This window comes from Lagenorhynchus albirostris, chromosome 8 (genome assembly GCF_949774975.1).
Source record: "Lagenorhynchus albirostris chromosome 8, mLagAlb1.1, whole genome shotgun sequence".
NCBI lineage: Eukaryota > Metazoa > Chordata > Mammalia > Artiodactyla > Delphinidae > Lagenorhynchus > Lagenorhynchus albirostris.
In genome coordinates, this window is record NC_083102.1 from 53,676,553 (window position 1) to 53,740,957 (window position 64,405).

Below are 64,405 nucleotides of genomic sequence, written 5' to 3' on the forward strand. Positions count from 1 at the left end.
TTTTGTCAAGATCACAAAGTGGGGCTTCCCTGGTGGCGCAGTGGTTGAGAGTCCGCCTGCCGATGCAGGGGACACGGGTTCATGCCCCAGTCCAGGAAGATCCCACATGCCACGGAGCGGCTAGGCCCGTGAGCCATGGCCGCTGAGCCTGCGTGTCCGGAGTCTGTGCTCCGCAACGGGAGAGGCCACAACAGTGAAAGGCCCGCATACCGCAAAAAAAAAAAAGATCACAAAGTGATCAAGTCTCAGTCCTCATCTTACTTGCTCACCCAGTAACATTTAACTGAGATGACTTTCTTTCTTGAAACATTTTCTTTACTTGGCTTCTGGGAAACCATACTCTCTGACATGCCTTCTCTGTTTCCTTTTCTGGCTCCTCTTCCTTTCCCCATCATCTTGATGTTAGTAGCATTAACTTGTGGACCCCCTCTCTTCTCTATCTACACCCACAATGCAGGTGATCTCCTTCAGTCTATGGCCTTAAATATAAAACATCAGAAGTATGTTGATCAGTTCCAAACTAATATCCCTAGCCTTGACCTTTCATCTGAGCTCCAGACTATTACATCTCTTTTCCTGACAACTTCACTTAAATGTCTAAAAAGCATCTCAAACATTAAGTTCTAAAAATGAAATCTTAATTTCCTACCCATCTCCACCCAGCTTCTCAAAACAGACACTTAAAAGCTACCTTCAATACTGCTCTTTACCTCACTTTCCACATCAAATATATTAGCAAATCCTACTGGTTCCACCATCAGAATATATTCTGCATCCAACTGTGTCTCATCATTAAAATCATCTTGGTTTAAAAAACTATAGTCCTTCTCCTAGAATTCTTGAAACCTCCTAACTGGTCTTTCTGCTCCCACCCTCATCTTCATCCCCTGCCACCACCACCACTCCCACAAAGTATTTCCCACCTAACGTGATGCTTCAAAACTGTAAATGTTATCATGTCATTCCTCTGCACAGAAATCTCCAATGTCTTCCCATAACACAAGATAAAATGCAAACTCTTTATTATGGGATACAAATCCCTAAAACATCTGCACCGTGCCCACTTTTCTGAACTTAACTCTTGCCACTCTTTACCTTACGCAAATCACTCCAGTTACACTGGTCCCCTTGCTTTTTCTCAAACACAAACTCATTTCTACCTTAAGGCCTTCATACTTGCTATTTTTTCTGCTGGGAATGCTCTACCTTTCTCAAGATTCATTCTTTTACATCATTACATCTATATTCAGATGGCATCTCTTCCAAGTGATCTCCCCTGACTATCCTATCTAAAATAGTTCTGTTCCTGTACCACTCTCCCCTTTCCCTTGGCTTTATTTATGAAGTTCTTATTACTATCCAATGTTATATCTTTTATAGGTGTACTTGTGTTTGTCTGGTTGTCTAGTTCCCCCACACACGAGAACAGAGCCATTGTCTTATTATGACAATATTCTCACAACCTAGAACAGAGCCTGGCACTAAGAGAAACTCAATAAAATATTTGTTAAATGAATGAACAAATGAACAAGGAACACAGTTGTATTATCAATAAATGGTTGAGATGGTGGTGTTTAGGAAACAGAAGTTATTTAGATCTGTGTTTCTCAAAGTGTGTTCACAGACCAGTAGTATCAGCATCACCTGGGAGCTTATTAAAAATGCAAATTCTGGGACACCCCACCCCCACTCCAGACCTACTGAGTCAGAAACTGGAGGTGAGGAGAGCAATCTATGTTTTATCAAGTCCTTCTAGAGATTCTGATGCATGATAAGTTTGAGAACCACTGGTTTCAGGGATAGGTCAAACCTGGCCCACTGCCTATTTTTGTAAGTCAAGTTTTATTGAAACACAGCCACTTCCAGTCATTTACATATTGTCTAGGCTGCTTTTGCACTAAAACAGCAGTGTTGAGAAGTTGCAACAGAGATCTTATAGCCTACAAAGCCTATAATATTTACTCTCTGGTCCTTTGCAGAAAAAGTTTAGTTATCCCTAGTTTAGACTAATACCTTACACCATATATTTACGACAGAGTAAACACATACATGTATCTCCTTCCCATCTAAATACCACTGACATTTAAAGGAAAGATATGGTTAAAGAAGGATCCATAACAAAAAAACAGGAAAGCATGGCATCAGTGGACCAGAAAATGTGAGGAATTTCCAGTACACAAATAGTATTTGGGGGAGGGGAGAAAACAGATTTACAGAGAAATGAGTAGGAGAAACTGCAACACAAGATCCCAGTAGAAGCTATTGCAAAAGGAAGCAAAATTTCCTAAGAAAATCCTGAATGAGTTTTATGCTCTGAGCTCATCAGACCAAATCAGTCCTGGAGAAATCATTGGATGAGTCATTAAAGGACCAGTCAGAAGATCTAGCCAGTAACCCTTTGAGCAAAGATCTGTGCAGCTGGCTGCACGTCATTTACAAACCAAGCTAAAAGGCTTTGGGAAAGGCTCCTGGCTTAAGTTCTGGGGCCTGAGAAGCAGAGTCAAGCAAGGCTTCCACAGTGACAGCAGAGGACAGGAAAAAAAGGGCATCCTGACTCTAGCATTTGCCACTAGGGTAAACTGTCATGTACAGGTCTCTAAACTGGGTGTTCTGGAATCAGAGACTCCCAGAGTAGCTTCTGGGAATGGAGAGGGACAATGTGCAAGGTAAGGATGGGAAGCCCACTTTTACTCAGTGAACAAGCTACTTACCCACCGTTACAGGTTAAACTGTATCCCTCGAAAAGATATGTTGAAGTCCTAATCCCTAGTACATCAAAACACGACCTTATTTGGAAATAGGTCATTGAAGGTATAATTAGTTAAGATAAGGTTCTAATGAAGTATGGTGGGCCCTTAATCCAATATGATTTATATGTCCTTATAAGAAGAGGACAGAGACAGAGAGAGGAAAACACCATGTGAATACAAAGAGACACATAGACACAGAGGGAAGATGACCATGTGAAGACAAAGGCAGAGCATGGATTTATGTTATCACAGCCAAGCAGTGCCTAGGGCTACCAGAAGCTGGAAGAAGCAAAGAAGGATATTCTCCTAGGGCTTGGAGATTGTATGGGCTTGCCAACACCTTGATTTTGGACTTTTAGCCTCTAGAACTGTGAGAGAATAAATTTCTATTGTTTAAAGCCACCTAATTTGGGGTATTTTGTTAAGGCAGCCCTAGGAAACTAATACACCAGCACTCTGGGCCCACATTCCACTGTGCTCTTCCTTTAGCAGCAAAAGTGGAACATGCATTAAAAGACAAGTAAACAGGGATTCTCATCTGGCCAAGGAAACAGAACTTACCAACAATAAGAACAGATAATCGTCACCAAGTATTTAAGGAAAATGAACCCTATTGGGAAGGATCATCTGATTCAAATAACAGAACTAAAATCTACAGAAAATTAATAGGGACAACAGAATAAGACCTTAAAATAAGTATAACGTATATTTGGAGAGATTTGAGACGATAGTACATTCATGAGCAAAAATATGACTGCTATAAAAAAAAGAGAACAATTCGAGTTCTTAGGAATTAAAACTATTACTGCCAAAAATTTTTAAAACTGCATAGCACAATATTGTATAATATAGGAGAAAAGCACACACAGAAGACAACAAAATACCTTTGGGCATGCAAGAATACATGCATATTTAAGAACACATATCAAATATACTAAATAGAAACAGTGGTGGGGAAAATGAAAATGCAAATCAGGGATGAAGTTTAGAAAAATAAATGAGTGAAACAAGATTCTTACCTGGACAAATGATAACACTGCACTATGAAGTAAGGTGTTATAATTAAGTCAACTCTTTACACTCAGACAAGATCGGGCACATTCAGGGTGGTATGGCCCTAGACAACTCTTTACATTCAGGATTCAAAAAGGAAAAAAAATATATTAGTAGAGGAACTGAATTCCATAACAGATATAGTTAAGGACCAACTTCCAGAACTAAAAGACTAAACTGAGGACTCCTCCCAGAATGCAGTACAAAAAAAAAAAAAAGGAAAATGTTAAAGAAAAGTTAAGGGACATGGAAAAGAGATCTAGATGATTTGAAATACCTCTCATGTAAGTCCTCAGAAGCATGGAATGGAAATGTGAAAATAAATATAAAAGAAAATTTCCTGGAGCTACAGAAAAACACTAGACTTCAGATCAAAGGGCTTTCTAAGATGAATTAGGGAGTGAGGGAGCTCAGGAATCTATACCTATTCAAACTTGGTGAATTTTCAGGCTACCAAGGATAAGGAAAAAAATCCCAAAACCTTCCATAGACAAAAAACAGACTAATTACTTTAGGGAAAAGTATCTAGGTTCCAAGCAATTGAAGAGAGAGTGGGTGGTTACACATATTCCTAAAATTTGGCTCTAGAAAAAAGCTAGGCAGTAGATAGTATTGCCAGAAGGGATGTCATTAATAATGAACTAAGGCTACTAAAATTATCACTTTCCTCATGAAGCCTCACATTCTGGCAGGAATAAGGCACTTATTCTTGTCCTGGCTGTCAATGAACTGGTGCCAAAATGTTAATACCCCATCACGCAACTTTTCATACGAAATCCATCTCACATAAGAAGCAGAGTTTATAAGATCACATTCTACTGTCTACATATTCCTAATCCAAAATAATTTCTGTAATTCTAAATATGTAGCTTAAGTTCATAACATAAATCCTCCATGAATCTCATTTTGTAGACACCACTGGGGCCAGAGAGGGGAGGCTGTTCCAGAATCACACACTTGTAGGTGGCAGAACAAGGTCTGAGATCCAAGGCTCCTTGATTTTGTAGCCACTGTGTCATGCTGAGAGCTTGGCACTGATCGAAATTTCTACACTCTTGTGTTTGGTCTCCTTTGTGATGAAGGGTGTGCATTTGTGCCACTGGAAGGGTTGGTGAAGAGTCCAGAGACTCACAACAGAGCAAATCTCTCTGTTCTCTGCAGAAATCCTCATTCTTGGCTTAACAAGCTCACCAGCCAAAGGCAGTAAATCTGATCTTGCTTCAGGTTACCAAAGGGGTGAGGTGTGTAATAGTGTTGGGAAAACAGCCACTTGAAAACTCACATCTGGACCTTGTTCCATGACTATAATACTAAATACTTCATTCTATTGGGACAGACACAAACAGTCTGACACACCCATCAGTCACCACCATGACTTCCTTGGTTTTCAGATCCCTGGACATTATGGATAAAAGTTAAGCAATATCTCTAGCAGTAGTTCCTCTTCAAAAGCAACCCCAGAATAATCATTAAAATCCCATGGACTAGTCAAGATAGTGAGACATGCTTTCAAATTAAGAGACACTATTTCTTCTTTTTAAAAAATTATTTTTTAATCTACCAAAAAGTAAATCTAGTGTAAAATTCATTGAATATTGTTTTAAAAACTTGAAATTCAAATACAGAATAGTCGGTTAGTGTCTAAGTTTTAGGCGTACCTAAATGCCATACCTACTAAAGTTTCCTAAATCTGTATCACATAGGCTATAAAATAAAATGTCTTTATCTGTACAAGGCAAATCAAGTCTTTCTGAATTTTCTTTAAGGCCAATTGTTTTCATATAGCTAGTATCTTACCTTCTTCTCATATTTCTATTAGTCAATCCCAAACCACATTTCCTTCTTCATAGTAATCTTTTGACAAAATCCATCCTTTGGTTCTTTTCAAAGAATAACACAGAAACTGTGACTAATTCATAAGAAAAGGGCAGTGAAAACCAAAATTATTTTAGATTTTCATTACGTTTGTGCAATATCTCTAGTAGAGGGGGAATGGTTTTCCCGACAACTTTCTGGATGGAAAATATGAGTAGTAAAGACACCAAGTTTGTGTAGTTAAACAATTTTAAGATAGAATTCCTTTTTCCCTTGGCAACTAAATGCTTAATTTTCATCATTCAACATATAATTTTAAATTAGGGCAACCAGATTTGTAACATGAAAACTAAAATTTTATTACTCAGTTACACTTGTATACTGCACAAGTCATACCAAAAGAAAGAGAAAAATATTTTTTAAACAGTCTTGTACAATGAAGGCTCAGGAATCTTCCCCCTGAAGTGATTATAGAAAAAAAGAACACATTGTCTGTTGAGAGCTGAGCTAAATTTGTTCCATTAAGGCTAGTGAGATTTATTTTTCACTTCTAAGGAGATAAAGGAAGAAGAATGAACATTGTCTTTCAGAAAATTCGGAATACTGCCAAAATTCTGCCTCCCACTTTGGCATTCTGCCTTTATCCAGAAACATAATACCTTCTATATTATAATAGCTTATGGTAAGAAGAACTGTCAATAAGAGGAGGGAGGCTGCAGGGAGGGACAGAGGAATACTGCCAAAATTCTGCCTCCCACTTTGGCATTCTGCCTTTATCTGGAAAGATAATACCTTCTATATTATAATAGCTTATGGTAAGAAGAACTGTCAATAAGAGGAGGGAGGCTGCAGGGAGGGACAGAGGAAAAGAACAATATCAAGAAGGGAAAATTTTGAGGTCAACTGACCCACGATTTGGGTCTTGGTTTGCGTTTGTTTACACAAACAGAATTTAAAAGTCAAATAGCCCCTTTAGCCTTGCGGCGTACTTAAAAATGGCTGTCTGGGAATTCCCTTGCTTTCATCAAATAATTGATGAGTGAAAATTGCAACAGCTTGGTCTTTCTGTTGTTCCTAGATGGCATAAGAAAACCTTAATATGTTAAGTGTCTTTCCAGTGATGAAAAACTCTGCTGTGTGGTTTTATAAAATCACTCAAATTATCAATGCTTTTGTTAATCCTTTCCCACTTGTCAAAACAAATATTTTCTAAGGAAGGCTCCAGTTTTCATTAAAATATTCAACTGGATGCAAGCAAAGTAAACAATAAATCTCCAGAGTAGGCATCTACCGGATCTCACAAGCAGGAGAGATTTTTCCAGACTTGAAAGAACAAGTACTCAGTGAATCCAAGGTGAGAGGTAAAGGGAGGCTGAGAACGAGTCAAGAATCTGATGAACCTGTTTTCTTCTCATTGTCCCACTTCCTTGTTTGCTTTTTTTCACATATCCTATTGAATATCAAGATTTGGCTTCTTATGAATAAGATGCTTAATAGAGAAGCACGTTAGCTTTTTCAAGCCCATAAATGCCTTTTAAATGTTCACAGAATTTTACAACAATCTGATGAAAAAGTATTGAGAAACATAGTTTGTATAATTGTGTCATTAAAAAAAATTTTAACTATTACTAAAGGAGTTCAGTGCTGTTGAATACAAAATATCAATACTTAGGATTGCTATTTACATTTATGAGCTAAAAGGAATCTTCAGAATTCCTTTTAGAATTCAGAATTCCTTTTAGACAATCTTCAGAATGTCTAGTCTAATTTCCTCGTTCTACATTTTTGTTTTATTTTCTCCAAGCAATGTATTTTGTTTGCTTTGGGGTTATGTTAAAGAAAATGGAAAATTTTTCAGAAAAAAGGAATAGATGATAATTTTTTTAAAAAGAAAAGAAAATTAACGAAAAGGGGGATTTGAGTGTATTGAGCAATATAGGAAAGATATTTACAGGACATAAAATCATTTCCAATGGAAAGAAGACATATAGGTTTGTCAATTTGCTGGGGTATCTTTTGTTTTTCTCTGTTTTTCTGAGTATTTTCTGAGATGGCCAGTTTTATACAGCATAGAATCAAGTGAGAATGGAACCAAAGTAATTTGCAAAGTTGAGAGATGGCTGTGACGAGTCCCCTGATCTTGGTTCCGGTCTGTCTACTGAACTCGGTACGCTCCAACAAAGATTATAATTCACCTGATGCAACAAGTGAGAAACAAGGGAAAAAACTGTTAAGAGCTCTATGGTAGGAGAGATTATGGCTATCGTCTCCACTTATTTTTAGTATCCCTTCTTTTGAGTGTGTGTCTAACAGCTAATAGAAATCAAATCATCTGCTTGGATGTGACTTTAGATGCTATATTATTATAATAAGTCCAGTCTCTAACATTCTCAATAAGGAATCATACAGTGACAGAGAACTCACTATTTTGTGAGACAATCTATTTCTATAAATACCAGCCATTGTTCCTAATGCTGCTATCCAGAGTCTCAACCTGAAAATAATTTCCTTATCTCCTCCTGTCCATCTCCCACAACAACAACAAATCCCCTTTCCAGACATTGCTACATCTGTTAATGATATAACTGTTTGTCAAACTAAAAAACTCTGTGTTCCCTTCCATCTAAAAATTGTCTTGATTTACCAAGACTTGATTCCACTTTGGAATCTATAGCTTCTGTCCCTACCCAGTTTCACTGATAACATACCATCACTTCTGCTGTATACTCATTCATCGTATAGACCAGGGGTCCCCAACCCCCGGGCCATGGACTGGTACCGGTCCATGGCCTGTTAGGCACCAGGCTACACAGCAGGAGGTGAGTAGCAGGCGAGCGAGCGAAGCTTCATCTCCCATCGCTCGCATTACCTCCTGAACTCCACCTCCTGTCAGATCAGCAGCAGCATTAGATTCTCACAGGAGCATGAACCCTGCTGTGAACTGCGCATGCGAGGGATCTAGGTTGCGCCCTCCTTATGAGAATCTAACGCCTGATGGTCTGAGGTGGAGCTGAGGCGCTGATGCTAGCGCTGGGGAGCAGCTGCAAATACAGATTATCATTAGCAGAGAGGTTTGACTGCAGAGAGACCATAATAAATCAATTGCTTGCAGACTCATATCAAAACCCTATCAGTGAGTGGCAAGTGAAAACAAGCTTAGGGCTCCCACTGATTCTGCATTATGGTGAGTTGTATAATTATTTCATTACATATTACAACATAATAATAGTAGAAATAAAGTACACAATAAACGTAATGTGCTTGAATCATCCCGGAGCCATCCACCCCGGTCCGTGGAAAACTGTCTTCCACGAAACTGGTCCCTGGTGCCAAAAAGGTTGGGGACTGCTGATATAGACCAGCTCTAATACAATATGGAAGGAGATTATACAGGTCATGACCATCAGGAGGGAACACTGAGGACCATCTTGGAGGCTGGCAACCACACAATGTGGCAGGAAAGATGACCACTGACAATGTTAGGATCCTTGAAGAAGTGGGTATCTTTCCCGATAGGTCTAGGAAAAAAAGCACTAGAGATAATGCTAATTGGCTTCGTTTAGAGTGTGTGCCCGTTCATGAACCAATAATTATGACCAGAGGAATGGACTCCTTTAATTGAGCACATCAGGGTCATCTGCCTACCTATAGCTCGTGAGGGAGAATGGTGTCATCTCCACCTAAACCACTGAATCAGAAAAGAGGGGATGCTGGACAGAAAAATTACATATGTCCTCTGTTCGACTTCACACTTGAACTGCTTTATTAGTCTTCTAAGCCTCTTTGCCTTCCTTTTCAAATGGCACATGGCTAACAAATTAATCTTCCTAAAACTCAACTTGGATTAAGCTGTTTCTTTTATCAAAATCTTCCCTAAATAGCTCCTCACTGCTTATAAGGTAAGTCCTTAGTCCTTAGTCTGGCATTCACACTCTTCTACAATCTGACTCCAAACTCCTTTCCTAGTCTAATCTATAATTTTTCACCTCTCTGAAAAACCAATTTACTCACTCTCCTCCTAAAATGGCTTTGACTCCATGGCCTTGTTCACATTGTTCTCATTCCTTATCTCCAAGAATGTCTTTTTCTCTCTTCTTCCCTTATTCAAAGTCCACCCATTCTTCAAGTACAACTTTTGAGTTTACTTTCATACAGCTTTCTATACTCATCCAGCCTGAAGGAACTTCCTCTCCCTTTCTCTCTGGTGATAATATTTTTGTTGTATCATTCTTTGGCAAGTATGATGTACTGCTTTATTCTATCATGAATTCATTCAATAAATAACACATTATCTACCTATAGCTACTTATTTAGATTGCAAACTTTAAGAAACAAAGACTATGGCTTAGATTTCTTTTCAACCCATGTAAGGCTTGGTTTGCAATTAATAAACACTTGTTTATTTGATTTTGATTGTACACCTCTGGGTATTTAAAGATATGAATGTCTTTAACCCAGTTTAGGAATTCAACTTTCTGATCAATGTACACATTAAGGAAAAATGCTGTTTCCATTGACTCTTTAATCACTATACAATGACACTCACATATTTTTTTAATTCCTTCTGCACCCTAGGTTCAACAAATTCCACACTTGAGGAAAGGCTGTTCAGAAATTAGAAGGTACTCCAGTTCTAAAAAGATGTGTACTTTCAACCACATATCTGCAGAAAATGAATTGTGACTTTCCAAACTGTATTGAATTACGGAAGCAATAATCTAGATGATTTTAGTCAACAGTTAAACACTACTACTCCAAGCTATCAATCTGCAATGATTAGATTCACCACAGTTTTAAAGATTTACACTTTTAAAGGAGGCTGTTTGGAGCAAAGCACAGTCAATGCAAATGGCTTCTAGGAAACTATTTCTGAAGGAATTTGGCTATTTATGTCTTTGGCCAGAATTACTTGAGTTTTGGCTCGCAGTCTGTATTTTGCTTTCCTGGTAGAAACGTGTACTCACAGTATTCTGCCTGCCAGGATTCCTCGCCAAAAGGGAACCCACACCACTTCATCATGAAAGGACAAGAACTCTCCCAGGTAGACTACTGGTGTGTACTCTAAATGAAAAGAACCCACCCATTTTTATATCCTTACCAAGTAGCTACTAAGACAGTGTTCTAGGTATTATGGATAAACACTGAACTAAGTGTTATAGATATATAAAATCATCCAAAGGTTACTCTAGAAAGAGTGCCAACCCAAAACAGCATGCAAGATCTACGTCCGTAGTAAGGATAATGTGTCATACATAATTAGAGAAGAGAGAGTTTTGTGTGGGCTGGGAGAACTCAAGAAAGGTCTCATAAAGAAAAGGGATCTAACCAGTGGATCACTTAGTACAGGCAGGTAATTTAGTAGAAGCTCACCAGGAAATAGGACTGAAAATGACATATTCTAGACCAATAGGATGTGAAAAGAGAGCTTAGACAGGGATATGCTTGGTAAAAGAAGGTAGGTAATTTGGGAATACACTAGAGAAGAGTTTTGGTAGTCTGTGTTTTGTCCTACAGACAATGGAGATTTTTGAAAGTTTCAGAGCACCAACAAAACAGTTTTAATATAAAATGAGAAATAAAAAATCACGAAAATAATTTTTGAAGAAAAAGATATAGACAATTAAAAACAGAATCTTTTTAAACAGAAATCACAGATAGTTTAGAAAGGAATTAATAAAGCTTAAAGTCAACATTATGAGCAGGAAGTATAGAATTTAAACATTACAGTGGTAAAATCATATATAACTGAAATAATTCAGCATTTTCATTCATATTTAGTACTCTTTCCTGATTATAAAACAATCCATATTCATAGGATTCCTTAGAAATTTTAACTATGTAAAAGATAACTAGAAACTTGGTAAGAAGGAAAATTATAAGTAAAAATTTTAAAACTGTTGTGATATAAAAGGGGTATCGGGGGCTTCGCTGGTGGCGCAGTGGTTGAGAGTCCGCCTGCTGATGCAGGGGACACGGGTTCATTCCCCGGTCCGGGAAGATCCCACATGTCGTGGAGTGGCTGGGCCCGTGAGCCATGGCTGCTGAGCCTGTGCATCCGGAGCCTGTGCTCCGCAATGGGAGAGGCCACAACAGTGAGAGGCCCGAGTACCGCAAAAATAAATAAATAAATAAAAAATAAAAGGGGTATCAAAAATTTTGCTCTGGGACTTCCCTGATGGCACAGCGGTTCAGACTCTGCACTCTCAATGCAGGGGGCCCGGGTTTGATCCCTGGTCAGGGAACTAGATCCCACATGCATGCCGCAACTAAGAGTTCGCATGCCACAACTAAGGAGCCTGCATGCCGCAACTAAGGAGCCTGTGAGCCACAACTAAGTAGCCCACCTGTTGCAACTAAGACCTGGCGCAACCAAATAAATAAATAAAATTTAAAAAAATTTGCTCTAAAATTCAAGTACTTCATTTTTGTGAGAACTTTACTCAAAGCCTATTCACAGATACTTTTGACATGGTTATCTCACGCTTTTAACTAGTTTATCAGTTTGTAGCACTTCAGTTGTTGCAACTTAGAAAAGTTTTGCTGCTAGGTGCTGGCATATTAACAGCTTCAGAAAATTAAAGCTCATGTTGAGAGTAAAGACCAAAACAAAAAACCTAGTCAAAAAGTGGGCAGAAGACCTAAATAGACATTTCTCCAAAGAAGACATACAGATGGCAAAAAAAACACATGAAAACATGCTAAACAACACTAATTATTAGAGAAATGCAAATCAAAACTACAATGAGGTATCACCTCACATTGGTTAGAATGGGCATCATCAGAAAATCTACAAGCAATAAATGCTGGAGAGGGTGTGGAGAAAAGGTAACCCTCTTGTACTGTTGGTGGGAACGTAAATTGATACAGCCACTAGGAAGAACAGTATGGATGTTCCTTAAAAAATTAAAAATAGAATTACCATATGACCCATCAATCCTACTACTGGGCACATACCCTGAGAAAATCATAATTCAAAAAGATATAGGGGGCTTCCCTAGTGGCGCAGTGGTTGAGAGTCTGCCTGCCAATGCAGGGGACATGGGTTCATGCCCCGGTCCAGGAAGATCCCACATGCCGCGGAGCGGCTAGGCCCGTGAGCCGTGGCCGCTAAGCCTGCGCATCCTGAGCCTGTGCTTCACAACAGGAAAGGCCACGACTGTGAGAGGCCCGCATACCGCAAAAAAAAAAAAAAAAGATATATGCACCCCAGTGTTCATTGCAGCACTATTTACAATAGCCAGGTCATGGAAACAACCTAAATGCCCATTGACAGATGGATAAAGAAGATGTGGTCCATATATACAATGGAATATTATTCAGCCATTAAAAGGAACGAAATTGGGTCATTTGTAGAGATGTAGATGGACCTAGAGACTGTCATACAGAGTAAAGTAAGTCAGAAAGAGAAAAACAAATATCCTATATTAACGCATATATGTGGAATCTAGAAAAATGGTGCCGATGAACTGGTTTGCAGGGCAGAAATAGTGACACAGATGTAGAGAACAAATGTATGGACCCCAAGAGGGGAAAGGGGGGGTGGGATGAATTGGGAAATTGGGATTGACATATATACACTAATATGTATAAAATAGATAACTAATGAGAACCTGCTGTATAGAACAGGGAACTCCACTTCACTGTACAGTAGAAACTAACAAAACATTGTAAAACAACTATATTCCAATAAAACAATACAATTTTTAAAAAACATAAAAAATTTACACTCACCAGTTAGAATAATCTCAAGTATAGAAACAAACAGCTACTTGCATTTAAAATTGTTGTAATTATTACAAAGTAATTTACATTCCTAATGACCCTGAGCCATGAACAAAACATTAAATTACATAGCATTTAATCTGTTTAAGGTCTTGAGAGATTACTATCAAAAATAATTTTCTTTACATAGAGATCAGACTTGTGGTTGCCACAAGGGGTGGGTGGGAGAGGAATTGACTGGGAATTTGGGGTTGGTAGATGCAAACTATTACATTTAGAATAGACAAACAACAAGGTCCTACTGTATAGCACAAGGAACTACATCCAGTATCCTGGAATAAACCATAATGGAAAAGAATATAAAAAAAGAATGTACATATGTGTATAACTGAGTCATTGCTGTACAGCAGACATTGTCTGCTGTACAGCAGACATTGGCACAACATTGAAAATTAACTATACTTCAATTTAAAAATTTTGAAAAAGAATAATTTTCTTTAAAACTTTTGGACCTAAAGGGGAAATTTTAAATTATTTAAATCCACAATTATTCAAAAGAAATGATAAACTCTGATAATAATAATTAGCTTGGGGGCTTCCCTGGTGGCACAATGGTTAAGAATCTGCCTGCCAATGCATGGGACATGGGTTTGAACCCTGGTCCGGGAAGATCCCACATGCCGTGGAGCAACTAAGCCCGTGCACCACAACTACTGAGCCTGTGCTCCAGAGCCCACGAGCCACAACTACTGAAGCCCATGGGTCTAGAGCCCCTGCTTTGAAACAAGAGAAGCCACCGCAGTGAGAAGCCCACACACCGCAACAAAGAGTAGCCCCCACTCGCCTCAACTAGAGAAAGCCCATGCCCAGCAACTAAGACCCAACACAGCCAAAAATAAATAAATAAAATAAATAAATTTGTTTAAAAAATAATAATAATAATTAGCTTGGGAAAGTTGTCTATTATAATAACAGTATTAAAACTAGAAAAACATGAAAAATTAAATAAGATAACAAAATAAATTAAAGTTGCAATTACATTCAAAGTCAATATGATCCTAATTATGACTTGTAAAAATATCTGGAATACAAGGCACAGCAGTCACTATTTTAACAAGCTTTTAACACTATTTCTCAGTCAGAATGTCACCACACTTAAAAGGAGTGCTTATTATTGAATCAAAATATCTTTTGAGCAAAAAGTTAAAGCATAAGTTGGACTGTTACAGGTACAAAATAATTGAGGGATATTATAAAATAATTATACCTCTTAATAAGTTTCATTCCAGCTAGAAATCCAGGTTAGCAGAAGTCAAACAGGAAAAACAAGCATTTTAAAAGTTGAGTGCAAGATGAGAAATGCTAACTGAAGTATTTGTGGCACTTGTTTTATGTTTTGTGGCTCTGGACATTTACTAATTTTCCCTGCCTAGACTCTTCCTCTTTCAGTGGTTCTTCATTCTGGTATTCAGCCTTTCCCAATGTAGTCTTTGTGCTCTGAAGGAAAATGATCTCTTCCCCAGCTGTAGATATGGACTCCGGATCAAACCATACCTGAAGCTCTCACTTTCCATTTCAAAGCCAATGTGTTTCTAATATTGCTTGGTCATTTTGAACTGATTTGTATTACCTTATAAATATATGTTTTAAATTATATCATATTTAAATAAAATTTGTATGAAATATGTCTGCGTAGTTAAAATCCTATTAATGAAATGAACACTCATGCAGCAGACATCAGCTTAAGAATAAAATCCTAGTGTCTCAGAGGTCTCCTAAGTGCCCTTCTTTGTTATAGTTGACTCCCCACCCCCATCCTCAGAGGTAGACACCATGCTCTATTAAGCCAGGCATTAAAGAAATTTGAAAAAATGTAAACAATGTCACTTTTCTCACTTTTGTTTTGGAAAATATAGTTATTTTTCATAAAAATGTTATTTACATTAACATGTCATTATCTATTATTGTTATATGAAACAAAATAAGTATTTATAAATAAATGTTGACAGATACAACCCACAGAAACAAAAATCCTTTGGGGTTCTTCAAATAATTTTTAAGAGTGTAAATAGGTTCAGAGACAAAAGTATTGGAGGCATATAACAGGAATGGTATTGCTAGGCTGAATACTGTGCACATATTTTTGATCATTTTTCTTTTGGATGGATGCTGCTCTTATTAATTCATACAGTTTTTATTTTTGGATACTAATCATTTGCTTACACACTGCAAATACCATTTTGCAATGCAACTAATATTTTTCAGTCCCTCCATGGTTTCTTTTGATTATGAGGAGTTTTAATATTAGTGTAAAATGGATAAATTTTTTACTCTTTTGGTTCACCTTCTTATATGTGTCTTATTTAATAAATCTATCCTCATTCAAAGGTTACAAAGATATTTTCCTATGTTTTCCTCTTTAAAGATATTTTCCTATATTTTCAAGTTTTCCTTTCAGAGTAAGTCTTTCATTTTTCCTAGACTTGATTTTTGTGGAGGAAAGTACAGTTTCTTTTTTTTCAAAAAATGATGTTTTATAAATTAACATAAACAACAGCCCACTGACATACAAGCGCTGGTACAAATCAAATTTTTCCTCTATGCCTGGGTCAGTTTCAGTGTTCTCTATTCCATTCCCTTGGTCTGTTTGCCTAACCCTGTGTTAAACAATTTTCACAGCTTTATGTTAACCTTGATATCTGAAACAGCAAATCATCTTATATTGTTCTTCTTCTCTGGGAATTTCATGACTATTCTTGACCTCTTGCTCTTCCATGATAATTTAGAATTAATGTGTCTAGTTCCATGAAAAACCCTGATGGGACAACCATTAGAATCACATTGAAAAAATAGATATATTGGGGGAGAATTGCTATTTTAATATACTGAGTTCTTCTAGCCAAGATTATGGAAGATCTTTATGTTCATTTGGATATTCTTTAATTCCTTTTCCAATACAGTTAATGCTTTTCTCCATAAGGAGCTTGCTTAACTTTCATTAACTATTAGTAGGTACTTGGTGCTTGGGGTTACTATAAGAAATGGTATCTTTCCTAATTGCATTATTTAACTATTCATTGCTGCTACATAGAAATACAATTGACTTTTGTATGTTGATGTTTTTATCTAGCAATCTTGCTAAACTCTGATTAAATCTTATACTTTATCCGTGGACTCTCGGGTTTTCTATGTAAAATTACAGTTGATCTTTGAACAACAGGGATTTGAAGTGTGCAGGTCCACTTACACATGGATTCTTTTTTCAATAAGTACATACTATAATACGGCATGATCCACAGTTGGTTAAACGTACAGATGAGGAACCATGGATACAGAGAGCTTACATCCCACTGTGTTGAAGTGGAACCTCCACCTTTAACCCCCTTGACCATCCCCTGTTGTTCAAGAGTCAACTGTATTTCATCTATGAATAATGACAATTTTGTTTCCTCCTTTTTAATCATTATACTTTTTATTTCTTCTTATTTCCTTACTGCACAAGCTAGGACTACAGGTACAATGTTGAGCAGTGATGGGAATAGAGGATATCTTTGTCCTGTTCATTATTTAAGGACATGCTTTCAACACTACATTAGGAAGTGCTGGGCGCAGGCCCAAAGGTAGGTTAAAAACGTTTCCTTTTAACCCTCCTACACTGTTGGTGGGAATGTAAATTGGTGCAACCACTATGGAAAACAGTATGGAGGTTCCTTAAAAAACTAAAAATAGAGCTACCATATGATCCATCAATCCCATTCCTGAGTATATATCCAGAAGAGATGAAAATGATAATTTGAAAGGATACATCACCCCAATGTTTACAGCAGCACTATTTACAGCACACTATTTGAAGTGTCCATCAACAGATTAATGGATAAACAAGATGTGATATATATATATTTTCCATTGCATATATATATAATATACATATAATATTGCATAAAAAGAATAAAATATTGCCATTTGCAGAAACATGGATGGACCTACAGAATATCACACTAAGTGAAGTAAGTCAGACAGAGAAAGACAAATATATGATCTCACTTATCTATGGAATCTAAAAAATAATACAGGTACTTCCCTAGCAGCCCAGTGGCTAAGACTCTGCACTCCCAATGCTGAGGGCCCAGGTTTGATCCCTGCTCAGGGAAGTAGATCCCACATGCTGAAACTAAGAGTTCTTATGCCGCAACTAAAGATTCCACGTGCCGCAACTAAAGATCCCGCATGTAGCAATGAAGATTCTGCGTGCCGCAACTAAGACCCGGTGCAGCCAAATAAATAAATAAATATTAAAAAAAAAAAGAAATGGAGTTAACATTTATAAAAAAATAAAAATAAATAATACAAATGAATCTATGCACAAGACAGAAACAGATTCACAGACATAGAAAAGAAACTTATTGTTACCAAAGGGGAAAGGGAGGGGGGGATAAATTAGGAGTATGAAATTAATAGGTATACACTACTATATACAATATACACGAGCAACAGGGATTTATTGTATCAAGGAACAATATTCAATATCTTATAATAACCTATAATGGAAAATAATCTGAAAAAAATTCTATATATAACTGAATCACTTTGCTGTACACCTGAAACTAACACAATATTGTAAATCAACTATATTTCAGGGTTTTTTTGTTTTTAAATTTATTTATTTTATTTATTTATTTTTCGCTGCACTGGATCTTCACTGCTGCACGCGGGCTTTCTCTAGTTGCGGTGAGAGGGGATTCCTCTTCATTGCGGTGCACAGGCTTCCCACTGCGGTGGCGTGTCTTGTTGCGGAGCACAGGCTCTAGGCATGCAGGCTTCAATAGTTGTCGCTCGCGGACTCTAGAGCGCAGGCTCAGTAGCTGTGGTGCTAGGGCTTAGTTGTTCCACAGCATGTGGGATCTTCCCGGACCCGGGCTCAAACCCGTGTCCCCTGCATTGGCAGGTGGAGTCTTAACCACTGTGCCACCAGGGAAGCCCCTATGCTTCAGTTTTAAAAGTTCCCTTTTATTCTGTTTGCTAAATTGTTTTTATGAATAGAGTTATGCAGAATGCTTTTTCTGCATCTATTGAGATGATCATATGATTTTCTCCTTTGAACTAGTATAGTGAATTACAATACAGTAATATATTTTCTAATGTTAAATCATCTAACATCCTTGTAATAAACTTAATCATAATGTATTATCTTTTTTAAAATTTGCTATCAAGCAAATCAGTTTGTTCATTTTTAAAAAATTTTTACATTAAATTAAAAAATAAAATTGTACTGTTTTTTACTAACTTTGGTTTCAAGGTTGTGCTAACCTCATAAAACAAGTTGGGGAACATTCTTTCTCATCTGTTTTCTGGAAGAGTTTGTGTTATATTGGATTGGTCTGTTCTTTGAATGTTTGGATAACTGACCAGGAAAGCCTCCTGTGCCTGATTTTATTTGTTTGCTGTTTATGTTTTACTTTATAAAAAGATTTTAATTAAAGATTCAATTGCTCAAAAATTGTGCTAAAATCTCTTACTGTGGTGGTAAATTTTTTAAAAATCTCTTTGTGGTTCTGTCATATTATGTTTTGAGGCTACATTATTAGAGACATAAATTTTAGAATTACTTTATCTTCTTGGTGAACTGAATATTTTATCATTATGTAATAACTCTCATTAAAGTCATTTTACCTGGTAATATAGTTAGATCATGTTTCTTTTACTTGATATCTCACAGGTACGCCTTTTGAATCCTTAATTTTTAGTTTTTCTCTGTTCTTGCAATTTACATCTGACTCATGTAAATAGCATAAATGTTTGTTTCAATCCCGTCTGAAAATTTTGCCTTTTGATTGGAAAGTTTATTCCATTCATAGTTGTGGTGATTACTGTTACATTTAGACCTATTTCTACCTTCTTATTATGTGCTATCTGTCCCATTTTTCATGCCTTTCCCGAAGTTTCATTTTCCCTCATCCTCACCCTCAGCAGACAATTGCTTCCTATAGCACTGAGAAAAAAGAAGCAGTCAGGGGAGAACTTCCCCAAACTCATCCACAACATCTAGCCACTTCACTGCATCTGGACTCATCGATAGCACATTTTCTTCTGTTGAGGATAAACTGTTCATCCTCCTAGCAAAGGCCAAGTCCACCGTTTGTGCACTAAATCCATCCCCTCTTGCCTTCTCAATGACCTGGCTCCAGCAACTCTCCACTCTATGTTCTGCATCATCCATCTTCTACTCTCTATGGGATCGTCCCCATAAGCCTATGTATACAATTTTTTTCCATCATAAAATGTTCCTGGCTCTGGACCCTGTTTTCTCCTTCCAGTCACCACTCCAATTCTCTTCTTTATTTTACAGCAAAAGTCTTAAGAAGAGTTGTCTATACTTGGATTGGCCCGTTCTTTGACTTGTCTCCAGTTTCTGTTCTCCCCTTCTCTAAACCAACTCCCACGGGGTAAGTTATCAGTGACCCTCACATTTTAAATCTTGTTCTCATTTCTCATCCTACTTGATCACACAAAAGCACTTGACACAGCTGATTACACCCCTTTCCTTGAAATATTCTTTTCACTTGGCTTCCAGGGCACTCAACGGTCCCACTTTTTCTCTTACCTCATTAGTGGCATCTTAATTTCCTTTGTCCTTTACTCCTCATCTCTCTCAACACCAGACTTTGGAATGTTCCAAAGCTCAATCCTTGGAATTCTTTTCTTTTCTAACTACTCAAACTCCATTGGTGAATTCGTGGTTTAAATATTTGAGACGCCAATGCGTGCTTCACGAAGGCGGGGATCTGCTTTGTCTGTTGTGTCCCCAGCCCCTTAGAGAGACACAAAAAGAACATTCAATAAATATTTGTTGAATAAATCAATAGTTTGAAAAAACACAAAAAATAAAAGTTATTAGTTAATGTTTAAAAATAAACATGAACCCTCTTAATGACATGCTTCTGGAAAAGATGACTCAAAACATATAGATGCTCATAAAATGGGTAAATTTACTGGAGTAGAATAATCTAGGAAACAATAGGCCCAGTATATAAATATACTGAATACTGGAAGTCTGGTAACTCCTTTATTAAATAATTGCATAATAAAAATAAGAGAAATGTCGTCTTTGGCATTTTTAAGCCAATGGCCTACCTCTTACTTTTTGCCTTAACAAAGTGTATTGCAAACTTTAAAAAGGCCCTTTAAATGGTAAAACCTTTGGTGACTTGCTTAGAGAGGTGAATACTTAATTGCTCAAAATTAATAAACAGGAAAAGAATAAAGAGATTATAGAAAGCCCGTAGATTGTATCTTTCCCAGTGTCTCTGTTTATTAAACAATTTTATTTCTTCTTTATTAAAATGTTCATTCAATTCTTTTGTCCATTTATTGGAGCCTAAACTTTTGCTTCTATTCTGAATTTGTATGAGCTATTTTAAATATTTGACATCAATCTTTTAAACTTATAGCAAACATTCCCCCTCAACTTACGTTTTATTAAAAATAAAACTTTAAATTTTAACACTTTGACCTAAATAGAATTTATTTTGGTGGTACTGTATGAAATTAAGTATTATAAAACACTTTGTTATTTATAAGCACTTTGTCAGTTCTTAAAACATTTGTATAAAAATAAATGGCAATCTCTTTTTTAGAGATAGTTGGATTTAGAGTTATAAAATTCCAACATTTTAAATGACATTTCAATTTTACTTAAATGTGTTTTAAAATAAATGACCTAGGTTAAATACAATGTCAAAAATAATGAAAACAGATTAAAATAGACTCCTGTTTAATATCTCTCCCACTCCTAATCTTCTCTGATCCTTTTACAGTCATAAGGGTCAAACATTTATGTTTATAGAAAGAGCAGTTGGGTTTTGTTTCTTAAAGCAAGTTTCTTTCATGGGTGTTAACAATAGGATTCGTAATGTTGATGATGACTCAATTATTCCTGGAAAATGTATCTTAAACCAGACATCAAAAAGATGATGAAATGACATGAAACTGTGAAATAATGTCTTTGTGATTTTTTTTTTTTAATAATGAAACAAAGAAGGAAATTGTCGTGGAGCAACTAAGCCCATGTGCCACAACTACTGAGCCTGCGCCCTAGAGCTCACAGGCCGCAACTACTGAGCCTGTGTGCCACAACTACTGAAGCCTGAGCACTGCAACTACTGAGCCCATGTGCTGCAACTACTGAATCCTGACCACCTAGAGCCCGTGCTCTGCAACAAGAGAAGCTACTGCAGTGAGAAGCCTGCGCACCGCAACGCAGAGTAGCCCCCACTCACTGCAACTAGAGAAAGCCCCCACACAGCAGCAAAAACCCAACTCAGCCAAAAATAAATAAAAAATTTTTAAAATGAACAAAGAAGGAAATTGTCTACTGAAAAAAAGTATGGCTGTACTTTATTTAAAAGAGTTCGTATGAGAGGGATATAAAGTAGATTTCTTTTTTTTAGGCCAAGCTGTGCTGCATGTGGGATCTTAGGTCCCTAACCAGGGGTCGAACCCATGCCCCCTGCATTGGGAGCTCAAAGTCTTAACCACTGGACTTCCAGGGAAGTCCCTAAAGTAGATATTCTTGATCAAAAGAGAAAATGAGCATTTTTGGGTCCTTAAACAAGCTTATCTATCACTGCATAACAAATTTCTGCCAAATCGACAGCTTAAAACAACTTATTTTCTGTCACAGTTTTGTAAATTGATTGCCTTCAGCTTGGTGATTCTCATTTTGGAAACTTTCATGCTTTTGCTCAGGTGGTTGATGGGGCTGAAGTCATCTGAAGGCTTGCCTTGGACATCCAGGATGGCTTCTTCACTCACATGATTTATACTTTAACTGGGTAGGCTGGTCAGGCATCTGTCCCTTCCTATGGCCTCTCTATGAGCCTGGGTTGAGTTTTCTCACAGCATGGTGGTCTAAGGTAAATTGTAAGTGGCTACTTGTTTCGCCTATAACAAGAGCTCTAAGAGACCGAGGCAGAAGCTACAAGGCTTTTTTGTGATCCAGACTTAGATATTACAAATCATCACCACTACTGTACTCTATTTGTTAAATGGGGCCAACCCAGGAATCTTGAACAACAGTATGAATACTAGAAGGTATAATTCAAGGGAGACCATCTTTGGAGACCAGCTACCACAAGTGCTTTCTACAACATTTGACATAGAGCTGGTAAAGGTGCCCAAAAGAGCATCAAAAGAATATGATGGGTTAAAAAAAGTGGAAAAAAATCAGGAATGATTCTTTAATCCTACGCAGCCAAGTGTGAATTTTCCAGTTAATTTTACAATCTTTAAGTAATCACTATAACTTGTCCTTCTGACTATATTCTCTTCTGCTACTTTGGGGAATTTAAGTGTGTATTCAAACTGATACCAGGCAATGAGAAAAGGACAGAACAACACCTAGAAACTCCCAACTGAATGATACCAAATGAAAGTCTGGCCCCTTGAAAGGCACATTTCGTTTTTAAGTACTAGGTGTACATAACAACTTATCATAATATAATAGTAGGTATACTGAAAATGTCATAAAATTTTAGACCTTGAAGGGACTTGAAAGCCAATCTTTTTTGCTGGCCACACCATGTGGATTGCAGGATCATAGTTCCCTGACCAGGGATTGAACCCAGGCCATGGCAGTGAAAGCGCCAAGTCCTAACCACTGGACCACCGGGGAATTCCTGAAAGCCAGCCTTTATTTCAAAGACACTCTAACTAAGGCCAAGAGTGGTTAAGCAACTTGCTAAAGGTTTACATAAGTCGTTGAAGACATTCTAACTCCTAGTCCACAAATTTGCATGCAACATGCTACCTTTTTCACTTACCCAGTAGTATTTGAACTAAAACCTTACTAACAAGACAACTGGGCTTGAGTATGGTTGATCCTTATTAATTTTTAAGACTGCAGAGTGATGCCTGTGATGTATTAGAGGGTACAAAGTGGTGTACAGAGAGAGAAAAAAAGCCCAAGTTTATTCTAGACCAGTGATTCTCAAATTTGAGTAAAGTATGAACTCCTTTTAAAGAAAAAAGAAGGGGGAAAAATTCTCAATGGCCACATTGTTGACTTACATTTCTCTTTTAAAAATTACATGATTACGTTCAAATATAAAACTTTGTGTAAATTTCTTACGATTAGAACATGTATGTAACTATGAAACCAAAACAAATGTGCGAGTTTGTTAAGTAATATCTAACATATATACTAGTTAATGGGTAGTAGGCACTTTACATATAGCAACTCATTTAAAACTCACAACAACTCTATTAGGTGGGCACTATTATATTCATTTAGTAGATGGGGAACTCAAGACACAACTGGTCAGTGGAGACCTGGGTTTCACAAAAAGTTCACAGACAACTGAGTATGAAGAATGATATTGTTGGACAGAAATTAAATTGCTGCTTGTAATGTGAGTGTGGTACTGACTGAAACTTCATAGATCTTCTGGTTTAACATACTTAAAATGAGCTCTCAAAAAGATACATGCACCCCAATGTTCATAGCAGCATTATTTACAATTGCCAAGATATGGAAGTAACCTAAGTGTCCATCAGCAGATGAATGGATAAAGAAGAAGTGGTACACACACACACACACACACACACACACACACACACACACACACACACACACACACACTGGAATACTACTCAGCTATAAAAAAGAATGAAGTTTTGCCATTCACAACAACATGGATGGACTTGGAGGGCATTATGCTAAGCAAAATAAGCCAGACAGAGAAAGACAAATACTGTATGATATCACCTATATGTGGAAACTAAAAAATACCACAAACTGTTGAATGTAACAAAAAAGCAGCAGACTCACAGATATAGAGAGCAAACTAGTGGTTACCAGTGGGGAGAAGGAAGGAAAGAGGGGCAATAAAGGGGTAGGGGATTAAGAGGTACAAAATATTAGGTATAAAATAAGCTACAAGAATATACTGTACAACACAGGGAATATAGCTGACACTTTATAATAATCACAAATGGAGTATAACCTTTAAAAATAGTGAACCACTATATTGTATACCTGTAATTTATGTAATAAAAAAAGTTTTAGTTAAAATGAGCTGGATAGTGACTAATTTCTCCCATCCCTTTTTTCTCTTCTGTCAACTGCTAAATATACCTTGGAAGAGCACAAATTAATGTTATTTGGTCTTCGCTAGAAGCAAATGCCTTGTTAGAAACTAAGTCTATATTTGCTCATTAAATTTTTTTAGACAATTCCTGATACTATTTTTTATTATTGAAATATAATTCACATACTATAAAGTTCACTCTTTTAAAGTGTTCAATTCAGTAGTTTTTAGTATATTCACAAAGTTGTGCAACCATCACCATTATCTAATTCCAGGATATTTTCATCATATCGAAAAGAAATCCCCTCCCCATTAAGGAGTCATTCCCCATTCCCTTTTCCATCAGCCAGTAAATTAACAACTACTAATTTATTTTCTGTCTGTATGGATTTGCCTATTCTGGACATTTTATATGATGGGATCATAAAATATATGGGCTTTTGTGTCTGGCAGGTTTCACCTGAACTAATTTTTCAAGATTCATCTATGTTGTAGTCTGTATCAGTACTTCATTTATTTTTATAATGTCTGAATAATATCCTATTATATGAATATACTACATTTCATTTGTACATTTATCAATTGATAAGACGTTTAGGTTGTTTCCACTTTTGAGCTATTATAAATAATACTGCAGTGAACATTTGAGTGCAAGATTTCCTAAGGACATGTTTTCAATTCTCTTGGGTATATACCTAGGAGTAGAATTGTTAAACTATTTCAAAATAGGTGCACCATTTTACATTCCCATCATCAATGTATGAGGATTCTAATTTCTCTACTTTCTCATCAACTCTTAATATTATAATACTGACTTTGATTATAGCCATACTAGTGGGTGTGAAGTGATACCTCATGTGATTTTGATTTGCATTTCTCTAAGAACTAATGATGTTGAGCATCATTCCATGTTCTTGTTGGTCATTTGCATATCTTCTTTGGAGAAATATGTATTCAAATCATGTGTCCAGTTTATAATTGGGTTATTTGTCTTTTTATTGTTCAGCTGTGAGTTCTCTCATTAGGCTTTGACAGGGTGATACTGCTAGGCACCAATGCAATGATAAATGCAAAAAACATGGGTTCTGAAATTGCATACTTGTACTCAGTTATAAAGTGGTCATCTATGAGATCCAGAATCAAATCTGCTTCTACTGAAATTTTGAAGCTTATCATTAAAAAATATACATTTTAAATGTTTAATAAAATACTGATATCAGAAATATTCCCTCCACTTAATATCACAGAGACTAAATTTTTCAAAGAAGTTAAGGCAGTGTTAGTTACAATAGCAAAAGAGTCAGAAAATGTATTATCCTAAAGCTGAGGGTTAAGAAAACAATTCTATACCAATATTACGGACTACAGAGCAACTAATAATTATAAGCATCTGGACTATGTTGATATATAGAAATCCATTCATGAAACAACATTAGCTACAAAATATCTATCTTATACAGATATATACTCATATACTCTAATAGATTTATAAATGTGTCTACATCATTTTATCTTCAGACAAAATCTATAAAATATATTCTTATAAATCTATTAAAATTTATTAATATATGTATACATGTTTGTATATAATTTTATCTTCAATCTATTTCAAACAGATTATATACATACAAATTTATTAAAATCTGTGAATGTGCTTTGGCAAAAAATGTAAGGTAATGTTAACAGAATTTTATGTTTATTGGATTCTTTGGTTTCAAAAAGCACTGTTCCACAAATATGGTTCTATTTTATTAATAGCATTGCTCACAAAGATTCAGTGCTAAAAAAAATTTGGGAATTTGTTGGGAAGATGTTAAGCAAATGTTTTTAGGTAGAAGTCCTCAGAGCCTTTAATCCACTAATATGCATTGTGAATCTCTAAAAGGAAGAGGTTCTTCATATTATTTACTTCAAAGTCTGTTATTTTCATCATGATTTACATTTATTTTACTTGTATAAACAAATTTGTGTAAACCTCATTTGCACTTGTTTACTAATTTGTCTTCTCCACCGAACTATAAATTCTAACAGGACAGGTAAGTATATCTCTCTTCTTCACCGTTGTTCCTAGTGCCTCAGCCACGGCATACAGCAGGAGCTCAATAAATACTTTTGTGGTGAATGTATTACTTGGAGGAGCATCTTGAGGGACAAGGGCTTGAAGTTACACACTTTGGAAACTACGACTCTAAAGTTATTCAATTGTATAATAACTTCAAAGAAAAATTTGTGTTAAAACCTCTAGACCAGCAGCAGAGTCAAGATGGCAGTGTGGGAAGACACGGAGTTGGCATCTCCCCACAATTAGGGTGCCTGCCGGCCAATGGTGGGAGACTCTGATGCCCAAGGAGATGGGAGGAACGTCCAAGTGAACCGGTAGGATGTGGGGTGACTGAGAGGTGAGGAGAACTGTAGGTCAGACAGGATCGGCGCCTCTGAGGCAGGGGAGATCAGGAGAGGCAGGCAGGAGGCACTCTCCAGGAAGAGCTGGAGAGGAGCGGAGGGCGATCGCCTGGACCACTCGGGCCGGGGAGACTGCTGAGCTCCCAGGCCGGTCCCCTACCCTCCAAACCCCCCTCCAGGCCAAGTGGGTCCTGGGGGCATAGGAGGGAGGCCAGGGAGATCAGGAAAGGCAGGAGGTAGGAGACAGCTGAGAGGAGCGGGAGAGGAGCAGAAGGCGTTTGCTCCGCCCACTCGAACCCAGGAAGCCTGCTGGGCTCCCAGAGGAGGTCCCCCGCCCTCTGAGACCAGGGATGGGGGCACGCCTGGGGCCCCTTCTGTTCCTTGAGCCTAAGATCCACCCCCCACAGCCCACAGGGCTGGAAAAGTCCTAAGCATAGGCCCCATCCACTGCCCAAACTTCACCCTTGCTTAGGCCCCACCCTCCACAGCCAAGGCCATCCCCCCCTTTTTTTTTCTTTCTTTCTGTATTTTTTTTTCTTTTCCCTCCTCCTCTTTTTTACTATTGTGATACTGATGTACCTTCTGGTTGTTGATTCATCTATATTTTTATTTTTATATTCTTTCTAACATATCTGTTAATTTCCTAGTCTAATTTTATTTTTTACTTTGTTACTGTTCTTTTTTTTTTCTTTGCTGCCCCATGTGGCTTGTGGGATCTTGGTTCATCATCTGGGGGTCTGGTTGAAGCTCCTGTGGTGGGAGCTACAAGTCTGAACCACTGGACTAACAGAGAACCTCAGACCCCAGGGAATATTCATCGGAATAAGGTCTCACAGAGTTCCTCATCTCAGCACCAAGACCCAGCTCTACCCAACAGCCTACAAACTCCAGTGTTGGAAGCCTCAGGCCAAACAACCAGTAAGACAGGAACACAATCCCACTCATTAAAAAAAAAAAAAAAAAAAAAAAAAAAAAAATGAGATGGCAAAAAAATATGTCACAAATGAAGAAGCAAGGTAAAAACCTACAAAACCAAATAAATGAAGAGGAAATAGGCAATCTACCTGAAAAAGAATTCAGAGTAATGACAGTAATGATTCAGAATACTGGAAATAGAATGGAGGCACGGATTGAGAAAACACAAGAAATGTTTAACAAATATCTAGAAGAACTAAAGAACAAACAAACAGAGATGAACAACACAATAACTGAAATGAAAAATACACTAGAAGGAATCAATAACAGAATAACCAAGGCAGAAGAACGAATAAGTGAACTGGAAGACAAAATGGTGGAAACAACTGCTGAGGAGCAGAATAAAGAAAAAAGAACGAAAAGAATTGAAGACAATCTCAGAGACCTCTGGGACAACACTAAACGCACCAACATTCAAATTATAGGGGTTCCAGAAGAAGAAGAAAAAAAGAAAGGGACTGAGAAAGTATTTGACGGGATTATAGTTGAAAACTTCCCTAACATGGAAAAGGAAATAGTCATCCAAGTCCAGGAAGCAGAGTCCCATACAGGATAAACCCTAGGAAAAACACACCAAGACACATATTAATCAAACTAACAAAAATTAAATTGAAAGAAAAAATATTAAAAGCAGCAAGGGAACAAAAAATAACATACAAAGGAATCCCCATAAGGTTTTCAGCTGATTTTTCAGCAGAAACTCTGCAGGCCAGAAGGGAGTGGCAGGATATACTTAAAGTGATGAAAGGGAAAAACCTACAACCAAGATTACTCTACTCAGCAAGGATCTCATTCAGATTCAATGGAGAAGTCAAAAGCTTTTCAGACAAGCAAAAGCTAAGAGAATTCAGCATCACCAAACCAGTGTTACAACAAATGCTAAAGAAATTGTCTAAGTGGGAAACACAAGAGAAGAAAAAGACCTACAAAAACAAACCCAAAACAATTAAGAAAATGGTAATAGGAACATACATATCGATAATAACCTTGAATGTAAATGGATTAAATGCACCAACCAAAAGACACAGACTGGCTGAATGGATACATATGCCCTGAGAAAACCATAATTCAAAAAGAAACATGTACCCCAATGTTCATTGCAGCACTATTTACAATAGTCAGGACATGGAAGCAACCTAAGTGTCCATCAACAGATGAATGGATAAAGAAGATGTGGCACACATATACAATGGAATATTACTCAGCCATAAAAAGAAATGAAATTGAGTTATTTGTAGCGAGGTGGATGGACCTAGAGTCTGTCATACAGAGTGAAGTAAGTCAGAAAGAGAAAAACAAATACCGTATACTAACAAATATATATGGAATCTAAAAAAAAAAAATGGTACTGATGAACATAGTTGCAGGGCAGGAATAAAGAGGTAGACGTAGAGAATGGACTTGAGGACATGGGGTGGGAGGAGGGAGCTGGGGCAAAGTGAGAGTAGCATTGACATATATACGTTACGGAACGTCAAATATTTGGCTGGTGGGAAGCAGCAGCATAGCACAAAGGGATAGGTGATTTGCGATGACCTAGAGGGGTGGGATAGGGAGGGTGGGAGAGAGGCTGAAGAGGGAGCGGATATGGGGACATGTGTATGCATATGACTGATTTGCTTTGTTGTGCAACAGAAACTAACACAGTAATGTGAAGCAGTTATACTCCAATAAAGATCTATTAAAAAAAATAAAAACCTCTAGGCCACTAGAGATCCATTTAATAAATTATTGCTGCACTTCAGTGGAACCCATTACTACTTCAGGGAACTAAAGAGATTTCTCAGAGAGCACATCATGACCTGTTAAATCTTGCAAAATCATTTTTATACTCTGAAACTCCAACTGAAAACTGTAGTAAAAATGACAGTAACCATGGAAGAAGTTGTTGAAAGGAATCATGCTTTGCATAAATACCAACAATTTTGTGGAACACATTTGGTGACACGAGATTTTCCTTCGAGGATGTCTTCTTATTTTAATAGTTCAAGTACGAAGAGCAGACATTCCTTCTGGAAATTGCAAATTATTGACTCATTGATTCTCTTTTAGGATAAGTGATTTCACATACAACTTGATTTTTTTTTAATAGTCCATGTTATGACAGTTACTAAAAATATTTAAAATATATAGCTTTCCTACCTGTATTATACAATAATTTATAGTTTAGGTTAAAAAATGCTTTATTTTTAAATAACCTCTTGTGAGATTGATATAATGCTATTGTATTTTTTAAGAACATAGGAAAGCTACTTTTCATCAACTACTAAGATTCATGAATTTCCTCCACTTGTCCTACAGAAGTGCTATAAAGATGCTAATTTCATTATTTCAGAGTAGTGTTGAAACAAAAATAATAAAAATTGATATAAAATTTAATTATTTTTTTCCACTTAGCAAAGAATTTTACCAGATGCCAATGCTGCCACATCATGACACACCATTGAAAGGTAGCTTGTCTAAACTTCAAACCTCGATAATATTTGTTGGGGGGGGAGGGGACACATGTCAAGTCAAACAAAGAATGTATTTCCAAAGCAGCATTTGCAAAGGTTAATCTCTCTATAGACTACAGAGGGGAAAGTGCAGTGTCCAAGATCGATCCAAGACCGACTTCAAGAGTTTTTTTTCCTGGTTAATAAACCACCGGGAGAGATTTTTTTTAAACTTAAATTTGCTGAAATGGGGATTCACTAATGCATGCAAACAAATTCCCCAAATTTGAGAATCTTCAGTGAACTGATTTTATATTTGAGAATAAAGAGCTCTTGCTTCTGCTTACATCTTCAGCACAAAAAATAAAGGATACCTGACTATTTGGCAATCTGCAGGGAGAAAATCTACATACTCCCCAAACCAAAGGTGGCCTTACAGCTCAGGAATCCTCTGAACACTCAAGGCCATTGCGGCCCTGGCAGTTAAATGTCTTTCTCAGGAACCCAGGTATCCTGACCGCCAGGCCTAACCGTCTTTTCTCCAACACCAAAGCTCGAGCGCCACCAGCTAGAGTAAAGGTCAAAGCTAACTAACTACTATGCAGCCCGCCGGCTTCTCCTATCCCAGGGAGTTTCTAAATGTGGTTCACGAAAGGGCATTTCTGAACATTTTACTCCAAGGACGCAGTCCATCCAAAAGATGATTTGGGTGGGTAGAGGTGAGGGAAAGAACACGTACAGGATAAAAAGCGCAGTTTCTTGGAGACTTGTCAGGAACTGAGTGGGGAAGGGGGTGGGAGTGTAATAAAAAGCAAAGTCTAGAGTGGAAAGGCGACCACACAGCACTCACGTAGTGGAGGAGAAAAGTGGGCTCAACTGTTCTAGAGAGGCTTCAAAAGGAACCCTGGGAGAGCCCTGCAGGGAGGCGCAGGCCAAGGGCGGATACGCGGCAGCTCCCAGAAGGTTTGGGGGTGGGTGGAGGCGGGGAGCGCGAAGCTGGAGCCGTGCCGCCCAGACTCCCCGCCCCTCTGCTGGCCCTCTCGGCGCTCCGCGCTGCCGCGCTCTCCCCACGCCTGCCCCGCCCCCGCTCCGAGCTCTCCGACTCCTCCCCGGCTCCTCGGCACTCCCACCTCGCCCGGTAGGCCCTCCACTCGGCGTCCCGGGGCCAGCTCCGCGCTCTGCGCCCTCACTGAGCGCAGCCCCTAGCGGCGCGTCCTGCGAGGCCGGGCTCCGCGCACCGCCCTTCCTCCCGCCCTCTCTCCTCCTCCTTCCCTCCCCGGTCCTGCGCGATCCAGCTTGGGGAGGCGGGGAAGCTGCCCAAGCGTGACCGCCGCGGCAGCCAGTGTGCAGCCGCGGGCCGGAGGCGCGGTTCCTAGGCCTTAGAGCGCGGCGAGGCCCCTGGAGAGTCGGCGCTGCTCGCGGAGAGCTGCGAGGCCCGCCCCTACGCGGCGCGGAGGGCGCGGAGGTGAGCGGGCTGGGGAGAGCTCTAGACGCGGTGGCGGGGGCGGAGTTGGGGGGCCAGATGCGGTCGGCGCCAAGCACTGCATCCCTCCTACCCTGGATTCCGCGCCGTCTGCGGCGTCCGCCTGAGCTGCTGGGGTCCTGGATCGCCTGGTACCTAGAGGCGGGGAGTGGGAAGCGTGTCTCTTCCACGGATCCCGCCCCCTACTTCCCCGAGCTCCCAGAAAGTCCTGAGGTTGGTTGGGCCCAGGAGAAAGGAGGCCAGGAGAGACATTGTCCCAGGTAGGATGTGCCCCAAAGGGAGAGGACGGCCAGGTTACCTTAGCCTCCCTGATAGTCTCCTTACCACTTTGGGTTCATGCGGGGCATTTCATTGAAGATCGGGCAGCGCTGCTTTTCGAAATCTAAGTATTTCTAGTAGTCATTTTGTTTATTACCCAGTGATGTGACCGTGGTGTGTTTAGGCCATTAAGTGTTAGAAAGTAATTCGCCTCTTCTTTGAGTGTCCTAAATTATCAGAACCCCGTATTCAGCCACAGCCAAAACTTGTTCAAAATTATGCCCCCAAAATCTTGCTCTTAAAATAGAGCAGGGAGATAAAGAGAATTTCTGTCGAGAGATTTCCATTTATTATCTTCCCCACCCCTTGGAGAAGGATTGATGTCAGTTTTTACTCCTCAGGCCGTACATTTTTTAGATGGAAAAACTTATTCCAGGCCATGGTTAATTATCACTCATTGCTGTGGGTGGAAGTGCAAGTAGAATTCGAACTCCTGCCCCACTGCCACCCTCTTGACTTTGATTGGATTCTAGTCCTGTTAACAGCCCTGGTGCTGGGAACCTTTTTAGTTCTCTCCAAACCAGTACCCCATCACACCCCATACACTTTTTTCACCTTTATTATTTCCTCGTCGTGTTGACCTCCATTTATTTTTTTCTTTCTTTATTTTAAGGCTGTATTTTTTTTAATTTTTTTTTTTTACTCTACAGCTCTCTCTTGTTTTAAAGCTTAAAAGCTGTCTACAGAAGAAAAACACCCGTCCTAGAGATTTTGCAGCATATTTAGAAACATAACTGGAATGGCTGCAGTTTCTTTCTCTTAGCTTGTCAGTCATTGGGGGGGTGGAGGGGTAAGGGAATGAGACAGTATTAATAATGATGAATTGAGCTAATTGTGCAGAAAGGAAATGAAAAACTGTATCCAGGTCACTTTTTATTGTACTAGTGACATGGAAAATAGACTTGAAGTGAATGAGCGTAATTATATTTTAATACTGCAGTTTCAATAAAGGGCATTCAGGGCATCAGGAGATGCATTTATTCTGTCTGTGCTCAGCCAGTAACCATGACATTGACTTAACCATGACATTGACATATCACCCGCTTTCGGGCCACAAGCCTTCATCAGCAAAATGAGGGATCTTATCTAGAGACCTATTACAGCTCTTCTGGTCCTGACATTTTTGGATGCATTTGACAACAAAGAATATTTATTGCATTCTTACGTGTATACTATGTGCCAGGCACTGTGGAGGCAACGATGGACAAGACAAACATGGTTCTGCCCTCAAGGAGCTTATTTTCTGGTGGGGGAAATAGTAATGAGTAAAGAACAGTTACATAAGAAAGGAAACCTAACAGGGGCTCAAAACAGAACAAAACTGGAGTGAATCATCGTATTGAAGAGACATGATAGGATGTGCAGTGTTCACAGGATGGGAAAGTGATTGGTCTTTTCTACTTCAAGAAAAGGTTGCTGTGGCTGGACCATAGGGAATAACAGTCATACAGGATGACATTGAAGAGTTGTGCTGGGGGACTTTCCTGGTGGTCCAGTGGTTAAGACTCCGTGCTCCCAATGCACGGGGCCCGGCTTTGATCCCTGGTCAGGGAACTAGATCCCACATGCACGCCACAACTAAAGAGTCCGCAAGCCGCAACTAAAAAGATCCCATATGCTGCAACGAAGATCTCCTGTGCCGCAACTAAGACCTGGTGCAGCCTAAATAAATAAATAATAAATAAAATATTTTTAAAAAGGAGTTGTGCTAAGACTAGCTAGTTCATTCAGAGTCTTCAGGTCAGGTTCATTTAGGTCAAGAAGGTGACTGCCGTTCAAAATGCAACAGGGAGCCACTGATTTTTAAGGAGGTGAAAGACATCATCTGATTTACAATTTAGGGTGATCTCAGCTGCTTCCTAGAGAATGGTTTGGAAAGAGGCAAAGGAGTAAGTAGAGAGACCATGAGAAAATGTTTGCAGAGTTCAGGTGAGAGATGAGAGAGACCTGGATTAAGCTGATGTCATTGGAGAGGGATTTAAGAAATATTTTGGAAAACAGAAGTTGGTGTTGGATTTTTTTTTTTTTTTTTTTTTTTTTTGCGGTACACAGGCTTCTCACAGTTGTGGCCTCTCCCGTTGCAGAGCACAGGCTCCGGATGCGCAGGCTCAGTGGCCATGGCTCAAGGGCCCAGCCGCTCTGCGGCATGTGGGATCTTTCCGGACCGGGGCACGAACGTTCATCCCCTGCATCGGCAGGCGGACTCTCAACCACTGCGCCACCAGGGAAGCCCTGGTGTTGGATTTTATTTATGTCAAGGGTGAGGGAAAACAAGGACTGGAGGATCACTCCCAGATTTCTGGCTTGAGCAACTGATGAGTAATGATATCATTTACTGAGAGGAGGAAATTTGGATGAATGCAAACAGTTCTGGGTAGAAAAAGTGTTTTGTTTTGAACTGTTAAGTTTGAGATGTCTGTGAGGAGATCATAACCACAGCTGCTTGGGAGGAGAAAAGGGATGGTCTCTAGGACAGAAGTGGACAGACTGTCCTTTGATAGGTGAGGTTAATGATTGTGAATTGAAGGTGAGCTGCGTTGTCTGATTTTTCTTTAGCAGCCTTCACCAACTTGGATACAGATACAGTGAAAATGGATAGCTGGGTTCTTCCAGGGCTTGAGTTTTGCCAAGTGGATGTGATGGAGAACAAGAGAGTTGTCCTAATCTGTTCAGGCTGCTATAACAGAATATCATTGGCTGGGTGGCTTAAACCATAAACATTTATTTTTCACAGTTCTGGAGGCTGGGAAGTCCAAGATCAGAGCAAGGGCAGATTCAGTCTGGTAGGGGCCTACTTCCTGGTTCATAGACAGCCAACTTCTCACTGTGTCCTCATATGGCAGAAGAGAGCCCAGACCTCTCTGGGCTCTCTTTTTATCCCATTGATAAAGGTTTCACCCTGTGACCTAATCCCCTCCCAAAGGTTGCACATCCTAATACCATTACATTGGGGGTTAGGATTGCAACATATGAACTGTTGGGGGATAGGGGATGATAAACATTTAGTCTGTAACAAGAGTCGATCTTTTTAAGTGAGTAATGATAAATATACACTGTGGAATCTAGGATGGATAAAGAAACTGGGAGAGTGAGAATATAGTCAGTGGATCAGATTTCTTCTACCATCTGCAATTATCAGTGTGAACATTTGACTAAGGTTATTGGAAGGCTAAGAGATAGTGCTTGGAGATATCTGAGGTATGGTGGAGGCAAAGATTCATTGCCTTAGATGAATAAGTGAAGGAAATGAAGCCATGAGGTTGAATGCTTCATCCATTTGACTGATGAAGTAGTAGACAAGGATGACAACTGCTGGGATAGAGAGGAAGAGTTTGTATGTATTGGGGGCCAAAGTCACTAGTGATAATGAATAAGCTAGAAGTCAGTAGATGACAGCAGTGAGTATAGGGAGAGGATATTACGAGGTGCCGTGGGCTTCAAAGGAGCTTGGGGTTTGCAGGACAGAAGAAGAAAGGTTCAGATGTGGCTTTCAAAGTCAAAAATACACTAACTTCATCTCATGGCCCTGGAGGATTACATTTTCTTGATAACACATCCAAATCAGCAGGTTGTGAATGTCATCAAGATCTCTGAGGACAGCCCTTTCAGAGTTACTGTTATCCAACAATTAATGCTCTAGATGTTTATATGTGAAACAAATTCTGTTTTGTTTTATAAAATTAATATAGCACAACAGCTGCCATTCAGCCAGAGGAATGTCAAGGAAACTCCTCTAAATTGAAAATCTTAGGATTTCATGTATCTGAGTGTAATGGAATTCTCTTAGCTTGATAATATACTTTAAGATTTAAATGCATACATCAAGTCAAATGTCCACGCAAGAAAACTGTGACCTTGAAATTTCAAAGAACCCTTATGCTACTTAAATCACACTGTTAGATGGAGCTCATAAAGTAGAAGTGTCACAGTGTTAAATAAAAGCTAGCAATTACCATTATTATCTAGCTATAATTCTTGGAAACAAAAGAATTTTAGTGTTGGGAAGGAATGCAGAGTCAAGTACAACTTTTTTGTTTTCCATTTAACAAAGGAAACTAAGACTCAGAAAACAAGGTGATTTCAGAAGCCTGGGCCTATTCTTTCTCCTCGACACCACATAAACAAAACTTTCTATAAATGTCATAGTCTTTTCAATTTTGTAGTCTGTATTACCTGTGAATAAGATCAAAACAAAAGGTACAGAAACTCTAGCGCCTTGCTAGTCCAAATGTGGCCCATGAACTAGGACCATGGGTATCACCTGGGGGCCTGGGAAAACTGCACACTCTCAAGCCCCCCCCAGACCTGGAGAATTAGAATGTGCATTGTAGCAAGATCTCTAGATGATCATACCCACATTAAAGCTTGATAGTTGGTCCACCTGGAAATTCTCGTCTGCTCAGGTCAGCAGAACCTCTGATGCCTGGAGAACTGAGGAGAGGAGCCCCTCGTCAAGTGGAAAGAAGAGACAGCCTCACAGGAACATTCTGAATTTTGAATGTTATGAGCTAACAGGAACAAAGTATGCTGTGTGGTGGGATGACACATTTTAAGGAATGGCACTGCCCTTTCCAAAAAATGAAGAGAGGAAATTGCAAAATAGTGAGTGGACCTTCTGAGATAGCTCGGAGCCTGCGTGAGAAAGGGGAAAGGGCTGCATGCATATTCTATAGCTTCCAGCATTCAAGGGCAGCTGTTAGTCTCTTGCTAGGGTTATTTTTCATTATTACAAACAACAGTGTGAAAAGGAGTGTAACTGTGGATCAAAAAGCCACATCTGTTATCTCCAAATACCAATGTAAGTATGAGGTTGAATCCTAACTCTTTTAGTAGAGTTGTTTTGGATCTTGGCTGCATATTAAAACACCTGAGGATCTCTTAAAAAATCCTGATACCCAGGCTGAACTCCAGACCAATTAAATAAAAATCTGGGTGGAGGGGCGGTGGTGACTAGGTATCACTATGTGGTAAAGCTCCTCAGGTCACTCCAGGGTGCAGCTGGAGCTGAGAACCGCTGCTTTAGAAGGTCATTCTCTGTTGTGGGAAGAGGCAGCTCTGAGACTGAGGCTCTGCCTCTCCACTTAACCCAAGCAGTGAGTGGGACCTTCTGGTACTCCCATAGCATCCAGCACAGTCAGCAAAATTGAAGTCACAATCTGCTGTGTGTATAAAAGCCAGTGGGGCTTTCAGGACATTGTGGGAAGTAGGATTTTTTTTTAAAGAGGCGTATACTCTCGGCAGGTTTTATTAAAATTTGAGTAATAACAGTTACTGCTAGTGGGAATATTCTAAAATTGGATTGTGGAGATGCTTACGTAACTGTAAATACTGAAAATCATTAATTTATACATTTAAAATGGGTAAATTTCATGATATGTATATTTCACCTCAATAAAACTTATTTTTTAGTTGTTATATATGCTTCAATATTCATAATTTAATCATCATGTTGCTTGGATGGCCAGGAAGCCACTGCCTGTTTTGTATCATTGGAGTGTTAACATCTAGCTGCATGCCTGGTGGATAGGGCTCAGTGAGACATTGGATGGGGGAATGGTTGGGGATGGATGGGTGAGTATCATTATGACCTTTGGTTGTGGACTGATTTCTAAATTGATGTCAATCATCAGAGACCCCTAAAGTTCATAGCACCCAGTGGGCATTGGTGCCATTGGTAAACTGTTTATGGTATGGTATTGAAATTAGGGAAAGGGGTTTGTGTAGAGGCTAGAATAGCAGGCCCATCATAGAAGATTATTTGTTTATGAATAAGTTACTGCAATGTAGAAAAACTTGTATTTGCTAGCCAATAAATATAGGTGTCCTTATCTCAGAGTACCATCTGCAACAAGGTTATAAGATGGGGAAATTATTTCAGCCATTATGAGACCTGCTACTCCCAGCTTCATTTTAGACATACCCCCTGGTCATGTTAAATTGCCGTGCTATGAAAGCCCAGGCGTGCACAGGAGACATGGCTGTGCTTGACGTAGCAGGCTATATATACTATGAAGTGGATGGAAGGACGTGTATAGCTTCTTCTCTGGCCTAAACACAGAAGAAAAGTGGGTTGGTGGGGAGGTCTTGGGATGTTGTTGCTTTAATTTATTGAAGAAGATACTAAAATTTTTTATTAACTGAAGTCCTTGAGTAATACATTTTAAAAATTGAATTTCTAGACTAACCTAAATTTAACCAGAACGCTTTTTTGTTGAAAATCTTCCTACCATGAACTAGACTGCTTTCTTACCCTAGCAATTGCAACATAATAAACATATAAAGTTTTGTTTTGATGATTTAGGACCTAGAAACATCATAAAATCATACCCATATAAACGTATATATTGAATACATACTAAGCCTAGGAAATACCTTGGAAGTTACTTGTAATTTTGAATATCTCATTAAAATTCTGGTTATTTGAAAAGTCTGGAAGGCTTGGAGTTAGTCAAACTTTCGCTTTAATGCTATTTTCTGAAAATCTTTTGGTTCTATAAAACATTAACACAAAAAGACACTCAGATCCAAGTATGAAATATTAATGAATCATTTGTAATTACCATAGTTTATAAACAGAATTTCAAAGAATAGATCTGCATAGTTTTAATAAAATTACTATTTTGTAATTTTTGGAAAATGATTTTTAAATGAGGATGCATACAGATTACGCAAAAGTTTCAACTGAGGGGAAGAATTTAATAGTCTGACTTAAGTGGATTTTAATATTCAAATAGCGAATAGTGATTGGACTGCATTATATTAGGACAGTTATTCTCAAACTTTAATGTGCATCAGAATCACCTGAGGGCTTTTTATGATGCAGATTGCTGGGTTCCACTCCCAGGGTTTCTGATTTAGGAGGTCTCCGGTAGGTCCTAAGAATTTACATTTCTAACAAGTTCCCAGGTGATTCTGATGCCGCTGGTTCAGGGACCATGCTTTAAAAAATTAGAAATCACATTCTAATTTTTCAAGCAGAATTGCAGCTTTGCTTCTGGCATTGTCTAAAGGACTTAAGAATTTCTTCCAAAAAATAAAAACCTAAAAAAAAACCCCACCTCTTCCCTCAAAGAAATACTTTATTGTTATAAACAGATGGGTTTTATATGTTTATTTAAATGCTGAGAATGTAGGGAATATCTTTTTGCAACCCAAAGATCATGATGGTAAGAATCACAATTTAGTCACAGAAAATTAGATTGGGATATTTGATATTTCATGTGAGGATTAAGCAGACATCTCTAGCATCAGGGAGTTTGTTCCAAGGTGCTTTTCTCCCCTCCCCAGATTCTCTCCAACAGGCTTAAGGTGTACTTTATATAGAGAGCTTCCTAATGTCAGACCAGTAAAATAAAAAGGAGAGGGAGAGGATCTATATAGGACTGCCAACTCAAACAGCTGTTATCACTATCCTTTTATGAAAAAAGGACATTTTGACCAGTAGTTAAGAGATACTCTCAGAATAAAGGACAATTTGTTAAATTGAATAATTTTATGAAAAACTCCCTATTGTATCCATATACTTTTTAATTGCTGTCGACCAGTGATAGCTTCACATTTGGGAACCAGTGCCCTAGCACTTTTTTTTTTTTTTTTTTTTTTTACGTACCCTAGCACTTTTAAAGTAAGGTCACAGAAAGCCAAATTTAATTTTGGATCCTTATGGTTTTAAGCTAGAATAAGCCTGTAGTGTACTGTCATGAACCTGGTTTGAAGACATTCTGTGTAATTTAGAGATTATTTCCCAAGTACAATTCATAAATATATAGAATGACTTGAGGTAAGGGAACACCATGTGATATTTTTCTCTCCCTGATTTTCTAGAATAACTATGCTCTGATCATACAGTCTAGTTCTTAATTATATGCTGATATGAGGATTTTTTTTCTGCTTTTTATTCCAAGTACATACTGTCTCTTCCTAACTGGAACGTAAACTCCTTAAGTGTACGCACCATGCGTCTCTTCTTTATCTCTTATGTGCAAAGCACACAGTGGCCTGGATAAATTCACGCTGGATCACAGCAGAGTAGATCTGCCTTTAGATTATAGTTGCATCACTTCTTGTCAGTGGACATGTACAATGTAAGGTGCTTATTACTCTTATTTTGTAAATAGGTAAACCTTTTTCAGCTGTTGACATAATTCACTTCTTATAACCCCATTTTTAATGGATATCATGATTGTAAACTTCAACTCAGCTGTTAATCAAGTGATCCAAAATGATGTCTTAGCAAATTGTAAAGTGATTGATGAGGTTTTGCCCCAGTGTCTCAGCCCCCATAGTTTGTGGAGATGCATTGCTTTTAAGTCTGTGTACGGATGGGTTCCACAGGATACGGACATACTTCTCGGCTCTTTTTCCCTTCCCTCTTGAAGCAGTACACACCTTCACAGTATTTGCAGAGCCCCCAAAAGAAAATGAGTTGCTATCTGGGGGTTCTCCAAGAGATACCCATCAACCAATCATGTTTTGTTTTGTAGTATTAATAAATTTAGGTCTTTGGTTGGTTTTGATCTAAAAATTGGATTTATTGTTGATTGATTGATTTGAACAATTGACTGGTAGCTAGAATTCCTAACCTTATAGCTTTGGATTTACCTAAAACTATCCTAAGCTTGAACTATTTAGAGTTAGTATTTCTTTTGGAGAACAAAGTTAATGGGTGACATTTGGTGATCTAGACAGTTTTAAGATTCCCCATACAAAGTTTGCACTGCAATATTAGAATGAGCAGAGGTCAAAAGACTCATATTGAAGCCTTGTGTTAACTACCAACTGTACTGTCTTTGATAAATTGCTAAGGTTCTCTAAGCCTCTGTTTCCTCATCTTTAAGATGGGCATAATATGTACTTCACAGCCATCTGAGAATTAAATAAGGTAATATATGTGAAAATATTGTGAACTATGAAATAGCACACAAGCACATGGTATTATTATATGCTTTCAGCAATACACAAATAATCCACCTCTCCGATCGTTAAAGGTTGGCTTTTGTTTTTTCCTCTCATGAATGCTTTTACATTCCTTAACACTTTGATGAAAAGAGTCTCATTTTTTAGTCCAACTTCTATTTGTAGGCACAGTCATAATATTAAAGGGTTCAGTTAGAACTTGCCATTAGAAATACAATGTGAATAAGGCCCAGACATGTTAGGACAGAGTCACTTATTAATATGTATAAAATACAGGGTATAATGAGGTACCCAGAGATGACATTATTAGGCCCTAATGTATTTTAACCTATTCACATTCTGATGTGCAGAAGGGGTTTGAACTTGCTTTGTAAAATAAGCAGATAAGTGATACTGTATTGTTTTTGTTTTTCATTTGAAAAGGTCTTGATATCATGATTCTTATATTTAAAGATTTTGAAATTCTTACGTATGGGGAGATGCTACAGTCTCTACTCAGAAGAACTTGGGACTGGGATATAGGAAACGTGGTTTCTGGTGTGTGAGTCTAGTTAACTCTTTTTACCCTTAGATAATGTATACGACTAGGGGTAGGTTGGTCAGTTCACCTTGAATTGTTTAATGAAATGAGCATTGATTTAATTACTTCTGATTCCTTTAACTGTTCCTGATTCTCCAAGTGGCCAACAATATCTCCAAGATGTTGACAGTTTTGTACTAACCTGGTGCCTCTGACCCCTGCCTGCCTTTCAGGGTGTATGGGGTCACTCCAAGGGACAAGAAATAATTATCACCCCTTATATCTTGAAAAGTATGAAATGAAACATGTAATAGATTAAAAAATAGTGAGTTTTCTCCTTTCCCAATATCCAAGTTAGACATTAAGATGAGTAGGTAATGCTAAGGAGCAACGACATCACCAGAGAAGGAGAATACACTAATATGAACACAACCATCACTCTTCCACCTTGCCCCCGCCCCCATATCTTCCTTAAATTCCTTACATGCACCCAGATGACACATACCTTAGCTAGACTGCCTGGGTTCTAATCCTGGTTCCTCTAGTTTCTCTCCTGTGACCTTGTACAAATTATCTTCTGCATGTGTCAGTTTCCTCATCTGCAAAATGGGCATGACAGTATTAGTACCTATCTCATAGGGTAGTTGTGGGGATTCTCTCAGTTAATTTGTAAAGCACAGAGCTGGCACATAGTGTATGCTATATGAGTATTAGGTAATATTATTATTATCTTTTTAAAGATTAATTTACTGATGTATTTGGAGTCATTGAACATGCTCCAGTTCTAGGGTAAAAAGTTGGATTTTCCTTGCTCCAGTAATTTCAAATTTCATTTAGTAAAAACCCAAAAAAATGTTTTTTAAAACATTCCACCTGTTCCTGTAAAATCCATTAAGTTCTCTGAAGTGATCCATATCTGCTGTTAGCATAAAGGAAATGGTGCATTGCGGATAAAATGGAAGAGTATTTTTTATCCAGACCCAACAGTGACACTGATTCATGGTGATCTGATTGGTGTGCTCGAGCAAGTTACAACAAATATGAGCCTATAAGGTGTTAGTCACTCAGAAAACAATTTGACAGATTTTTCCAGCAAAAATAACTGCATCATGTTGTATGTAACCAATGGGAAAAAAAAAACCAAAAAACGGGAAGAAAAAGATTTCAAAAGTACTGTGTGCTTTAAGACCATCAACACATTATTAACCCCCTTTACACAGGGAAGCTATCTTTCTCTATGGTAAGTTAATAGGACATAGGGTGAATGATAGAAGTCTATTGTATTTAATTAATTCTTTGTTGTATTTTGATGCCTACTTTTCTGAAAATATTATTTAAGTGCAAGGTTTCATTCTTTAGTAGCTGATTTAGCTTACTCTCATTTAGTAATAAAGTCCCTCACTAGCTACTGAGGTAGACCCCAACACAAATGACTGTAGACAGTTTGGGGTTATAAATAAGTTCTTGGTTTTTATTATTGTTTTTCTGTTTTCTGTTGTCTTGTGAGCTATGATGAACTGTCATAGTCCTTCTCTACCTTTAGTGGCATTTCTGACTTGCTGCCTCTGGTCTGCTGAGCAACTGGATGATCACACTTGTTAGAACTGTGTTTTTTAAAAAGTTCTCCCTTGCTGAAAACTTCAGTCTCTTTCCTTTTGCACTCTAGAGCCTTGCTGTTCAAAGAGGGGCCCGTAGACCAGCAACATTGGCATCACCTTATTAGAAATGCAGAATCTTGGGCCTCACTCCAGACCTACTGAATCAGAATCTGCATTATAACACGATTCTCAGGTAATTTAAGTACGCATTAAAATTTGAGAAGCTCCACTTTAGCGCATCAACTTTGTGACAGGTCATTTTTCTATTTCGAGATCCATTTTTAGCTTACAAATTGTGTCTTGCAGTGTTCGAGGTTATATAGCTTGCCAAACTATTTTGCCTCTAGAAACAAGGGATGTTGTTATAACATCTAGAAGTGTATTCATGTTTGCTAATAGGTAATTGATGAGCATTTTATTTTCTCTCCCCTAGGATATCCCTGGTGATCTCAGAAGAGTCCGTATCATGGAATCAATCTCTATGATGGGAAGCCCCAAGAGCCTTAGCGAAACGTTTTTGCCTAATGGCATAAATGGTATCAAAGATGCAAGGAAGGTCACTGTAGGTGTAATTGGAAGTGGGGATTTTGCTAAATCCCTGACCATTCGACTTATTAGATGTGGCTATCATGTGGTCATAGGAAGCAGAAATCCTAAGTTTGCTTCTGAATTTTTTCCTCATGTAGTAGATGTTACTCACCATGAAGATGCTCTAATAAAAACAAACATAATATTTGTTGCTATACATAGAGAACATTACACCTCCCTGTGGGACCTGAGACATCTGCTTGTGGGTAAAATCCTGATTGATGTGAGCAATAACATGAGGATAAACCAATACCCAGAATCCAATGCAGAATATTTGGCTTCATTATTCCCGGACTCCTTGATTGTGAAAGGATTTAATGTTATCTCAGCTTGGGCACTTCAGTTAGGACCAAAGGATGCCAGCCGACAAGTATGTATTTTTAACTTTTATTCTTAGTTAGATGGTATTTTGTACTGAAATAGTTAAAACAAATATCATATATTTAAAAACTGAATTTTGACACTCTCCAATGATTATCATTTTGAAAACTATGTATGAGCTCCTGAAGATTTGTGTCCTGACCTTGTAAGGGCACATTTCTATTCCCAAAATGATGTGAAAAGCTGAGAAAATAACTGGAACATTCCTATCATAATCAGCTAATTCAAGAAAAAGACAAGGTTGGCAGTTGAATAATGGGCCATCTCCTTGCTTCCTCAAATATTAAAACAATCTCAATCATGTCTTTTTTCTTTCCCTCTCTCCCTCCCACCCATCCTTCCATCCTCCCTTCTTCCTTCCTTGAAGCTATTTGGTAAACAGTATCCCATCTCTGAGCGACCTGCTATGTAGTATGATCCTGAAGAAGAATGCTTTAGAAGTACCTTTTATTTTATGTAGATTATTCATAGAATTTTAAATAGTCCAGTTTGTTTTATTTTAAGGGTAGATTTCAATCTGCGTGGGGAAGGTAGAAGCAGATTGGATTTCTCAGGTTCTCCTTTAATCTATGAGTTCTGTTTAGTTCAGTTTGAGAATAAAGCAGATGGGGAGCTCCATCAATGCTTTTGTGGAATGGGAGCTTTTATAAGTAAACACGTAAAATAGTGCACCTTAAAAATCTTTCAAAATTGTGGTTGTGCATTATAATGAAGCATGATGATAAAATACTTTTATTTTTGTCCATAAAGACAGTTGATTAGATGTCTTAGAAAATAAATTCAAGTATTACATCACCATATGCTGCATATCAGAGTCATGATAACTATTCATTTTCAAGTGTTTAATTTGGAAGAATGTATACTTTCTTACTTTCCTAGAGAGTATTTCTGAATCCTGTTTTTCTTTTGCATATCAACCAAGGCTTGGCAATGGATACAAATCTAGCAAATTAGAGATAAACCTGAATTTAATCCTTTGCCCATATTTGTGATAATTTTAATTATTCAACAAAAGAAATTATAGAACAAGAGATTAAGTTCAATGTGAGCTACAGAAAGAGTTTCATTTGTATTTTGTAGTCCTTGTGGCTTTATGAATGTTTGATTTATTCTTTTGGTTTATTATAAAATTTTATAATTTGTAGTTTTTTTCCCAGTGAAGTAAAAACAGTTTAATCCACCATTGTCACACTTGTAATAAATTTGAGAATGCTTTTCCTTACTTCTTTGGTATATATTTCTCCACCTTCCCTGCTCCATTTTAGAAGTTCATGAACATTTGTATAATAGTATAGACTTTGTCATTTATATGGTTAACGTTAGATAAAATTAAAAATCCTAAGAGCTCTACATTCTCACCATTATGTAACTAGGTTTAGTAGGCAAGCATTTAAGTGTGGTCTGTTTCAGAGTCTTTATATAAACATCCTCAGGGATACATTTAGGAATTTGTTTTCCCTGAACATAGCTCAGAGATTTTATAGCAAAATTTTTCTAACTCTAATCCTGGCTCACTCTAGCCAGGAACTTGTGAACTTGGTGTTCAGCAAATATTTGTGAATTCTCAACTACATTACAATATCTAAGAGGTTTTGGTAGTTTGAAAGCCCACCCTCATCCGCACTGATCACAATCCCATCTTAGAGTTCCTATAGAGGCAACAGCTCTTAGAAAATGGCAGTTACTTTACTGTTTAAGTTAACTAAGCCTATTAATGCTATTTTTCCCCACTTTAAATTATCCTCATTTAAAGATGAAAGAATTTCATAATTCTGACCAATGAAATAATAATATACCTGAGATTATCCATGGTTTTGGTGAATTGGTTCCTAAGCCAAAAGTTAAATTTTATAAATAGTATAGCATCATGATATCATTTAGAGGTTTTAATTACAAATTCAACCATTCAGAATCCATGCTTATCTTTTCCCTTGCTGAATAGCCATAAAGGGTAATGCTTGAAATCACTCTACTCGGCAGAATCACTACAGTCCTAGAACTAAGTACTGTCCACCAGAGCCTGGAGAGCCAGCCCCACCGGGTTCCCTGCAGGAGTGAGAGAGCTGGACAGGGGAGGGGCATGGCCTGCAGCTCAAACTCCACCTAGACTGTTGGAGGGAAGACCTTACCTTGTCTGCTCAGAATCTGGTGATCCAGAAACCTTTCTCTCTTCCCGCCTCCCTTCCCCTGAGGACTTCTATTCCCAGGTTCAAGCTAGATTTTTCTGCATTTTCTTTTCATGTCATTGATGGTAGCAAGGACTTTGTTGTTTTTATGATACTATTTTAACCTATAAATAGATTAATAAATGCTTTATCTCCTTAATTTTTTTGCATCACGCAGGGTCATCATAAGTGATGCTCTGTGGATTAAATGGAACGTGTGATTGTTACCATTTTTATAAGCAATAATAGTAATGATGAGTCTTCTGTTTCTTCCATAGGTTTATATATGCAGCAACAATATTCAAGCTCGACAACAGGTTATTGAACTTGCCCGTCAGTTGAATTTCATTCCCGTTGACTTGGGATCATTATCATCAGCCAGGGAGATTGAAAATTTACCCCTGCGACTATTTACTCTCTGGAGAGGGCCAGTGGTGGTAGCCATAAGCCTGGCCACGTTTTTCTTTCTTTATTCTTTTGTCAGAGATGTGATTTATCCATATATTAGAAACCAGCAGAGTGACTTTTACAAGATTCCTATTGAAATTGTGAATAAAACCTTGCCCATAGTTGCCATTACTTTGCTGTCCCTGGTGTACCTGGCAGGTCTCCTGGCAGCTGCCTATCAGCTTTATTATGGCACCAAGTATAGGAGATTTCCACCTTGGTTGGAGACCTGGTTACAGTGTAGAAAACAGCTAGGATTACTAAGCTTTTTCTTCGCTTCAGTCCATGTTGCCTACAGCCTCTGCTTACCAATGAGAAGGTCAGAAAGATACTTGTTTCTCAACATGGCTTATCAGCAGGTATGGGACGTGCTTGATATTTATCTGATGCTAGTAAAATGCGTGATTATTAGAATTTGTAAAACGTGAGATTTAAAACAGTGTAAAATAAAACTTTACATATCTTGTAATAGAAATTTTGGTATATTTAGGGAAGAGAAAGAATTGTTCTTTAAACAATGTTTCTGCACAAGAATTATGCGGCTAATTCAGAATCATTTAGAATAAAAGCTGCTACTATCCCTTTCTTTGCAGAAAGAGCTGGGTTTTGTTTTCTTTTTTTAATGTTACAATTGCAGTGATTACTTTCAGCATCAGTTAATTATTTTATAATTGTCTATGTTCCATGAAATAATAAGGCAGTTCTCAGTAAACATACACAATGAAATTAGAACTAGTGAAAATATAAAACAGAATAGGAAGTCAAGATCAGGAGACACACAAGGTTTTTGTTATCATAAAGCAGGAAAGATACTGCTTCCTCAGGTGAACCTTTTCTAGCACTTAGCTCTTCAAGAAAATCTCTGGGAGAGCTTCATAGAAGGGGCTTGATGATGGAATAGACTACGATTTTCCTCAATTTCCATTCAGCAAATGTAAGGGGTTTCACTGAAGCTCTCTGATGTAGCATTTCTCAGTGAAAGCAGAGGACCGTGTGTGTGTACTAAACAAATGTGTAAGAGCTTTTGCATTTTATAAGAAACCAAGGCATCATGGTCCAAGTATGTAGCATCCAGTACTTACACTTGTTTCAACAATAAAACCTAAAATAATTTGAAAAAAAATACTAGATTGGTGTTCTTTAAGCCATTCTCTCTAAAAATAACCACTTAAATGAATACTAAGGCTTTGATATCTACTCCACCAGCTTCCTCACCTCCTTCATGTCTTCAGTTTGTTGACACAAATAATCAATAAGCAATCAATAATAAGAATAGAAGAGAGTTTTATTTGCGCCCAACTGAAGACAACCTCTCAGTAGCTCTGAGGGGACTATTCTGAAGAGGCAGGGAAGGAGCCAGTGTGTATATGAATTTTTTGGCTAGGAAATAAGTGTAGTCAAACATATATCTTTGATAAAGAATTACTGCTAATCACAAAGAACAGATATCTCAAGTTAATGATTTTAGTGCTTTCCTATATATGGGAAGATGCAAGAATCTGGGGTCATTGAAATTCTTCCTAAGATATGCATCTTAACGACCTAGGGGCCAGTATTTGAAAGCACAGAAAGCCTCATCCTGTTTTTTTTCCTCCTGAATTCCCCTCAGGGCCCGCTGTCAACTGACAGTGGGTTGTGACTGAACCCTTTGTATAACTTGATGATGAGCAACGTTCTTCTCTTTAATGGTAAAGCTGATATACAATGTATGTTTGACAGGCCGTAAGACAGGCTCTTCTAATTAGCATAAATTTCAAGCCAAATCGTGTATAAGCCAGAATGACTTCCCTATACCTCAATATGTGAAAATTTCTTCCTCCTCAGCGAGGCCTTCCTTTGGACACCAATTTACATTCTACCACCTGCTTCTGACTCAACCCTGGTACTCTCAGCCCCTCTTACTTTACCTGCTCTTCTTTCTCTTTGTTCAATAGTATTTACCACCTTCTAAGACACTTTGTGTTCTTTGTTTATTTACTGTTCTCTGCCTTCTCTCATCATAATGTAAGTTCACAAGAGGAGGGATCTTTGTTTCGTTCACTGATATATGCCTAATGCCTGGAACTGTGCCTGACACATTGTAGACACTCAAAAAACATACTCATGGAACAAAGGGATGAATTGGGAGGGCTTGTAGATAGATTCAGGTTGTAATCTCCAGGTATACTGGAGTATGCTGTTATTCTGTATTGTTGTATAGACACCAAATGAGATAATAAGAGCCTTTATCCACAGAGAAGCTCTGTGGCTCTTTTCAGGGTGTTGGTATGATTGCTTCAGGGAACTAATGGCTAAGAAATAGCTTTTCTCTCTCTCTTTTTTTTTTTCAGTTCAAGTATGTTTGGTTACCTGGAATTGGACAAAAAGTTAAGCTGGTGTTAAGTTAGAATGTTTTCCATGAATAGATTACTTAAACCGAAGCTTTAACCCAAGGAATCTAAGCCTTGATTTATACTCTAATTATATTGTTTGCATGTAAATAGACAATTCTAAAAGTAGCCCCTATGCAGAATACAACATATTCAGAGTTAAACTCTGGCTTGATTATATGTGCATTATCAATGTAAGGGAAAGTACTGAATGAGGCAACTGGACAGTTGGAAAGTATATTAATGAGGCCATTCAAGTGGGTAAGTATTTGCACTCCTTAGGGCTTTATCGTCAGGGAAATCTCAGCTTCCTGGGGAAAAGAAGGTAAGAAGAGGTAAATCAACATATAAATAATCTTCAAGTAAGAAAGGAAGGCACAGACATAGTTTAGAAATTCCCTGCCTGGATTCTAAATTGAACTAAGGCCAGAGTGTACCCAAAATATGCAACCAAGTTTAAACTAACTTATAAAAGCACCAGAAAACTAAGTCTAACTGCCAGTACTTCTTTTGTGTCCCTCTGGAACCAACCACTCAGTATTTCACGGTCTTGGGACTCCAGAGTCCCTGTCACCATGACGTATTACAAATGTGGTGACAGATTTACCCACCCTTCTCACATGTGGGTGAGGAAGGAGAGAGTCTTAGCCCTCTTTTTGTTTAACTTTCCCTTCTCTTTCCCTCACACCTGGAACAATACCATCCAGTAATAGGTTCTCCATAACAGTTTGTTAAATTGAATTAGTGCAACTCAAATGTTCTATGTCAATATATGACATATTGTTAGGCCAAGAGTGAACTCTGTGCTGAATCAGTTAATATTCTACCAAACAAAGGAAATTAACGTTTGCTTTCTTGTTAGGTTCATGCAAATATTGAAAACTCTTGGAACGAGGAAGAAGTTTGGAGAGTTGAAATGTATATTTCCTTTGGTATAATGAGCCTTGGCTTACTTTCCCTCCTGGCGGTCACCTCCATCCCTTCAGTGAGCAATGCTTTAAACTGGAGGGAATTCAGTTTCATTCAGGTATGTGGAGTTTGTTTGGTGAGGGACTGGGTGGCATAGATTTTTAATTCCAGTTAAGTACAGTTGGATTTTAAATATGCTGCTAATAAAAGAGTGCCCCTGGGACTGCTGTTCATGCACCTAGCTCGTGGAATGTGTGTTGCTAGAGGCCAGCTTAGGACCATTCTGGTTTAGCAAGTGAAAGACCAGTACAGGACTTTACTGGAAAGCTTTGATAGTACTGCCTACTATGTTACAGATAAAGGTTATTTGAAAAAGAAAAAAAAAAAAAAAAGTGGGGGAGGAATGAGCTTAGATCAAGTTTAATACCAAAGTCAATTTATTATTGGGCAAATGAATGAAGACTTACTTTATATTTTGAGTCATCTTGATCTGTCTAGAAAAGTCTCATTCATCATAATTCAAGTGGAGAGAAGCTCAGTTTGAATACTTTAAAGGAAATGTGTATACACATACAAACACAAGTGGTAGTTAATGGATTATGGCAAGCAACCAGCCTTATCATTCTTGTTAGTATATGTATTTGGTACATCAGTTGTATACATATGTATATGAGTGTCTACAAAGGGGTTTCAAGATAACATTGTGTTCTTTGACAAGTTAAACTTCACTTTCTCCAGTAATAGCTATTTAATACATTTGCGTACTTTAAAAATATATAACTGAAACTGAGACCCTACCTAAGTTACCATAAAATCAGTATTGGTTGTATCCAAATGGTTTATAGCACAATATGCGGATGGGTGTCATTTGGTGGTACACTAAATTTTGTTTGTTTTTAGTTTTGTTTTTTGCCTCTTCGCTTGAGTTTTTTTTTTAAGTGATCTAAAAATCTCATTCAAATTAAGGGCATATCCCTCGTCTAAATTCATTTTTCCTTTTTGAGGGAAATAAAATGTGAATATTTTCCCAACTGCTAGTTTAATCACACCTGAAAAGAAATAGAAGGCCCACTGATAAAAGGTGCTAGACAGGTGCAAAGTATCATTATAAATTTAGATGAGTAATTGCAAGCAGAACAGTTTTCTGCGAGAGAGTTGATCCTTCCCCAGTGAAGTTAGAAGTTACATTATTATGCCGATGTAGTACTACATTTTATGTAACATAGACCATTTCTTAAATAAGCAATTAAACATAACGTAGGGAACCCAAAATGCTGAACTTTTTGATTTTAACCTGTGAACTGTTTAACAAAGTGCTCTTAATAATCTTATATAATATGGTTGATAAAGCCATTTGAAATGCTTTTTATGTTACATATTAATACTGTAAGATTTTTCATATTTATCTTCAACTAGTATGTATGTGTGTGTATACTTATGAGAATGCTCTTCAGCATTTAATTTTATTATATACACGTGTATATATGTATGTATACATGTATTATATACACACATACACACATTTAAAAAAAATAACACAACTGGTAGAAATGTGGATAACTTTTATAAAGGAGTTTTCCAGTTTTTATCAGTATCCTTAAGGAAAACCCAGATGTTTTGACCAGTAATCCCACTATTAGAAATCAATTCTAAGGAAATAAACCAAAATATAGAAAAGGGCTTAAAGTGACATTATAGTTGAGGAAAGTAGGAAACAGAGTAAATGATCAACAAAAAGGAATGGTTAGGTAAATTATAGCACATCCATTCAATAGAATATCATACAGCATTAAAGTCATGTTTTCATATTTAATGACATGAGGCAAAGGTTCTGGATGTGATAAATAATCAAAATATTAGGCTATATGCAATACAGCCTTATTTGTGTAAAAAAAGTACATATAAATATATAAGAAATATATGAAAATACTAAAATTGTTTAATGCAGTAGAGAACAAAGAATAACTCAGTAATTTAAGATAAAATAGTGTTATCAAAATATAAACTTGGTATATCTGGATGGGTTAATTTATGAGTTTGAATAATTTCCTTCTTATTCTGTTTCTTTTTCTTCCTCCCCTATCTCAAGTCTACACTTGGCTATGTTGCTCTGCTCATAAGTACTTTCCATGTTTTAATTTATGGATGGAAACGAGCTTTTGAAGAAGAGTACTACAGATTTTATACACCGCCAAACTTTGTTCTTGCTCTTGTTTTGCCCTCAATTGTAATTCTGGGTAAGATCATTTTACTCCTTCCATGTATAAGCCAAAAGCTAAAGAGAATTAAAAAAGGCTGGGAAAAGAGCCAATTTCTAGAAGAAGGTATTGGAGGAGCAGTTCCTCATCTCTCACCAGAGAGGGTTACAGTAATGTGATGATAAATGGTGCTCCCTGATGCCATATAAAGTTCTCCTCATGCCATTATTTTTATGACTTCCTTTATCTTCAGTTGCAAGTGCACTGTCAAACTGCTATGGGCTGATACCTCTTCAGTGAAATCTCAGCTGAATTAGTGGTAGAATTTTCTTCAAATTTGTTTTCACTAATGTCACATTTTGCCAATATGAGTTTTTATAGTCAACTTATTGTTGAAATGTAGGTATGTTTTGTTTTGTTTTGTACAATCGTAAGGCTATTGTTATTTTAACAAACTTTATTCCATAATCCGGCAGAAATATTTGTAGTTAATAATATAGATACAACATAATGTTAAAAAACTTTGCACACCAGCAGAACTTTAAGGTTTTTTTTGTTTTTTTTTTTGTGGTACGCGGGCCTCTCACTGTTGTGGCCTCTCCTGTTGCGGAGCACAGGCTCCGGACGCGCAGGCTCAGCAGCCATGGCTCACGGGCCCAGCCGCTCCGCGGCATGTGGGATCTTCCCGGACCAGGGCACGAACCCGTGTCCCCTACGTTGGCAGGCAGACTCTCAACCACTGCGCCATCAGAGAAGCCCAGAACTTTAAGTTTTAATATAATTCAATAGATATATTTCTTTTCTGAAGCTTCAGTAAGGTTTTAATTATTATCTAGCTTAAGAAATAGAAATGCATAACCATGCATTTTTTTTAAGAAAGGACACATTACATTAGTATCTAGGAAAGGGTGCATGGTTAAAATCCCTATATTTCTTTCATAAGATCGGGTTTGAAGAATGTAATCAATTGTATGAACCAATGTGATTTATAAACAAACACAAATTAAAGAGACAAACTGAACTTGAAATTATGTTTAAAATGCATTGGAGACATGAACTATATACTGATAATGTGTACCTCATGAAAGATTTTATTCTTTATCTTGTTACAGAGCAGTTTTATTTGCATATTAATATACTGATCAGGGAGAAGACAGTAACATCTGGCCTCCAAAACTGATCTTTCTCACCTAGTACCAATCTTGGGAATCTTATAATTGTTTCTAGTTAGAGGGAAAGTGTTATGTTTACACACAAGGAGTTGTCAGCTGATCTATGCTGTTGCACCTTAGCCAGTCATACTCCAAATGGTACAGGATTTTACTGACATTCATGGATGGATTATAACCTGCCAGGCACTGTTCTAAGCATTTTACTTGTGTTTTCCCATTCAGTACTTACAACAACCCCATGACAGAGGTAGTTATTTTCCTCATTTTACATATAAGGATACTGGAGCATAGAAAAGTTGCCCAAGGTCATGCAGTTAGTGAGTGGCAGAGCCAGCATTCAAGTCCAGGCAGTCATATTTCAGAGGCTACAGTTTTAGCCTCTGGGCTGTATGGCCCCTGCCCCATCCCCATGCATACCAATCTAGATGCTTCCTCTATGATATAAAGGCACTGACATTCTTTACAGTGCGTTGTGGGTGTCAAAAGATATATGAAAATAGTAAAATCATAAATTTATCATTGCCTGTGGGATAATCCACACTTACCCTAGGAGAGGATCTTGCCTGGGACAGGACCCGGGAGATCCATGGCAGTCCATAGGCCTCCCTGTGCAGTGAGGGACTACAGCAGATAGGACCACAGCAGTTTTAATGAATGGCTGAGGTCCTACAGAATCTTAAAAAGTCCCTGTAGAGTTGGTCATCTCTTTTTCTCTTCTTGAGAAATCCTCCTGCCTGCTCAGCCACTAATTAGGGAGCAGTTTGCAAGCATGAAGGATATTTAGATGAGCAGTTAATTATAAATGTACTCTAGAGACATAGAATCATACAGATTATTCATGAAAGTTTTCAGTGCTGACATTCCACATTAAAATTGCATTTTGTTCATACTTTGGTTAGAAGGCCCTATGTTTTTTTTCCGTTTGCTCTTTGCTTATTAAAATAGAAAGTTGCAGACAGATACAATTATATGTATTCCTCTTCCTGAAATTATAACATTTTTAAACTTACCCAGTAAGGTTCTACTGAATCCAGCTGCCAAAGATAAATGGACTTTTACTTAGTGGAGGCTACCTTTCCCACCAATGGCTCTTTCCCTAGTACCGCATCATGTCAGTTTCGTAAACTACTCATGATTCTCTGATGTCCTCTTGCTGAATTTTAGTAGCTTGCACTTTTTACTTGAGCTTTTCTTTTTTCTTTATTTTAATTATATTCTTTCCCTCTTGATAATCATTTACTTGTTAGTTCTCAGTAGGGATTCAGTTGGGTGATAACTTAAACACCTATAAACTATATAGTGGACTAGTGAAATTAAGAGCATATTTTTAATATTTTCTTGTTCCTATAGTTCCACTCCCTTAAGCCCATACTTGCACCAGTTAACGTGAAAATACAATGAAATATTTTTAAAAGTTAGATGACTACTGAAGTATATTGTTGCATGTATATATTAATTAACCAATAAGATAAATAAAATTATCACTATTACAGATAAGTGGGGCCTTTGAAAATATGAAAAAACAAAGTTTATGAAAATGTATATAAGATGTAACAGTTGTTTGAAATGGTGATATCTCCTTTTCAGTACTACAAAGAGGAAATAGTTTTGAAGTTTTAGAATAAATATAATATATTCATTATAATCCTAAGTGTTCAAAAGCTTTTCTAAAAATGCAAAAAAATATTGACTTTTAACTGCTTTACTTAAATGACTTTTAATTGCTTTATTTTACTATTTCCTACCTGATTATTTTTCTTAATCATTATTTCTCATAATCATTCTTTAAAAATCATTACTCTGGCCTCAGAAGTAGGACTGAATTCTGCTCTTGCTAGATGTGAGAAAGTAGTGGGAACTTTAAAGTAGTGGGATTTTTTTGTTTCCTTAACTGTATTTTGAGAAGCCCCCCTGAGAAAATTATAAGAATGTAGAAAATATACCTAGTTTTAATTCTATGCAAAATAATTAAGTAATTTTTTTCCTAAGAGGAAATTAATCATTGACTGAATCATGCTACCTAGCTTTTGTGTGCAGATTCCATGTCTCCTCTATTAAGAATATTTTAAATCATGTTTAAATAAGAATATATTCATGCTAGCATATATTTTTCAAAGCATATATGGAAATTAGCCTAGACTGTCTACATGCAGAGATTTTTATTTAAATTTTAAAATATTTTAAAGTATGAATAAATTATATTTATAGGTATTTATCAGAGAGGAATATTTTGTGCTACATATGGGATTGGTTAATGAGCTCCAGTGTTAAACTACCTGATTAATTTCTTAAAATTAGCGTAATCTTGGGTTGATTAAGGAATTTTACTTTTAAAATTAATTTGATAATAGTAACTCAATGTATATTAATCCTTACAGTCAAATTATGCAAATTATTTGTGTAAAAGGGCTTTTAAGAATATATCATATCCAATTTTTTTTATTGTTTATCTCTTATGTAACATGTAAAAGTCTTAATTCTTTTTAATTGCCTTTTGCCATTAAACTATTTCATAATAAATTCTCTACAGAGAGGTTTCCCCTCCAAAAAAGTTTCATTTGTGAAAGTTAAAGATTCTTATGTGATGTTTTAAATAAAGTACCATCAATGTAACTTATAAATATTTCTTTAGGAGTATTATGAACACTGAAACTGTGTCAGTCTATAAAATCTCTGTTTTGAAATAAGTATTTAAACAGCCTAAAATGTCATGTTGAAATTATTTTGTAAATTCATGACTTAAAGCACACATAGTATAATAACCTGAGTCTAGTGTTAAGATTTATATTTGCGATGTGTTGTCATGAAAATGAGCTGCTCCATCCTCAGCTGTTCATAAGTCAGTAAAGCAAATTCTGATACATCTTCAGTATATGTAATTGCTCTAAATGAGTATATGTAATTGCTCTAAATGACACTGTAATAATTTTAGTGGAAACACAATTTGTTCATACCTTTGAACAGTGAATTTTATAGGGATGAATATGTTCTTCAGTTTTTTTTTAAGTGCAAGAAAACTATAAAGTGCTAATATTCAGAGATTCTGTCTATATGATACCAAAAAACATTTAGTTCAGCTTAACACATGTACACACAGTAGTCCCCCCCTTACCATAGTTTCATTTTCTGTGATTTCAGTTACTCACAATTAGCCATGGTCTGAAAATATTAAATGGAAAATTCCAAAAATAAACAATGAATAACTTTTAAATTGTGTGCCACTCTGAGTAGCTTGGTAAAATCTCGGGAGTTCCTGCTCCATCCCACCCACCCGGGAGGTGAATTATCCCTCTGTTCAGTGTATCCTTTCCCTTAGTCACTTAGTAGCAGTCTTGGTTATCAGATCGACTGTTGTGGTATCACAGTGCTTGTAACCCTTATTTTACCTAATAATGGTCGCAAAGTACAAGAGTAGTGAGGCTAGCAATTCAGATATGCCAAAGAGAAGCTGTAAAGTGCTTCCTCTAAATGAAAAGGTGAAAGTTTTTGACTTAATAAGAAAAAAAAAATTGTATGCTGAGGTTGCTAAGATTTATGGTAAGAAAGATTCTTCTATCCATGAAATTATGAAGAAGGAAAAAGAAATTCAAGCTAGTTTTGCATTGGACCTCATGCTGCAAAAGTTACAGCCACAGTGTGTGACAAGTGCTTAATTAAGATGGAAAAGGCATTAAATCTGTACAATAAGATATTTTGAGAGAGAGCGAGACCACATTCACATAACTTTTACTACAGTATATTGTTATAATTTTTCTATTTTATTATTAGTTGTTGTTAGTCTCTTACTGTGCCTAATTTATAAATTAAACTTTGTCACAGATATGTATGTATAGGAAAAAACATATGTATGTATATATAGGGTTTGGTACTATCTCTGGTTTCAGGCATCCACTGGGGGGTCTTGAAACATATCCCCTGTGGATAAGGGGGGTGCAGACTACTGTACTCAGATTTTTTTAACTTTCCAAATCATTGGATTAACAACATACAGTCATCCAAAATTAGGGCAGACTATTTGGATTCTCCTAATGGCTAGATGGGCTAAATTAAATTACCAGTGCAGGTTCTTTCTTTATGATTTCCAAATTGCCACCTCCAAGGAAGATTCTCTTAGGATTTTCTTTAAAGGTCTTTCATAGCTTTACAGATATCCAGCCTGAATGGGGACTGGAAGTTGTCTCTCAATGTCTAGTTACCCTACTTTAAAAGCTGTTGCCCATTACATTCCTCAACTGCCCTTGCCATTAGGTGTTCCTGTGTGACTGAGTGTTGGCCAGCGATATGTAGGGGTACAAATGAGTGACTTCTTGGAAGTCTCTTCAAAGAAAAGCAGCATGTGTTCCTTTATCTTATTCCTCCATCTTCCCGCCAAACTGTGATATAACAGGAGCCCTTGCAAATATCCAAGTAGACCAAGGCCTAAGGACGACATGTTAGAAACTAAAAAGATATTGACTACTTCACTACTTCAACTGCCATTTCCTGTATTTAAGCCATTGTAAATTTGGGTTTCTTTTTATGAAATCAAAACTAATCCATTCCAGCCTTCAGTTCTTTATCACGATGCCGTTTAACACTGTTTGAATCAACTAGATTGCAATAATTCTTACCTTTAAAAGTTTTTAAAGGATAATGTGCAATTCACATTAGAATTGATTTTCCATTGTTAATTAATTATACTTATTTTCCTGCCTTGACCTTTCATTAGGTATTTTATATCTGCTTGGAAAATACTGTCTTCTTTATAACTATGTAATAGATATTTGCTAAAACTCTGTAATCTGTAAAATATCGTTATCAAATTTTATGCCATGTTTTTATATCATTCTCATAGATCTGCCTTATAAACATCTAAATAAAAAAGTACTGTTTAATGTGATTTAACTTCTTTTTTGAAATGTTATATACAAATGGATTTTTGTTTCTTACTGAATAATAATTCCAATATTTGGTGGAAGCCATCTAATACTTTTCTGACTGTTTCTTTTCAGAAGCATCCAGAAAGCAATTGCATGTAACAGTTTTGGGTTTGGGGGGAATTTTGTTTGTTTTTGCCAAAGTAGACATTTAGAAAAACATCCATCTAATGAGATGGTATTCTTAAAAGTATTTCATTTCACTAGCATTTATTAAGTATCTTTTGTTTTAATTAATTTATTTTATTTTAATTTTGGCTGTGTTGGGTCTTCATCGCTGTGTGCGGGCTTTCTCTGATTGCGGCGAGCGGGGGCTACTCTTCGTTGTGGTGTGCAGCCTTCTCATTGTGGTGGCTTCTTTTGTTGTGGAGCATGGGCTCTAGGCGCGCAGGCTTCAGTAGTTGTGGCACATGGGCTCAGTAGTTGTGGCTCGCAGGCTCTAAAGTGCAGGCTCAGTAGTTGTGGTGCCAGGCTTCGTTGGTCTGCAGCATGTGGGATCTTCCCAGACCAGGGCTGGAACCCGTGTCCCCTGCATTGGCAGGTGGATTCTTTTACAGATTTAATACATTTTATTTTATTTTATTTTTTTACATCTTTATTGGAGTATAATTGCTTTACAATGGTGTGTTAGTTTCTGCTTTATAACAAAGTGAATCAATTATACATATACATATGTTCCCATATCTCTTCCCTCTTGCGTCTCCCTCCCTCCCACCCTCCCTATCCCACCCCTCTAGGTGGTCACAGAGCACCGAGCTGATCTCCCTGTGCGATGCAGCTGCTTCCCACTAGCTATCTATTTTACGTTTGGTAGTGTATATATGTCCATGCCACTCTCTTGCTTTGTCACAGCTTACCCTTCCCCCTCCCCATATCCTCAAGTCCATTCTCTAGTAGGTCTGTGTCTTTATTCCTGTCTTACCCCTAGGTTCTTCATGACATTTTTTTTTAATTCCATATATATGTGTTAGCATATGGTATTTGTCTTTCTCTTTCTGAGTTACTTCACTCTGTATGACAGACTCTAGGTCCATCCACCTCATTACAAATAGCTCAATTTCATTTCTTTTTATGGCTAAGTAATATTCCATTGTATATATGTGCCACATCTTCTTTATCCATTCATCCGATTATGGACACTTAGGTTGTTTCCATCTCCTGGCTATTGTACATAGAACTGCAATGAACATTTTGGTACATGACTCTTTTTGAATTATGGTTTTCTCAGGGTGTATGCCCAGGAGTGGGATTGCTGGGTCATATGGTAGTTCTATTTGTAGTTTTTTAAGGAACCTCCATACTGTTCTCCATAGTGGCTGTACCAATTCACATTCCCACCAGCAGTGCAAGAGTGTTCCCTTTTCTCCACACCCTCTCCAGCATTTATTGTTTCTAGATTTTTTGATGATGGCCATTCTGGCAGGTGGATTCTTAACCACTGCGCCACCAGGGAAGCCCTATTAAGTATCTTTAAACCAGGACTGAACACGATATTCAAGCTATATTCTGTAAGTTCCTGATAGCAGGAACTCTGTCTTACAACTATATTCCTAGTGTCTTGTGCAACATGGTCCTACTGACACTAACGAGATAGTTTAATGAATGTTGCCTCATTTTTACAGAAAATTATGTTATTTATCATCCCACATCCATGCAGCCATACCTGCATCCTCCTGCACATGCCCCTCCCCATCACTGTCTCAACTTCTTGCTTTTCCTCCTGGCCAGTGGCCTGGAGCTGCCCTGTGGTCCCATGTGGAGCCGCTGCTGTTGCTGCCACTGCCGCCACCATCACCCCTGCCACATTGCTGTACTGAAGAAAAGAAACTGACCTTTGTGCCTGAGCACGGGATCTGTGGAGGCTATGGCTCCCCCTGCAGCTGCCTGGAAGTGTGTGGGTGTTAATGTCCTGAGAGTAGGGTTCAGGTAAAATACAGGATACTCAATCAAATTTGAATTGCAGAGAAACAGCAAATAACATTTTTAGTAAAATTCTGTTACAAATATTGCATGGGACTTTTTTTTCCCCCTCTAAATCTGGCAACCCTACTTGGAGGGTGAATTTTTTTTTTTTTTTTTGCGGTACACGGGCCTCTCACTGTTGTGGCCTCTCCCGTTGCAGAGCACAGGCTCCAGACGCGTAGGCTCAGCGGCCATGGCTCACAGGCCCAGCCGCTCTGCAGCATGTGGGATCTTCCCGGACCAGGGCACGAACCCGTGTCCCCTGCATCGGCAGGCGGACTCTCAACCACTGTGCCACCAGGGAAGCCCTGGAGGGTGAATTTTGACCAAAGAGATGCAGCACAAGAGGGAGCTGGTAGATAAATTCTTCTCCCTTCATCTCCCCAAGATAGGCTGTTCCAAAGTGCAATAATCCATGAAAATATCCTAAAAGACTGAGCAATTAACCACTCTTGTTGAAAAGCTATGGCAGCTCAGTAACACCTATATTTGTACACCCTCCTCCACTGCCTGCCTCACTTCCATCTTTTCCTCCCTTCTGCTTCCCAGAAATAGTGCCCCCCAATGAACTGGCAGCAGGTGAATGTTTCTTGTTGTTTGTGGCAGGCTCTAGGAAACCTAGGCTAGCATAGTAATTTTGGTAGTGGATTCTTCAACTGGAAAATAAAACATGAAATAAATGGTGGTTTTCACAAAGTCAGGCACAGGGCCCTGCAGACTCAAAATCCAGACTGGCTGAGAGCTTTGAGAAAGGGCCTTTAAAGAGGTAATTAAGGTAAAATGGGGTCATAGAGGTGGGCCCTAATCCAACATGACTGGTATCCTTATAAGAAGAGATTAAGACACAGAGGGAAGACCATGTGATGACAAAGGGAGAAGCCAAGGAGAGAGGTCTCAGAATGAAACCAATCTTGGACACCTTGATCTTGGACTTCTAGCTTCCAGACTGTGAGGAAATAAAATTTCTGTTACATAAGCCACCAGTTTATGGTATTTGTTCCCACAGCCTTCAAAAACTAAAACACGGTTCATGGACTCAAAACAAGTCAAGTTAATTACAGAACTTGAATAATTAATGTCACTGGAATAAGCTTGTCTGATTAGTCCTGCTCCACAATAAAGACAGCTCTCTCCTGGGGGTACTTCACTATAACAACCCACCATGTAAACACAATAAATAGTTTTTAGTTCTAAAAGCTCAAGAACATTTTCAGTTCATGGAACTATGAACTGGAACTATGTTATGAAACTGAAGCTTTGATCAGATAAAAGTTGCTCTTTTTAAATTAATCTTATTTATTACCATTTATTTAGTTGCTCCACTAAACATGAATAGCTCCTGCAGCTTCCTATTTCAAAATCACTTGCAGAAAGTGACAGAGTGGCATGGACATATATACACTACCAAACGTAAAATAGATAGCTAGTGGGAAGCAGCCACATAGCACAGGGAGATCAGCTCAGTGCTTTGTGACCACCTAGAGGGGTGGGATAGGGAGGGTGGGAGGGAGGGAGATGCAAGAGGGAAGAGATATGGGGACATATGTATATGTATAACTGATCCACTTTGTTATAAAGCAGAAACTAACACACCATTGTAAAGCAATTATACCCCAATAAAGATGTTAAAAATAATAATAATAACTTGCAACTTGGATTATTAGTACACTTTTTTAGTAGAATGGTTGACTTCAGGGGTGGCTGTTCTTTTGTTTTCTGTTCCAGGTACTTATTATCAAATTTACCTTAATGATTCTGTTAGTAAGAGGTAATTACTTTTGTTTCTTTTTTATGCATTGTTTCTGCAACAATCAACCTCAAAGATATTTTAAAACACTAAAGTAGATTAAATTCCAGCTTTTATGTATTTCTTCTGTTACATAATTCCCCTACATCCAACCTAGTAGGACTATAATTACATTTCACATGTGCTATAAACTTTTTCTGTTTAAAACAAATTACTCTGACTCAGAAAGGAATAACATTTGCTTGAACATTTAGGACACCTGGCATTAGGTTAGCAACTACCAAATTCATATATAATCTAAAATAGTAATTAGAAACATTCTTAATTCATGCTAATGAATAATTATAATTTTACTAAATATTGCTAATTAGGCAGGGTGCAAACAAGTATCAGGAAAAAAAATCAGAAGAAGAATATTATTTCTTAACATATTTATGTTAAAAATATATTTAGTTTTCTTTGTTACTTTTAAAAGTAACAAAGTGGTGCACAGGTCAATAAATTACTAAAACTTGTAGTTAATCTTTAAGTCTACAACAGCTTTTAAGAAATTGTAATTTAACAGAAATGTTAAATTCTGCTGAACTGTTACCAGATTGAAGCATTTCTATTCTCTGTGTATAATTCATCTCTCATACATTTCTCTACTATTAATTTATATTTTTGCTGAAATAATTTACCAATTCAATAGTTAGCCATTTTACCCCTACCTCCTTCTGTGTTCTGGTGTCATAATGTCTCTTGTGCTCTTAACTTATAGCCTTCAAAAATCGATAGCAAAGAAGGATCAATGAATAATGATTAAACCTAAATCCATTAGCTAATTTAAACAGGTAAAGCTTTTTAAAAGCTTAAGCTTGGTGCATTTAACAAGAAGAAAAACAAATACACTCAACATTATCATCAGTAAGAAAACAAAGGACATGGAAAATTCACAAATGGAAAAGTAAGGTAGATAGCTGGTGGGAAGCAGCCGCATAGCGCAGGGAGATCAGCTTGGTGCTTTGTGACTGCCTGGAGGGGTGGGATAGGGAGGGTGGGACGGAGGGAGACGCAAGAGGGAAGAGATATGGGAACATATGTATATATATAGCTGATTCATTTTGTTGTAAAGCGGAAACTAACACACCATTGTAAAGCAATTATACCCCAATAAAGATGTTAAAAAAAAAAAAGCCAGTTTTACAGCGACTGCCAAAACAATACTAATGAAAATATACAACACACACCAGAGCAGTGCTTCTCAACTCTCAACATGTATACTAATTACCTGGGAATCTTGTTAAAATGGAGATTCTGATTTAGTAGGTCCAGCACAGGGCCAGAACTTCCGTGTTCCTAACAAGTCCCTATGTAATAGCTGTGTAGGTAGTTCAAGGACCTCACTCTGAGTAGCAAGGACTTAGTGTGTACCTTACTCTGGGTAAACTTATGAAATGCTTTAATTTGGTTTCAAATCAAATAAAAAAGTAATCCTTGAAATCCTTCATGAATGTTTATTGAGTACCTAGAATGATCTAGACCAGGAGGTCCCAGGTTGCCAGACCAGAAGCACCAACATCACTCAGGAACTCGTTATACGCTGACCCATGAACAACGTGGGGTTGGGGTGTCGACCCTGGCTCGGTCAAAAATCCAGGTGTAACATTACAGTTGGCCCTCTGTATCCAAGGTTCCATATCCATGGATTAAGCCCACCAGATTGTGTGGGACTGTAGTCTGTATTTATTGAAAAAAAATCTGCGTATAAGTGGACCCCTGCAGTTCAAACCTGTACTCTTCCAGGGTCAACTGTAAATGCAAACGCATGAACCCCACCCGGACTTACTGAAGCAGACTCTGAAGGTGGGGCTCAGGAGTCTTTTAATTAGCTTTCCAGATGATTCTGATGCATACTAAGTTTTGAGAAACACTACTCTAGACACTATGCTGAGGGCTTGGCATGCAAACCTGGGTATGTGACTCTTCTTGCTTTAAAAAAACCTCAGTCTAGTAGGAAGTCTGCTGAGCCAGTAAATACCGGTCAAATATGCAGTCAGTACAAAGCCAGAATGACAGACAAAGTGGCACCTAACATAGCAGAGCAGAAGGTTTCCTAGAAAAGGTCACAGGAGCTGAGTCTTATAAGGAGTTACACATCAGAAGACAGTCACATGTACAACATATGCAAAGGTAATGCAGGAGGAAGTTTGGCACCTGTGAAAAACAGCAAGTAATTCAGTCCAGATGGCTTGAGTGTGGGGTGTTTGAGGACTTCCATTCGGCTGCTTTTCACCTGTCAAAAGATAAAACAAAAACCATTAGAGCTGATAAAAATTACGAAGTTAGATCTATTAACTTCCTGGTAAGGGAACCCATTCTATGAAGAATTTCACTGATGGGGAAAAGTCAAAAGTTTTTAAGTGCTAGAAAGGGGGAGTTCATGGGAGTAGTGCTAATTAAGGATGGGAAACTCGTGCTCTGGATATGGGACAGAATG

At 37.7% G+C, this 64,405-nt stretch overlaps 1 protein-coding gene across 2 annotated transcripts; it reads left to right on the top strand.

The window, feature by feature from the left end:
• The first annotated feature begins 31,568 nt into the window (after positions 1–31,568).
• Positions 31,569–58,128, top strand: STEAP2 (STEAP2 metalloreductase). Of its 2 annotated transcripts, none has more exons than XM_060157000.1 (5): positions 31,569–31,702; positions 43,506–44,030; positions 46,485–47,012; positions 49,885–50,049; positions 52,021–52,599. In XM_060157000.1, exons 2-5 carry the CDS (start codon positions 43,539–43,541, stop codon positions 52,306–52,308), a joined length of 1,473 nt encoding a protein of 490 aa, XP_060012983.1. In that variant the 5' UTR covers positions 31,569–31,702; positions 43,506–43,538; the 3' UTR covers positions 52,309–52,599. The 2 variants fall into 2 exon arrangements, with proteins under 2 accessions (XP_060012983.1, XP_060012984.1); XM_060157001.1 differs by lacking the exons at positions 31,569–31,702; positions 52,021–52,599 and adding exons at positions 43,139–43,265; positions 57,550–58,128.
• Positions 58,129–64,405: the final 6,277 nt, after the last annotated feature.

Bases quoted from the DNA above. Each gene is read 5' to 3' on its own strand.
- STEAP2 (XM_060157000.1), top strand. From the start codon at position 43,539: ATGGAATCAATCTCTATGATGGGAAGCCCCAAGAGCCTTAGCGAAACG. The intron at 44,031-46,484 runs GTATGTATTTTT...TTTCTTCCATAG, and splicing joins CAAAGGATGCCAGCCGACAA to GTTTATATATGCAGCAACAA. The intron at 50,050-52,020 runs GTATGTGGAGTT...CCCTATCTCAAG, and splicing joins GGGAATTCAGTTTCATTCAG to TCTACACTTGGCTATGTTGC.